Here is a 72089-nt window from a genome sequence, read left to right as displayed (position 1 = left end):
GTGTTGATCCTTAGAATTCGAGGTGTGCCATTTAGCAATTTTCATGGCCCTCGCAAAGTTGCAAACGCGTAGTTGCTTTAGGAGCGTTACTTTAATAACTTACCTTCCTAAATTGTCGGGTGTGCATTTCGTGTGACCCAAATCCAAATCCTAACAACGTTAAACAAAATATGTCACGGATCGTGGGTGCATTTCATGTGGTGTGATCCAAAAACGTGTTTTGTATAATATTGAAATCTTCCTAAAATTAAATAAAAGCAAGTAAAATGGCACATAGGTTTGAAAGTGTTCTAAAAATCAAATAAATAGGCCAATAATAACAGTTGAGCGACCATGCTAAAATAACGGAATTCAATAATTCCTAACACCTTCTCCCGGGTTAACAGAATTCCTTACCCGGATTTCTGGTTCGCGGATTGTAATACAGAGTCAAATTTTTCCTCGATTTGAGATTTGAACCGGTGACTTGGGACACCATAAATTATCCCACGTGGCGACTCTGATTCTTAGATAAATAATCCCATTTTGATTGTCACTTTAAGTTGGAAAAAAACTCCCTTATACCTTTTCCGGGGTAGGTAAAAAGGGAAGTGTGACAGCTCTGGCGACTCTGTTGGGGAACGAACCCAGAATCTCTAGTTCAGGATTCAGAATTTGAGCTTAGATGAATTGTAGTTGGCTTTATTTATTATCTGATTTTGTTACATGTTTGGGTCTAATGTGTTAAATGTTGCTTTTACCGCTTTGATATTCTATGAACTGTATATAAACTGCTACGAAACCAATATGCTCTCTAAGTCTTCTAAATCATGGAGCAGTGCGCACTTCGTATGATTTCTCTTCTGTTAGAGTCATATCCCAAATTTAGAACAAGGTTCGGACAAGTTGCAAAGCCGGTGAAGCTTTTGTATTCCCGGTACGCTGCCCCCCCCCCCCCGACTCGAGTTGTCCGCTCGGGTAAGCCAGGTCCAGAACAATAAACCCAGGTTTTAAACCTAGTATAACAAAGCCTCATGCCGGATCCCTAGTAGGAACGTTTGTTTACATCACGTGCATTTGACTTTGGAGACTCAACACAGGGGTTAGGTCTGTTTAGGACAGGTGTACCCGGAATGAAAAGGACCATCCTGATGCATCTTATTTGCTATTTGTGCATTTATTTGCTTCGTATTTGCATGTTGATCGACTTATAAATAATGGGAGAAGGTTGGGAAAAAAATAATAGCAATGTGAGGGTTAAGTGAGTTCGTCACCTTTTTGAAAAACCCAATGTCCAAATAGTGCTAAAACTCTGCCAAATTTTTTGAGAAAAATGAAATGAAAAAAAGGGGAAAAGGAGGTTTTGTTTTTAAAAATAGTTGGTTTTGTTTTATTTGCCCGAACTACACCAGTTTTATTCTCACAGGGTGTGAGATACATAGGCAACCCCCATCGGGTCCAACTTCCTTTTTGCAAAAATAGCCATAAAAGAACAAAAATTTTATTTTTATTGCAAATAAGTAAGGTGATGCCACTCTTGTCAAAAATAGTCGAATGTCCCTCAAAAGGGCGCCGGAAGGCTATTTTTGCAAGAATAGCCACCTTTAGTCATTTTTCAAGGTTTTGGCTGGTTAGCCGACACAGTCTTAAAATCTTCATTTTCGGAGTGCTGAAAGGTCGTATTGGCAAAGCCAGATATTTTTGTGAAAATTTTGAAAAATTGTCATTTTTCTTGAGTCAAAATAAGTCGTAGTTTTCTTTTAATTGAAATCACCTTAATAAATGTGCAGGATGAGCACAATTCAAAATGAACCTTTCTCAATCCGTGAAAAGATCCCTTTGGAGCTACATATGTGGTGGCATGATTTGGGGGACGACAGCAGGAAGGCTGTGATAAAAGCGTTGGGTGGTCTTATCGGGCTCTTGAAGGTTAAGTTGACAAAGGACATAATTGAGGCTTTGATACCATTTTGGGACCCAGCACATAATGTATTCCACTTTACTGATTTCGAGTTAACTCCTACACTAGAAGAGATAGAAGGCTACACCAGTTTCGATGGGAATCTTAGAAATCAATACCCGGTGGCACCTAGAGCAGTAACCTCTCATAAAATTTTGGACCTGTTAAGCATCACTCGGGATATTCGAGACGGAAATTTATCCAAAGGATTCTGTACCTTCTTTTTCCTGTACCGATGTTATGGGAATCCTCGTGGCTTCGAGACAGCAGATACTGGTCTTACTCACGCAGGAAACTAAGACAAGTGGGAAGCTCGGAGAGGATTAGCTTTTATAACGGCGTTCCTGGGTATTTGATTTGCCCCAGAAAAGATGGGAATATAGAGTTGGGGCTCGTGGGGATAGCTGACTTTATGATGAAAAAGGCAAATGGGACTATAATGCCGCTGATCTTGGCAGAAATTTACCGAGCTCTGACCCTTTACTGAGAAGGGGGAAAGTTCTTTGAAGGGTGTAATATGTTGTTACAATTATGGATGGAGGAACACCTTTGTCACCATCCCGGATACTTGAATTGTGGTACGACTGGCATCGAGTGCATTGAAAAACAGGAAAAGCGAGTAGAGGGTTATGAGTTCCCGAAGGGTACGAAGCATGGCACGCCCACTTGAGATCCTTGACTGCAAACAAGATCGAATGGACATTCGGGTGGCTCTCGGTCAGTGAAGTAATTTATATGTCGACTGAGGTGTGTTTCCTGCTGTTGATGGGTCTTCGGAGTATCCAACCTTATGCTTCGCATAGAGTCCTGCGTCAGTTAGGCTGATACCATACCATCCCACACGATTAAGATTTGAGTCGGCAGGTCATTGAGTTAGAACCAAAAGCTACCTTTCCAGAAGAAAAAGTGCGTCGGATTTGGCATCAGTGCAGATTCTTAGAGCCTAAAACTCAAATGCGAGATCTATCTAGAGGTGAGTTGGAGCCTGGTTACCCTGCTTGGTATGGTAAAAGATCTCGAGTTCATCAGGAGCCTGAAAGGCCCGCAAAAAGACCCCATGTCCAATAGTTCACTGATGGAGCACAAGTGCAATGGGACTGGTTGACCAAAGAAAACGAGTACAGGGCTACCATAAGCAAGTTGGAAAGGCAAGTCTTGGACCTTCAGTTTGAAAATGGTTTGCAAGCCGCCGCAGATGATGGAGAAAAGAAAAAACTAACTCAGGAAAATGAAACCCTCAAAGCTCAAATCCGGAAGATGAAAATAGCTGCTAGAAACCCAGAAAGAAGCCGAGCGGATGAAAGGCTTATAAGCAGTCTGAAAAAGAAAGCCCTTGAGTGTCAAGATAACCTGGAAAAGTTTGAGGCCAACCTAGCCAAAGTCCGGGCACAATGGGCAAAGAAGGCGGAAGAGCAAGCAAAGTTTGTGCAGCAAATGAAAAGAAAGTATGAAGGGACAATCACCATCCTGAAGAGAAAAATGACTACCCTCGAGAATGAAGCAGCCAAGCAAGCCAAGGACTTCAAAGCGGATAGGAAACACTGTTATGATTTGATGGCTCAGATGGAGGAAGGAATGCAACAGTTGCAAAATCAACATCTCCATGACACTCAGGTGTTAGAAACCCGGAATCAACAGGTCGGGCGTCTGCTTCAGAAAAAGGATAGAATCCGAGAGCGGGTCAGAGTCATCGCCGACTACATTGTTGTGAAATTCCAAGCATGTGAGGATATGATTCGCACCACTTTCTTCGCGGCAGTGATGACGTTTGTCCGACAGATAATGAGTGACTTGGAGAGGCTTCAAAGGGATCTTGCATATAGCCCCGTGGCGAGATCGAATGATGTCCCGCGGGCCCCAGGAGCATTTGAGGCATTAATGAATTCGTGATTTTTTTTTACTTGAGTCTGTATTTTCTTTCTGTTAGAGTCTGTTAGTTTCTTTTGAGTCTGTTAGTTTTTGAGTCGTTATAATCAAAGTATTTGTTTTTTGAAAATCCCAAAAATGTTTTATTACTTATTTTTACACTTATACCCCAGAATTACACTCGGTCTGATTCATGCAGGGTCATGATACGTAGGCAATCTCCATAGGATTCGACCATAACCAAAAGAAAAGAGAAAGAAAATAAGAAACCGTGAGAACGAAACAAAATAAGAAAGGGAAATGAGAGAATAAAAAAACAAAGAGAAGTCAAACAAAGAAAGGCAAGAATGAAAAAAAAAGAGAAAAAGGGAAGTTGCACATGGAAATAAGGAAAATCCGGGATGACACAAGCAATCGAGCAAATACATGATAGAAATGATTAATTACTTAGGTGCATTGCATTCCACAAATATATAGTCACTAATCTGTTAATCTCTAATCACTAACGAGTTTGTTGTTGATGCTCCAGAACTAAGGCAGGTGGTTAGTTTGTTGAGCATTCTAGCAACCCATCCATACAACACCAGGTCCAAAAGAGAATTGATCATGTCTAACCAAGAACTTGATGCGAGCAACATCGATCCTTCAAGAGAGGTGGAAGAATTGGATGTTAATTCGATGAAAGAAGAGATGTATAAGTTGAAGCAGCAGATGGCCGAAATGTACCAGGCCTAGGCAAAAGGGCAACCACCACCAACTTACCCCACCAACCCTGCTTTCATCCCACCTTTGACTCAAACCCAGGAACATCCTACTGTTGATTCATCTGCAGGATTTCCTATTTACCATCACTACCAAGGCACCACCTCCCAAACCCCGCAAGCTCCACCACCCAAACCAGTTCCATATCCTCCTCCCCCAATCACTCATGTCTTCATAGCATCCCCATATGCTACACTACACTAATCTTCCAGTGAGCATGTGTTCCAAGCCCAGCATAACCAATATTACCCCCCAGAGCCCACTTTCAAAGCTTTAGAAATTTATACTCCTCGTTTTGATCTCCCTGCGGAAGCTAAAAAACCATCCAAAAATCCCGAACAGGAGGAGATGTTCAAAAAAGTTAAAAGCTTAGAACAATCATTCAGAGACATGCGGGGGTTAGGAGGTCAAGTAAGTGTGGCTTACAAAGACCTGTGTCTTTTTCCAAATGTGCAATTACCGGCAGGGTTTAAGATGCCCAAGTTTGATTTGTACGATGGGCACGGTGATCCAGTAGCACACTTGAGAGGTTTTTGTAGCAAGATGAGGGGAGCTGGAGGAAAAGATGAATTGATGATGGTATATTTCAGTTAAAGTCTGAGTGGATCGGTATTGGAGTGGTACACCTGGCAGGATCACGGAAGGTGGTATACATGGGATGATCTAGCGCAAGCATTTGCTTGTCACTTCCAATACAATCTTGAGATTGTTCCAGATCGATTGTCCTTGACAAAACTGGAGAAAAAGTGCAGTGAAAGTTTTAGAGAGTATGATTTCCGATGGAGAGAGCATGCAACAAGAGTAGACCCTCCAATGAAAGAAAGTGAGATGGTGTATTATTTCCTATAGGCCTTAGAACCTACTTATTATGGCCATCTGGTCTCAGCTATAGGAAAATCCTTCAATGAAGTAGTGAAGATGGGAGGTATAGTATAAAAGGGGCTCAAGTCGAATAAAATCATGAGTTATTCGGCTATTAAGGCGACAACTCAGGCTATTCAGGGCGGCACATGAGGAATTGGGAAAAAGAAGAGAGAGGATGTAGCAATGGTTGATTCAGGAACTTGGTTCGGACCCATAGGCTCATCTCACCACTATAATCAGCCTCGACCCCACCACCAAAGTTACCCTCATAGCCCATATAATCCACCCCAACACTATTACCCCCACCAGAACCTCATTTGTCTGTCCACCATGCCAAAACATACAACTAACCTCCCACTCACGCGCAATGGCATGCGCCCATTCCCCAAAACACTTATCCACCCCCACGAGCCTAATCAAGCATTTAAGGATGAAAGGTTGCAGAAAAAGAAAACCTTTACTCCATTGGGAGAGTCATATACTGGTTTATTCCACAGGCTAAGACAACTGGACATGCTGAGGCTGATACAGTCCAAATTGCCAAATCCTTCCCCGAAAAATCTTGATTATTCCGTAAGTTGTGAGTATTGTTCTGGGACTCCAGGTCATGACATGGAGAAGTTCTGGCACTTAAAAAGTGCTATCAAGAAGCTTATTGATACCAATCGGATTGAAGTTCAAGCTCCTGAGGCACCCAATATCAACCTGAATCTGATGCCAGCCCATCAGGAGGCAAATATGATTGAAATAGTGCATGATGGAGGGGAGCCCAGGAAACCGTCATAGACCGTCATGGTGATTCAGTCCAGTGGTGTCAAGACAGTTGGACAATCAACAAGTGAGAAATCAGTGCTCAAGTCAAGCGAAAGGAGTAGTGAACCATCCGTAATAGTTAAGAAGGGGTCTTCGAGTGATGTTGCAGCAAAGCAAGAAAGAATGAAAGTGGTTGTACTAGGAGTGGCAAGCAAACCTGTCGTAATCGTGGAGGGCGCCCGCACAGATCATGTAATTATCAACACGGTAACCCAGTTACCAATAGTCAACAACAGGGCTATCCATGGAATTACGAACGGGTGACAGTGACTTACAAAGGGAAAGAAATCAAAGAAGAAGTTTGTGAAACCCAGGGTTTGACTCGCTGGGGAAGATGTTTTGCCCCCGAGGAGTTAAGAAAAGCTAAGATCTCCAAAGATAACCCAATGCTGGTAAAGAAAGTTATAACTTAAGAAGAGGCAGAGGAATTCTTGAGGAAGATGAAGGTGCAGGACTATTCTATCGTGGAACAATTAAGGAAGACGTCTTCTCAAATTTCACTATTGTCATTGTTAATCCACCCAGACGAGCACCGTCAAGCTTTAATGAAAATCTTGAATGAGGCTCACGTTACCGATAAAATCTCCGTGAACCATTTGGAAAAAATAGCCAACAAGATCTTTGAAGTGAACATAGTGACTTTTTCTGATGATGAATTACCCGTAGAGGGTACTGAGCATAACAGAGCCCTTTACCTTACGGTGAAATGTGAGAACTCCGTGGTTACCCGGGTATTGGCCGATAATGGTTCCAGTGCGAACATCTGCCCTTTCTCCACTCTGAGTAAGTTGAAAGTGGAAGATGAGAGGATTCATAAGAACAGTATCTCTGTCCGGGAATTTGATGGCAGAGGCAAAGATTCAATTGGGGATATAATGCTAGAGATGACGATAGGGCCAGTTGAGTTCGCAATGGAATTTCAGGTGCTGGATATAGCTGTTTCCTACAATCTGCTGTTAGGTCGACCATGGATTCACGCCACTAAAGCAGTCCTATCAACACTACACTAGGTGGTCAAATTTGAATAGGATAGACAGGAAATAGTTGTGCATGGCGAAGACAGTTTATGCGCTCACAGCGATGCCATTGTACCGTTCATTGAAGTGGAAGATGACAAGGGACCGTGGGTATACCAGGTTTTTGACACAATGTTGGTAGAGAAAGTTCCAGAGGGGAAATACATTCCAAATCCGAAGATAACCGCCGCATCAGTCATGATGGCCTATGAGATGTTGAAGAATGGTTTTGTACTTGGTAAAGGTTTGGGCTCATCTTTGCAAGGCATCATACAGCTGGTGTCTCTTCCTGAAAACTTGGGAACATTTGGTCTGGGATTCAAGCCCACTATCGCAGACATAAGAAGAGCCAGAAAGTTAAAACAGAGAGTATGGGTCCTTCTAAAGCCAGTCCCACGTCTCTCCAGATCATTTGTCAAGTCCGGTACCAGAAAACGACCGGTAACAACAATTCCCAATCATGTGATTGATCTTGATAAGGAGTTAATTAAAAGATTTGAGAAGTTGTTTGACGGTGTGAACATGGTAGAAAGTAGTGAAGGTTCTAGCAACGCAGAAATTCAATTCGTCGGGCCAAAAACAAAGCTTAATAATTGGAAAGCCACTCCTCTCCCCACTCGAAAGGAGTCTTGGTAGTTTATTTTGATTTTCCTTCAGTTTGTCTGGGTTATTCCAGGTTTGTAATCTAGATTTTTATCTTTCAGTCTATTTGAGTGTGCAAACCTTGTTATCTTTTATCATTCAATGAAATGCAATTTCCCTTTCTTCATCATTCCTGATAGTTTCCCTTTTGTTTTTCTTTTCTTTTCTGTACAATTCTTTTTACACTGGTTCTAATGACATGGCATGCGTGAGGAATCCTCAGCCCAGTCTTAAAAATCAATCTGATTCTGAAAAAATAATTCAAGAAGTAGAGTGTGATGACGAATCAAAATATGATGAGGAAGAGGCCTTTGAAGAAATTAGTAAGGAATTAAATTACTTTGAAGGAAAACCCAAACCCACCCTGAATGATACAGAAGCCATCAATTTAGGGGACGCAGATAATATCAGAGAGACTAAAATAAGCGTCCACCTTGAACCAAAGATCAGGGAAGAGATGATCAAAGCCCTGATTGAATACAAAGATATTTTTGCATGGTTATACGACGACATGCCAGGTTTAAGCACTAATTTAGTGGTCCACAAGTCACCCACTGACCCGACATTCCCTCCCGTCAAGCAAAAATTGAGAAAGTTCAAAACTGATACGAGTGTGAAGATTAAGGAAGAAATCACTAAGTAGTTAGACGCAAAGGTCATTCGGGTCACATGATATCCCGTTTGTTTAGCTAATGTTGTGCCAGTACCAAAGAAGGACGGCAAGATCAGAGTATACGTTGATTACCGCAATCTCAACAAGGCAAGTCTAAAGGATAATTTCCCACTACCCAACATCCATATTTTGATCGATAATTGCGCCAAATATGACATTGGATCTTTTGTGGATTGCTATGCAGGGTATCATCAAATTTTAATGGATGAAGAAGATGCGTAAAAGACGGCATTAATCATGCCATGGGGAACTTATTGTTACCAAGTAATGCCATTTGGTTTGAAAAACGCTGGGGCAACTTACATGAGGGCAATGACTACTATGTTCCATGATATGATACACAAGGAGATTGAGGTGTACGTAGATGATGTAATCATAAAGTCGAAGCAGCAGGCCGACCACGTCGAAGATTTGAGGAAATTTTTCCAGAGGCTTCGCAGGTACAACCTCAAGCTTAACCCTGCCAAGTGCGCATTTGGTGTTCCATCTGGAAAATTGTTGGGATTCATAGTCAGCCGTCGAGGCATTGAGTTGGACCCACCAAAGATCCAAGCTATCCAAGAATTTCCACCTCCGAGGAACAAGACTGAGGTGATGAGTCTGTTAGGGAGATTGAACTACATCAGCAGGTTTATTGCTCAACTCACGACAACTTGTGAGCCTATTTTCAAGTTGCTAAAGAAGGATGTCGCGGTCAAGTAGACTGATGAGTGTCAAGAAGCATTTGATAAGATAAAAGGATACTTGTCAAACCCACCTGTCTTGGTTCCACCAGAACCAGGGAGACATTTGATTCTTTACTTGACAGTCCTAGAAAATTCATTTGGTTGTGTATTGGGTCAGCATGATATCACTGTCAGGAAGGAACAGGCCATCTACTATCTTAGCAAGAAGTTCACAGCTTGTGAGGTTAAGTACACTCAGCTGGAAAGGACATGTTCGATAACCCGACCGTAGTGATGTTAATTGTGGTTACATTCATAAGTAGCTTGGTCCATCTTTATTCCATTTCATATATGTTTGAGGATCCGCATAGCCCTCGATTTATGTGTTATTTATCCATTCCTACTTTTTTTATGCCAATGTGCCCTCAATTTGGTTAGCACAAAAATTGAAACATTATTTGTCATCCTACACTACTTACCTCATTTCGCACTTGGATCCGTTGAAGTATATTTTTCAACAGCCTATGCCCATAGGGAGGCTTGCGAAATGGCAGATTTTGCTCACAGAGTTTGACATCGTCTATGTGAATCAGACCGCAATGAAAGCCCAAGCGTTGGCCGATCATTTGGCCGAGAACCCAGTCGATGAAGAATATGAGCCATTGAGGACTTATTTTCCCGATGAAGAGGTGATGCATATTGACGAGCTAGAGCAGACCGAAAAAATAGGTTGGAAACTTTTCTTTGATGGGGTTGCTAACATGAAAGGAGTTGGAATAGGAGCCGTGCTTATTTCTGAAATAGGGCATCACTATCCTGTTACGGCTCAGCTTCGTTTTTATTATACCAACAATATGGCTGAGTACGAAGCATGCATTTTGGGTTTAAGGCAAGCTGCAGACATGGATGTCCAGGAAGTTTTGGTCTTGGGAGACTCGGATCTTCTGGTACATCAAATTCAAAAAGAATGGGAAACATGAGATTTGAAGTTCACACCGTACCGACAATGTTTGCATGATCTTTGTCAATGGTTTCGATAAGTAGAGTTCAAGCATATTCCAAGGGTCCATAATGAGGTGGCCGATGCTTTGGCTACCTTGGCATCAATGTTGCACCATCCAGACAAAGCTTATGCCGATCCTCTACATATTTAAGTACGAGATCAGCATGCTTACTATAACATAGTGGAAGAAGAACTTGATGGTGAACCATGGTTCCATGATATCAGGGAGTACATCAGAATGAGGGTATATCTGATGCAAGCCACGGGGGATAAAAAGAGAACAATTTGACGGTTGGCAAGTGGATTTTTCTTTAGTGGAGAAGTTTTGTATAAAAGAACTCCAGATCTTAGATTGTTGAGATGCATAGATGCTAAACAAGCCACGACTGTCATGACCGAAGTACATTCTGGAGTCTGCGGACCGCATATGAGTGGATATGTGCTGGCGAAGAAAATTCTCCGAGCAGGTTATTATTGGCTCACCATGGAGCGAGATTGTATCAGTTTTGTGCGAAATGTCATCAATGCCAAGTACATGGAGATTTAATTCATTCTCCACCATCGGAATTGGACACAATGTCGGCACCATGGCCCTTCGTTGCTTGGGGCATGGATGTCACTGGACCAATCGAGCCAGCAGCGTCCAACGGGCACAGGTTCATTCTGGTGGCCATTGATTATTTCACCAAGTGGGTTGAGGCTAAAACTCACAAGTCTGTGACCAATAAAGTAGTGGTCGATTTCGTTCACTCAAATATCATCTGTCGATTTGGGATACCAAAAGTGATCGTCACAGATAATGGTGCTAATCTTAACAGTAACTTGACGAAAGAGGTATTTCAACAATTTAAGATTACGCATCGGAATTCCACCCCATACTGCCCCAATGTGAATGGAGCAGTCGATGCAGCCAACAAGAACATAAAGAAGATACTTTGGAAAATGGTGGAAGGTTCCAGGCAATGACATGAAAAGTTACCATTCGCATTATTGGGTTATCGCACTACTGTTCGCACTTCAGTGGGTGCAACTCCTTACTTGTTGGTATATGGCACTAAAGCAGTGATACCTACGGAAGTTGAAATCTCATCCCTTCGGATTGTTGCTGAGGCCGAGATTGAGGATGATGAGTGGGTCAAAACTCGTTTGGAGCAGTTAAGTTTGATCGATGAGAAGAGATTGGCAGCAGTGTGTCATGGGCAGTTATATCAAAAGAGAATGGCAAGAGCGTACAATAAAAAGGTGTGTCCCCGAAAGTTTAAAGTGGGTCAGCAAGTATTAAAGTGCATCCTTCCACACCACGCCGAAGCGAAGGGCAAGTTCGCCCCAAATTGGCAAGGGTCGTTCATTGTAACAAGAGTGTTATCCAATGGTGCTTTGTATCCAACAGATATCCAAGGCAAATGTGTAGACACGGCTATCAATTATGATGCAGTCAAGAGATATTATGTATGATTTCTTTGGTTCAATTGTTGATTGTTTGTACTTGGCATTGTTTCGAAGATTGGAATGACGAAGCAATTTGTCTGCTATCTAAACACTCTACCCTTTGTTTCCCCTTTTGAGCCTTATTTATTTTATTTCATACCCCTCTTTTGGAATCAATAACGAAAAAGAGAGAAAAGAAAAAAAAAGCGAAAAGAGAAAGTACAAGAAAACAAAGAAATTAAGGTGTAAACTACGTTTGACGCGATTCCTATTAAGGATACGTAGGCAGCCTCACGGCTCGGTCATATCATATCAAAATAAAAATCAAAAATCCCCAAGCAAGAAACTGGGGTAGAAGTTGTGATTGTGGTAAGAGATCATATTCCAAAAGTTGTAATTTTGACCCATTTAAGTTGCTTTGAGCCTTTTTGATACCCTATTCTTTCCAAACATATCCAAAGAACCCACATTACCATCCAAAGAAAGACCTCCCGATCAGTCTTCGAGAGATGCCAAGTCAAGCAAGTAAAGAGGATTCATATCAGGGGCAACACTCAGGTTTAAGCAAGAGAAATCAAAAAATGAGAGAGTCTTATTGGTGAAAACCCTAGTGGGCACCAAGAGGCGACGAAAGCTGAGAGAAAGTAAAAATGAGAGAGTCTTATTGGTGAAAACCTTCACGGGCACCATGAGGCGGCAAGGAATTGAGGAATGAACAAATGAGAGAGGTTTGTCGGTGAAAACCCTTTAGGGCACTGCAAGCCGAACAAGGTCTGTAAGATGGCGGAAAGTAAACATCGGGTTGCAGATATTTTGGAGCACAAAGTAAAACAACTGGAAAAGTGATTGGTTAAATAGACTGGGTTGATTAATCCAAAATGCATACCATGATTATTGGTGTCAGTTACTGATGATAGGCAATAATTACGTATTTTAGTCAATTATTACACTCTAATTTATTGCACTTTAGTTGAGTTTGCGCTTTAATCACTAGTATTTTGCACTAATTGTGTATTTTATGCCTTGTAGGTGTGATTCCGAGCTATATAGATGTTATGGAATAAATTTAAGTGGTTTTGAGCTTTGAAGTCTGAGTAAGAGCTCAAGGAATTAAGCTGGTATCGCGTTCGGGGATCAACGGATGATAAAACAACAAAACGAAAACTCGAAGAGGCATATTGTGCACTGTCTAGTAAAATAGACATAACTTTTTACTCAGAACCCCATTTGGGCTACATAATATATGGTTGGAAATATAACTCAAAGGGATACAACTTTCATGTTTTACGTTTTTCCATATTCCAAACGAAACAGGATAAAATACCGCGGTTTTACCGCGACCGCGGCAAAACCGTGGTGAGGGCTGCTCGCAGACAATTGAAGCAGCAGAGGCCATGTTTGACCGCGGTTTGACCGCGACCGCGGTATAACCGCGGCAGGAGGCGGAAATTTCAGGGACTAAAGTGCAAAACACGGGATTTTAAGCCCTAAACCCTATATTAAACCAAGGAAGTCGGCCAAGAAAGGTATTAGACATATTTTTGACATAGATTTGACCTAAGGAGGCAAAGACACAATAGGAGCAAGGCTTGGGAATTCTTCTACAAGTTTTTCCTTCCTCTTCCTATTTTTCATTGTTGGTTATGACTTTTAGTATCGTAGTTTTACATACTATTATGAATAGCTAATTTGTTATCTAGAGTTTTGATAGAACCTTTTGTAGGATAAATTCTTGTTATGTTTTTATATAATTGAGCCATAGTTTTTCTCTGTTTGTTCAACTACGTTCTTATTGTAGTTAATTGAAGAGCTCTCAATTAGCTGTGCCTATTTAGTATGCATAACTCGGGAGAGAGTGCATATTTAGGTAATTGTTGAACAACACCACTCCCAGAGTATATGAGGGATCAATAACCGAGGGTTTAAAGGCGGGATTAGGGATAACGAAGCCTTGGGTGCGATCTGAAGTGAGCTGTATCAAAAGCCAGCTAGCGTAGCTCGGGAGAGTGCGTCTAGTAAATTGTCGTGATTACTCGGGAGAGATTTACGGTAATAAGAGTGCTCATGATCGGTAGAGAATACTTAGGCGAAATTATAGAAGACATAGCGGGAAGGATTCCGACAATTGGGGAAATCATAACTCTAGACCTCCTTAATCTTGTCTCTAACTCTTAGTATCTTTAGTTGTTAATTTATTATTTTAATTTGTTAATCAATTAGTTAAACACAAGAATCTAAATATCTATAAGTTAGGAACTGTTCAAGCTTGTCTTCTTGGTGATAGTGAACAGCTGTAGCTAAGCCTTAGTTCTCTGTGGGATTCGACTCCGGACTTGTAAACCGAATTATATTTGCAACGACCGCATTGTCCTTTTTGTAAGGCATAGTTGGACGTGATCAAATTTTGGCGCCGTTGCCGGGGAACTAATGGTGTAGCTGTAGGTGTACATATTGCTAGGTTTCAAGTTTGAACTTTTATTTTTATTTTTTGTATTTAATTTTTTTTTTTTGTTTTACTTGTTGATTTAAAAAAAACATGGCATCATGGAATAATGAAAGTTTTGATGTTGGTAATTCTACTTTTAATCCTCCTTATGCATATTGTGATGAAAACCACCCTTGGCAAAATTATCAAAATATTTCCGAGAGCCAGTTTTGTGCACCAACTCTATATTATGTGTGGAATGTGTGTGATATGTGTGGTGGTCAAGATGGTCACTTTCATGGTTGTGCTTATATTTCTTGTCTTCCCCCAACCCCTTATTATGATGATTTTACGTTTTCTTGTGAGGATAACAGGAACAAAGAACCTAGGGAAGCTGACCTAAAGAAGATCGAAGATATGTTAAAGTGCATTATAGAACAACAAAGTAAAATAGAGCTGAAGATAGAAAGGCAAGATGAAACTATTCACAACTTAGAGGCTCAAGTGAGTCAATTAGTTGAAGCTTTTAATGCTCAATATGTTAATATTATGGATAGTAGCCAAGAGCAGTTTGCATTAGAGACGGAAATTGAGGTGCCAATGGAGGGGTCCAAAGTAGAACCCCAACACTCTAACCATCTAGAATTTGAGGATGCCGATGTTGAAGAAGTAATACTAGAGTCAACCAGGGACGTTGAAGATACAAATTTAGTGGACTCTAGTGTTTTGGGTGTTGAGGAGGTCGAAAATCTTGAAGTTCATGTATTGGAGCGTGTTGGACCTCATTCCAAACACTTCTCTACATTATGTTCAGATGGTGAAATGGGAATGGATCTTTACAAGAATAAAAAGGAGTCCAAGGAAGAGGTAGATGGGCCTTATATTGTGAAATTCTCAAGGCCGTCTAGGCAAGGTGACACTCCTCGATTGAGAGCCAAAAAGTGTATAAGACTCTATCTAATTTTTGGCTCGCAAGAATTTGTACCGCCCCAAGAGCATAATCATAAGCTTGAAGCAAAACTTGCGGTGCGATTCATAAGTTCGAAGTGGAGGCAGAAAGTGATTCACGTCATGCCGCGACGTTAAACCAAGTGCTTGTTGGGAGGCAACCCAGCTTTACTGCTTTCTTTTATTTTTTGTATTAATTTTTTTTAATTGTATTATTTTTGCAGTGTCAATTTTTTATTTTCTAGGAGCATGAAAAGCAAAGGTATTGGAAGGATGCAACAGCAAACCAAATGGTTGGAACTAAGTGTGAGGTACACATACAAAGGACCAAGCTTGGGAGAAGTCTGAGTACCCCATGAGCTGTTAATGCTTCGGCCTTTGGCCTACCAGGGAGTTTCTTTTACCCTCTTATTAGTATGGTGTGCATTGGGGACAATGCACAATTTTAAGTGTGGGGTGAGGAGATTGTCTGGTGACTTTCTATACTATTTTAGTTATGTTAGTTTAATTGATTTTTTTTAAATAGAAAAGATTGGACTTTTCCCGATGATGGATCTATTAGACAATTTTCTTGAGGGATTTAAGTCTAAAGAAAAAGTACAAAAATATTTTCTTTTGTTAGGTAGTGTAATAATTACCCCTTGGTTTTTCTTTAAACCACGGTTCTTTTCCAAGGGTTTTATTTGAACCGAGTGTAGTTAGTTTTTTTTTTGGGAGTAGGAGCCATTATGTTGTGTTTTGAAGTGAAGCAATATCTCTTGACTTTGTTATGCCTTGAGAATAGTGAGTACTTTGGTTGTGACGCTTAGGCTCAGTTTTTGACTCTTGTAGAAGTACCTTAAATTGTATGATCTTAACTTTGCTTAACTGCTTTGACTAGAGTGTCTTGATGATCCAATCTTGAGTGAGTCATGTGACATGTGTGCGTGAGGGTTGTTGTATTCTGTGCATTGCATTTGATGCCTAGAACTTGCCCCGTATGTTTGCAAAGCGAAATAGTAGTTTTGTTCAGTCTTGGAAGTGATATCGGCATTTCTTTGTTGAGCCAGATATCTATATTTTACCCACCTAATTGTTATGTATCGTAGTTAACCCCTTTGAGCCTGTAATCCTGTTTCTTTGGCAACCACATTACAAGCCTTACCCATTTGTTTGAATTAACCATCTTTTGAACCTTTTAACCTCTCATGAGCACTTGAATTGTTATGAACTTTATAAAATTTAAAGTGTGGGGTGGTTGGTTTGGCTTTTGAGTGGAACTAATGAAATAAGGAGAAAGGTGCACTATTTCTAAAAAAATGTAAGAGCCACTTGAATTGAAAAAGAAAGAAAAGAAAAAAAAGAGTTGTATTGTTGTGAAGAATATTTCTTGTGGCGGTGACTTTTGATGTAATTGTGCTTAAAGAAGTATGGAGTTAATATACATTGATATGAAGGTGGAGTTTTGGTTTGACATAAGTGGGGTTTTAAATATTAAAGTGTATGTATTAAAGTGCTTGGGGAGGTGTAGTCACTCTTATATCTAAATGTATCTTACCCGTCCCTCAGCCTACATTACAACCAAATAAAGTCCTAATTGATCCAAGATTGAATGAGCTCGATTAGTGGAGTAGTACACTACGGGCAAGCTTATGGTGCATCTTTTGTGGCATATGAATGTTATTTCTGAGAGTGAGTGAATTCTTTCTATCTTGAGTTCCTAAGTGTTCTTAAATTTTATTGTGTGGAACTACTCACTTTTGTTGTGTGAGGGCACTTGATTCATGAAGGAAAGGTAATGTTAGTGACCTCTATGTTAGAGTAAGTGGGTGAGTTGTGAATAATGCGTGGTACTTGGGAGTCAAATCTTGAGGTGAAGATGTTACACTTTTGTGCTTAGTCTATTTTAAATACTCTTGGTGCGATGAGTTAGGAGAATTGTTTAAAAAGGTTGTGTCTATAAAAAAAAGTGTAGGTTGATTGCTCGAGGACAAGCAATGGTTTAAGTTTGGGGTGTTGATGATAGGCAATAATTACGTATTTTAGTCAATTATTACACTCTAATTTATTGCACTTTAGTTGAGTTTGCGCTTTAATCGCTAGTATTTTGCAATAATTGTGTGTTTTATGCCTTGTAGGTGTGATTTCGAGCTATATAGATGTTATGGAATAAATTTAAGTGGTTTTAAGCTTTGAAGTCTGAGTAAGAGCTCAAGTAATTATGCCGGGATCGCGTTCGGGGATCAACGAATGATAAAACAACAAAACAAAAACTCGAAGAGGCATATTGTGCACTGTCTAGTAAAATAGACATAACGTTTTACTCAGAACCCTATTTGGGCTCAATAATATATCGTTGGAAAGAAAACTCAAAGGGCTACAACTTTCATGTTTTACGTTTTTCCATATTCCAGAAAGAACAGTATGAAATACCGCGGTTTTACCGCGACCGCGGCAGAACCGCGGTGAGGGCTGCTCGCAGACAATTGAAGCAGCAGAGGCCATGTTTGACCGCGGTTTGACCGCGACCGCGGTAGAACCGCGGCAGGAGGCGGAAATTTCAGGGACTAAAGTGCAAAACACGGGATTTTAAGCCCTAAACCCTATATTAAACCAAGGAAGTCGGCCAAGAAAGGTATTAGACATATTTTTGACATAGATTTGACCTAAGGAGGCAAAGACACAATAGGAGCAAGGCTTGGGAATTCTTCTACAAGTTTTTCCTTCCTCTTCCTATTTTTCATTGTTGGTTATGACTTTTAGTATCGTAGTTTTACATACTATTATGAATAGCTAATTTGTTATCTAGAGTTTTGATAGAACCTTTTGTAGGATAAATTCTTGTTATGTTTTTATATAATTGAGCCATAGTTTTTCTCTGTTTGTTCAACTACGTTCTTATTGTAGTTAATTGAAGAGCTCTCAATTAGCTGTGCCTATTTAGTATGCATAACTCGGGAGAGAGTGCATATTTAGGTAATTGTTGAACAACACCACTCCCAGAGTATATGAGGGATCAATAACTGAGGGTTTAAAGGCGGGATTAAGGATAACGAAGCCTTGGGTGCGATCTGAAGTGAGCTGTATCAAAAGCCAGCTAGCGTAACTCGGGAGAGTGCGTCTAGTAAATTGTCGTGATTACTCGGGAGAGATTTACGGTAATAAGAGTGCTCATGATCGGTAGAGAATACTTAGGCGAAATTATAGAAGACATAGCGGGAAGGATTCCGACAATTGGGGAAATCATAACTCTAGACCTCCTTAATCTTGTCTCTAACTCTTAGTATCTTTAGTTGTTAATTTATTATTTTAATTTGTTAATCAATTAGTTAAACACAAGAATCTAAATATCTATAAGTTAGGAACTGTTCAAGCTTGTCTTCTTGGTGATAGTAAACAGTTGTAGCTAAGCCTTAGTTCTCTGTGGGATTCGACTCCGGACTTGTAAACCGGATTATATTTGCAACGACCGCATTGTCCTTTTTATAAGGCATAGTTGGACGTGATCAGTTACTCCACTCAGATAAGTTTCTTTTTCTCTCTCCAATAGTCATCCAAATTTGGATTTTCTTCTTTATTCTTAATTCTCAAAATCATCGCATTTCATTGCTGTTAATTTTACTCCTCTAAAGCTCTTCCAAGGTTAGCCTTGTTTCAACAAATAAGAAGGAATTTCAAAGTTTACTACCAGTTTCAAAATTGCACAAAGCAAAGTGCGGCTAGGACATGCCAGAGATAGTGTAATGAAAAGTGGGACATAGAGTGTAAGCAAAAGTTAAATCGGTGAAATGGTTCAGTAATGTCGCGGGAGATGCAGAGGTCAGAAATAAAAAACAACGGTTGGGGTGTAGAGCACTCAGATCATCTAGGGTCCTGGGGTTTAGGATCAATCAAAAGGTCAAACAATTCTCGACCGGCTCAAGGCAGCCAGTCAAAGCAAAGCATGGCAAAGGAAGAACCACCTTCAGCAGGAATGCCACAACTAACCACCACGTTTTAAACTGACAAGATTTTTCTTTGATTTGAAACAGGGGCAAAAATTTCATTTGTTTCGGAGAAATCCTACATGAAGAAAGAGCAAGCACCAAGCAGGTTTGACCGCAAAGTTCTCAGGACCCTCCTGGAAAATTGGACTTAGTTTAAAATTCAAAATAATCATGAGTAGCAGAATCTAGCATAAATGTACCCCAAAGGAGTATAAGCGGAACTTCAAAGTTTGCATGCTTGAGATAGGATTCACTAGAAATTTTCAGGACCCTCCTGAATAATGGGATGTAGCACTAAGAATTCCATTAGATAACAAGTTTTAGCGTAAGTTCGGCTATAAGGAAGTATAGTTTAGCTTTAAAAGTGTCACTTGTAAGATAAGATTTAATTTAAAACTTTTCAGGACCCTCCCGGATAATGGGATGAAGTTTTAGGACCAAGTTAGATAACAAGGTTCAATAGAAAAAAATATAATGCATCTTTGAAACGGGCATTTTACTAGAAATTTTCAGGACCCTCCTGGATAATGGGATCTAGTTTACAGATTATTAGAGTTATTAAGTAACGTGATTTAGTTAACACTCACAAAGGTTCCCGGCTACCAAATTAGGTAGAAACTTTTCTTTATTTTGTCTATTTTATTGAAGTCAGGTGCCCATCTGAAGAACAGGGAAGAACAACACGGATGTTAAGGATAAAAAGCAGTTCAGGATCAAGTAATCAGGAGCCCACCTGGAGAACAAGGGAAAACAAATCAAGTTTAAAGGAAGATTGACATAAGTATTGGTAATCAGGCACCCACCTGGAGGAACAAGGGAGAACAAGTCAAGGAAAAAACAGTTAAAGTTTCATAAATCAGGCACCCACCTGGAGAGCAAGGGAATACAATTCAAGTTTCAGCAGTCAGGCGCCCACCTGAAGAGTAAGGGAATACAGTTCAAGTTTCAGTAATCAGGAGCCCGCCTGAAGAACGAAGGGAAAAAGTACAATTCAAATGTTGGAAATCAGGAGCCCGCCTGAAGAACGAAGGGAAAAAGTACAAATTCAAATTTTGTTAAAATCAGGAGCCCGCCTGGAGAACGAAGGGAAGAAGTACTAATCAAACTTCAATAATCAGGAGCGCGCCTGAAGAACGAAGGCAAGGAGTACAATTCAAGTTTCAGTAATCAGAAGCCTGGCTAGAGAACAGAGGGAAGGCAATAATGGTCAAAAGAAGACAGTTCAAGTTGAAAGGGGAAAGCAATTCGAGTTTCATAGGAAGGGAACACAATTCAAGTATTGGCAATCAAGAAACCACCTAAAAATGAAAGGAAGAAGAACAGAAGGAACCAATTCAAGGAAAGGCAATAACATTCAAAGGAAGACGATTAAAGTTTGGCAATCAGGTATCCACCTAAAAACAAGGGAAAGTAATTGAAAGAAAGGGAAAGCATCACAAAATTACGATTCAAGTCAGAAACAAAGGAACTTCTGTAGGAAAATACAAGTCAACAAGGCAACAACAATCACAAGATCAAGTTTGAAAATAAATCATTGTAATGCATAGTTCATAGCTTAGTCTAGCTTCTTTTATTTTGTCACGGTGTAATAAGGAGGTCAGTAAGCAGTAGCAGCAGCAACAACAGTGAAATCACAACTTCATGGTAGTCCCAGATACCGAAACTTCCCGAACTACACTGACCTGATTCCTTTATAGCAAAGGATATGTAGGAAACCTTTGAAGCAGAGGTTCGGTCAGATTCTTTCAAAGATGCTTCCCACGGAGTATTCAAATGGGCAAAAATCGCTCATATCCACTCACTTGATCTTTGCACGAAAATTCTTCGTGTTTCCGAGTAAAGAGGGGCAGCTGTGAGCACGTGATTTTTGCCTTATATGAATTATTCCCATAAATTCAAAAACAAAACAATTTTTTCCATTGTTCGCAATTTTGCGGATTTTTTGTGGCATTTTCTGTTATTGTTTGCATTTGTCTATGCATGTTTATTTTATTTAAATTATTTTAAAATTAAAAAAAATATGTTGCATTTTTTTTACATTTAGGATTTAACTTTGCATTTTTAAGAATTAATTAAGTAGCTTTACAAAAATGGAAAATCACAAAAAATAGTTTATTGTTGCTTTTTAATTTTTTGATTTTTTGGTAATTCTCCCTTTAATTTGGTACTTAACTTAGTTGTGGTAGTCATAATTTAGAGTTAATTAAATTAATTAGATAATTTGGATTAGGAATTAATTTAGGTTTTTATTTTAGTTTAATTTAAAAGAAATTGGGAAAGGAAAAGAAATGAAAATAAAAGGAAATAGAAAAGGCTGTATTTGGGCCAAACTTGACTATTGTCCCCAAAACCCAACCAAAACCGGTCCAGACCTGCCCCAATAACCGGTCCGTCTCCAGCTTAATCCAAACGATGTCGTTTCATGCGTTTTAATCTGGACCGTTGAATTAGTTTGATCAAACGGTCCAGATTCTCGCCCATTTCCCAAACCCCGACCCGATCCAGAACCAAATCGGTTCCCCCCAGTGAAACAAAATGATCCCATTTTCCATTAATGATTTAATCAGAGCCGTTGGGTTCCAATCATCCAACAGCCCTAATTAAATCATCAATTTAATATACTCAAAACCTCAAACCCCTTACCCCCTCAGAACCCCCCCCCCCTCATCGTCTCTGATCTCTCTGACCATCCAAAATCGCCGCCTCAAACCACCGTTGACCGTCTGCCGGAAATCGCCTACGGCGGCGGGCAACCACCAAACAACCCCAAATTCACACGATCGACTCTCCTTCATCTCCCCATTCCGAATCCTCAACCCATTACCTTCGAATCACAGTCGAACTCTTCGAATATGGGATCGAAGGTCAGACCCTTAAACCCTAACTTACCCAATTGACCCCAAATCAACACCACCTAACCCCCATATCTCCCTCGTACCAAATCCATTATTGTTTTCCCTCGAATATTGCCATAATCTCTCGAATCTTAAATCCAAGGTCGAGCCCTAAAAATCTAAGATTGTCCTCAATAAAACCTAGTGGCATGCAAGGTCATATGATGTTGTTTCTATCAAAGTTTTGAAGATTAGATTCGACGAAGACTGATGTTTCTCAGTTGTTCTTACAAAGAACAAATATGTAACATCAGTCTCGTTAAATCAAGGTCTACAACAGGTTGTTGATTCTGAAATGGTAAGTGTTTTCATTCTTTTAATCCATTTAAGTAGTCGATTTTGTTTTCTGCCTTCCATATGATCGCAGAAATTGGTTTGGATCACAGACAGTAGCTCAAGGACTTTGGGTCAATTTGACCCGTTTGTTAAGTTTGAGTAATTAATAGGGGTTGTAAGGGTAGCCTAGGGATTATTTAGGTTGTGTGAACCTTACCTAACTAATTAAGAAGCTTCTACTAGTGGTAGGGTTTATGAGTGCATTATTGAATAAAATAAAGAGCAAAGAATTGAGTGGAATCAATTAAGAAATTGGGGAAGGGGCATTTGTGAATAGGGAATTGATTTTAGGCTGCCTTAAGAGATCCTATATAAAGATTGCTTAGGAAAAGACTGAAGGAGAAGGGACAGAATATAGAGTCCAAAAAAAAGAAACAGAGATATAGAAGTTTAAGAGGGAGGACAGAATAAGAAAGAGACCTAGGAGATAAAAATCCAAAAATACAAACGGCTGTTTTTCACTGTTTGATTGAATTCTTTCTGTGATCTCTTTAGTTTCTAATTCCTGAAATAGTTTCTAACTTATCTGGGCTCAAATGATTTGAATCTGGTGGTGTAAAAATTTGGTTTGAAGTTTTGGTTGTGGATTTTTGATTTTTGAGCATGAGTCTTTGGTTTAAAGCTGTTTTTTCTGTGGTTTCTTTCTGCTGTTGGATAATGTTGTTGCTACTGCTGATCTTATCCCCTTTACTTTCATTTCCAGGTATTTTCTTAGTCCAGAAATACTGATTGAATGTTGGTTATGAGAATCAAGTGGAATCTGATGGAATATAGGCTGTATTTGCCATAGTTTCTCTTTGTTTTTTTCCATTACTGTTTAAATACCATGTAGTAGATTGGTAATGATAGATGTTAAACGAGCTGGTACTGGTATTATAAAATGGGGTTTGTGTTTTAGCCAATTGTTTAGTTTCAACATTAAATAACATGTTTAGAAGGTGTATGAGCAGGTTTGTGGATTGTTTGTATGGCAAATGAACTGTAGGCCTCAATTATTCAGTTTATTTTGATTTGTGCTCTGGATCACAGATTTTTTGCTTAAGTTTCTGTCAAAAATCAGTAAGGTTTTGGTTCTAATGTTTATCTGAATCCATTAAAATGTTAGGTGTTTGGCTTGTACGTGTATTGATGTTGTTTGATAAGCATGTTTGCCCATGAGCCTAAGGTTTGAGATCATGTTTGTTCATTAGGCCCCTTTACAATTCTCCATTTATCATGTACATGGATTAAGCCAAGGTTTGAATGAATTTGAAATTTGTATGACTGTTCTTGTGAAGTTATTTAAAGGACTGATGTCCATAGTTCCAACATTTTTACTCATGAGCCATAACGGATTAGTGATGGTTTGATTTGGGAACATTTGGTCAATTATTCTATGTTAAGACAATTGTAAATATTGAAATTAATTAGGCAATTTTTGTCCTTTAGCTAAGTGTCAGGAATAATTGTAGGTTTAATCCCACTTAGCTTTTAATCTAAATTAATTGTTAGTTTATAAAATCTGTGCTTAAAGTCAGCCCAAGTGGCGAAAGCATTCTCAAGTACGAATGCACAGCTTTGAGTTGTTTTGGTTTTGTCGACCTTCATCATGACGGGCCTACTTCGAGCCCCAAAGCTTGCAATGGCTTTTCGTTTAATGTTAATTTGGCATGTTAAAAATCTGACTGCTTTCAGTTGTTGTGGAGGTTCGACATGTGTATCTCAGAATATTTTATTTGCACATGACCCATACGGACTGGGCTCGTTAATTGGGCTTGAGTTTTTCTTTAAAATGAAGTAGTACTTTCTTTTGGCCTTCAACAAATCCATTAGGCAATATTTGAGTAATTAAGAATCCTGCAGTTTTCTTTAAATAATTAATGTTTTTTTTAGAATGAGGTTAGCCATACTAAATAATGCAAAATAGCTTATGGCCCTCCAAAGCTTAGTTTGAATGCCTCTTTAATTTAGAACTGAGGTGCGCCATGCCCAACAAAAATAACCATTGCATGGCCCTCATTTAATTAATCTTATGTTGATCCTTAGAATTCGAGGCGCGCCATTTAGCAATTTTCATGGCCCTCGCAAAGTTGCAAATGTGTAGTTATTTTAGGCGCGTTACTTTAATAACTTACCTTCCTAAACTGTCAGGTGTGCATTTCATGTGACCCAAATCCAAATCCAAACAACATTAAACAAAGTATGTCATGGATCGTGGTGCATTTCATGTGGCGTGATCCAAAGACGTGTTTTGTATAACGTTGAAATCTTCCTAAAATTAAATAAAAGCTGGTAAAAATGCACATAGGTTTGAAAGTATTCTAAAAATCAGATAAATAGGCCAATAATAACAGTTGAGCGACCGTGCTAAAACTACGGAATTCGGGAATGACTAACACCTTCTCCCGGGTTAACAGAATTCTTTACCCGAATTTCTGGTTTGCGGACTGTAATACAGAGTTAAATTTTTCCTCGATTTGGGATTTGAACCGGTGACTTGGGACACCATAAATTATCCCAAGTGGCGACTCTGATTCTTAGATAAATAATCTTGTTTCAATTGTCACTTTAAGTTGGAAAAAACTCCCTTATACCCTTTCCGGGGTAGGTAAAAAGGGAGGTGTGACAGTCATCGGGGCTGCGATAGATGAAAACCCCTCCACAAACCGACGATAGTAGCCTGCCAATCCCAAGAAACTTCGAATCTCTGTAGCTGATGTCGGTCTAGGCCAGTTCTTTACTGCCTCAATCTTCTTCGGATCAATCTGAATACCCTCTGATGATACAACATGACCTAGGAATGCAACTAAACTCAACCAGAACTCACACTTCGAGAACTTAGCATACAACTGACTATCCCTCAAGGTCTGAAGAACCACTCTAAGATGCTGCTCGTGCTCCTCCCAGCGGCGGGAATATATCAAAGTATCATCAATGAAGACTATCACGAACAAATCCAAATAAGGCATGAACACTCGGTTCATCAAATCCATAAAAGTTGCTGGGGCATTTGTCAACCCGAATGATATTACCAAGAACTCATAATGCCCGTACTGAGTGCGGAAAGCTGTTTTAGGGACATCGGATGCCCTAATCCTTAACTGATGGTAGCCAAATCTCAAGTCAATCTTCGAAAATACCTTGGCACCCTAAAGCTGATCAAACAAATCATCAATCCTCGGCAATTGATACTTATTCTTGATTATAACCTTGTTCAACTACCGGTAATCAATACACATTCTCATCGACCCGTCTTTCTTCTTAACAAATAACATCGGCGCACCTCAAGGCAAAACACTCGGCCTAATGAAACCCTTCTCAAACAAGTCTTGCAAGTGCTCCTTCAACTCTTTCAACTCAGGCGGGGCCATACGATATGGCGGGATAGAAATGGGCTGAGTGCCCGGAGCCAAATCAATGCAGAAATCAATATCCCTGCCGGGTGGCATACCCGGCAGGTCTGAAGGGAAAACCTTAGGAAACTCACGAACAACGGGCATAGAATCAATAGAAGGAACCTCAGTAGTAGAATCACGTACATATGCCAAATAGGCCAAACACTCCTTCTCGACCATGAGCCGAGCCTTCACATAAGAAATAACACTACGGGTAGAATGACAAAGAGTCCCTCTCCACTCTAAACGAGGTAAACCCGGTAAGTCTAAGGTCACAGTCTTGGCATGACAGTCCAAGATAGCGTGGTAAGGTGATAACTAGTCCATCCCCTATATGACATCAAATCAACCATGTCCAGAAGAAGCAAATCTACAAGAGTCTCAAGACCTCCAATCACCACTATACATGAATAATGGACACGATCCACCACAATAGAATCACCCACTAGTGTAGACACATAAACAGGGGCACTCAAGAATCACTAGGCATGATCAGATACGGTGCAAAATAAAACCGAAGCTTTTCTACCACAAACCAAAATAGTACCTGCACCTCCACCTCTAATACCCCTACCTCCACCTCTAGCATCTCTACCTCCACCTCTAATACCTCTACCTCCACTTCCAGCTAACTGAGCGGGCTGGACGAGTCCCTCAATGAACCTCTTCACTCTCTCTCACAGTGGGATGTATGATAAGAGTATGACGAGCCAAGTCTAAATCTGATCTCGTACTGAGTAACAGTCATAGAACCTTGTTGGAGACGCTCAAACTGCCTCCGATAGACCTCTCTCTAAGTGATGGGGAGAAACTTCTTCAGAAATAGCTGCGTGAACTGTTCTCAAGTCAAAGCTGATGACCTAACTGGTATAACCTATCAATAATCCCTCCAACAGGTCTTGGCGGATCCAGACAAGCGAAAAGTAGCAAAATCGACCCCACTGGTCTCAACTATCCCCATGTTCCTGAGAACCTCATAATAACTGTCTAGATAATCCTGGGGATCCTCAGTAGATGCACTGCTGAAAGTAGTGAAGAGCTTGGTGAAACCTATCCAACTTGCACAAAGTTTCCGAAGACGTATCTGATTTATCACCGGTCTGTGCTGCTGTTCTGCGGAAGAAGCGGTACGTGACCTCGCCATTCACGAAAGGACAAGAGTAGGGGTTTCAATTTAGCACTGAGAAAACAAAATCGCACGACAGGAAAGAATGAATGTGAAGTTTTTCCTAACTCTGTAGCCTCTGGGGGATAAATACAGACGTCTCCGTACCGATCCCTCAGACTCTACTAAGCTTGTCTGTGAACTATTGAGACCCATGTAACCTAGAGCTCTGATACCAACTTGCCACGACCCAGATTCTCCACCCTCAGGAGTCGTGATGGCGGCTACTAATACGAGCTAGGCAAGCCAATTAATTGCATAATTTACCTTTTCACCCATATTATGTTCACTAACAATTGCGAAGTAATAACATTTAAGTAGCGGAATTTAACATAAGCGGAAGAAAAATAATAAGTTATCTGAACATGAATATCTAATACAACTGTTTGAGTCTCAACCACCTAGAACTGGTGTCACAGTTTCACAGACGGTCTAAGAATACTACAAATAAAAGCCTGAAAGAATTAAATATAACACTATCTCTGGAAATACATATAAGAAACAGGAAAGTAGATAGAAGGAGACGCCAAGGCCTACGGATGCCTGCAGTGCTACCTCAAAGTTCATAACTCTTCAACCAAAAGTCCAACTCACGTCAAATAAATTCCGTTTTTCACCAAATTTCAAAGTTATCTTTCAAATACTATAACAAGTTTATACCGGGCTCTGGAACCAAAATACGGGCCCGATAACAATGATTTCAAACATTAATTCTTTTCTTTATTTCTTAGATAATTCAGTAAAATAATTTCTTTCAAAAATTGATTTCTAAGGTTTGGGACCTCGGAATTCATTTCCGGGCATTACGCCCAAGTCCCATATTTTACTGCGGACCTCCCGGGATCGTCGGAACACGGATCCGGGTCCGTTTGCTAAAAATATTGACCAAAGTCAACCATAATCAAAATTTTAACTCTAAAATTTCTATTTATCATATTTTTACATAGAAGACTTTTCGGATATAGGTACGGACCACGCACGTAAATTAAGGTGGGGTAAAAGGGAGGTTTTTAGGCCTCGAAACACTGAATACACTTGCAACACAAGTGATGGCCTTTTGGGTTATCACAATTAAAGTACGTGATTAATTAAAGCTTTTCATCTTGCTTCTGTTGTTTTTAATTTGAAACCTTTTATTATAAAGAAGTTGCTTGTTCACATATGAAGAGACGTGGAGAAGAGTGTTTTTTTCAGCTGGATGCTAGAGTATAGTTGGCTCTAAAGTGTAATAAGGTAGAGTGTAACTTTAATTTTATTGTTCAGCTTCATTCCAATAGCATTTTTTATTTTTTATTTTTGAACTTACTTATGCCGAATTCTTTTTGAACCATCTATAAAATACAATGTGATGGACCCCACACTCCACAGTCATTTATCTAGGAAAAATAGAGCTGAAATTAAACAATAGAATCTATATGACTTCTTGTATGACAATGAGATAGTTTTACGATTTCTTCCCTTTCACTTTCTTCATAGCTACAAAGAACATAGATTTGGTATATTATTTATTTTAGAGTTAATCCACGAGAATACTGCATCAGCTTTTGGCTGGAAATATGATAGAGCGGGAGATGCTCTTCTCATACTTTGTCATCAATTAACTTCCATATGTAAAAATAATGTGGTTCTTTTACTTTGAGAGGGATCTCATGAAAGAATATTTATTTACTGTTTAATCACATGAGCTCCACTCTATAAACACTCTATTGTCATGTGAATTCCTCATATGTTATTGAAGCATTTTACATACAATATCCCCACATTCGCTATCTTTTCGGATTTTAAATAAATTTATATGGATTGTTGGACTTTAAGTCATTGGGCTTTAAAGTAGAAGAAGTGTGAATTGGAAATGGAGGGAAAATGAAAATTTGAAGAAGTGAACTTTTGTCTTGCACTTTGTCCCTCATTGGTGAGGGACAATCACATTTGTGTGCTTATATATAGATTCACTTCTTAAAGCTCTTAAAAGGAGTTGAAGAGAATGAACCCTTGCACCGTCGTCGTCGCTCGCTCGGCTCCGGCTCCGGCTTCGGCTTCGGCTTCGGCTTCGGATTCGAATTTGTCAAATGATCGATAAGATTATTTTTTGGACAAAATTTATTTAATTATTTAATAATTAATTAAATGATCGATAAGATTCGGATTTGTCAAATGATCGACCGATAAGATTATTTTTGGACAAAAGTTATTTAATTATTTAATAATTAATTAAATGCCAAATCACTGCTGAAACTACGCCAGAACCCTGCTGAAAGTTCAGAGGGCCTCGCTGGCCGCGGTTCTGCCGCGACCGCGGTAGAATCGCGGCAGTCAGATTCAGAGAGCCTCTCTAGCCGCGGTTCTGCCGTGATCGCGGTAGAACCACAGCAGGACGTGTATTTTCTGAAAAGGCACCTTTCCAAACACCTCTTCTGATATTTGCCTATAAATTCTGAGGCAAGACTGCTTCTTCTTGACACGAAAAACACTCCAGAACTTCTTTCTTTCTGAATATATTGCATCCTAATTCGCAGTCTCTCTCTCTCAAATTCGTAAGTGTGATTTTGCTCCGTTTTTTGAGTTCGTTGGTATCCTGCAGTTTGTATTGCCACTGTTGCAGGAAGGTTTATTCCGTTTTATCCTGGGAGGATTTAATCCATTACCTTGGCAACGTGTGAGAGGGTTAAAATTCCTTAAGGAAGCACAAGAAAAATTGTGGACTCGAAATATTTCTGATTCTTTACTATTTTATACATTTCTTTATTCTTCTAACAGTTTTCTGATTTTTGTTTTAACACAGTTACGCTCACAAGCTTAAGGAATTTTATTTTACTAATGTTTCTGTGTTGATTATTAAACTGTTTTCTATATACTTTGTTGGAGACTAAAGCCTTGTTGCTTTCTACTCCTATAATTGTTTCTGTCCGATTTAAAGTACATAAAAACTTTTCCGGAATAATAAACGTACGGATTTGAAGTATATAAAACTTCACCATTGTTACGTGTTCTATGTTTGGTTTGGTATTCAGTTTGAAGATATCAAAACTTCACTGATTTAACAAGTTCTGTATTGTTTTCAACTTTACAGAAATATGACGAATGAAAACCAAACTAATGGAAGTGTTGTGGGAACGGGTGCCACTGTTACGAGTGTTGCTGCCTCGTCAAGCCGTTCTACTCCTGCTCATGCTATGGCACTGGCAGAAAAACCCGGAAAGTTTTCCGGTATTGACTTCAAACGCTGGCAAATGAAGATGCTCTTCTATCTTACTACGTTGAGTTTGCAATGTTTCATCAAGGAGGATCCTCCGGTCATGGCTGAGAATACTCCGGATGATGAATGACTTGTTGTAACTGAAGCATGGAAACATTCTGATTTCTTGTGCAAAAACGTTATGGAATGCACTTGAGAAGAAGTACAAGACTGAGGATGCCGAACTTAAGAAGTTCGTGGCTGCAAGGTTTTTGAATTTCAAGATGATTGATACTAGGTCAGTCATAACCTAAGTCCAAGAATTACAAGTCATTGTGCATGACCTCCTTGCTGAAGGTATGACCCGAGTCAATAATTTTATTAATAAGATTTATCTTATTACTAATTATGAGATTGTTATTGAAGGTATGGTCATAAATGAGGTCTTTCAAGTTGTTGCTTTCATTGAAAAGTTACTTCCGTTGTGGAAGGATTTTAAGAACTATCTTAAACACAAGCGGAAGGAGATGACACTAGAAGACTTGATTGTTCATTTGAGGATAGAAGAAGACAACAAAAATGCTGAAAAGAATTCACGTGGAAACTCGACAATAATGGGGGCAAACGTTGTTGAGGAGGTGCCACAAAATAAGAAGAGGAAGAAGGCTTCCGGACCAAAGAATTACCCAAGCAAGAAAAAGTTCAAGGGTAATTGCCACAACTGTGGAAGATCTGGGCATAAGGCCGTGGATTGTCGTGCGCCCAAGAATGATAAGAAGAAAAAGAATCAAGCTAACATGGTTGAAGATGAAATGGAGGACTTATGTGCCATGTTGTCTGAATGCAATTTGGTAGGAAATCCAAAAGAATGGTGGATAGATTCTGGAGCCACCCGCCATGTTTGTGCTAACAAGGAGTTATTTTCTTCTTATGCCCCCGCAGGACCCAACGAGACAATCTTCATGGGAAATTCATCTACGGCCAAAATTGAAGGAGTTGGCAAGATTGCGTTGAAGATGACGTCGGGAAAAATAGTGACTCTAAATCAAGTCCTCCATGTTCCAGAAATTCGCAAGAATCTTGTGTCTACCTCACTTCTTGTCAAGAATGGATTCAAATGTATTTTTGTTTCTAATAGTGTTGTACTTAGTAAGAACGATGTATATGTAGGAAAAGGTTACCTAAATGAGGGCCTTTTTAAGCTAAATGTAATAGCAGTTCCTATCAATAAAGTGAATGTTTCTTCTTACTTACTTGAGTCAAACACTTTATGGCATTCGCGTTTAGGTCACGTAAACTTCAAAACATTGCGGAAGATGATAAATCTAGAAGTATTGCCAAAATTTGATTGCATTAATTCCAAATGTCAAATATGTGTGGAATCAAAGTATGCTAAGCATCCTTATAAGTCCGTTGAAAGGAATTCAAGTCCTTTAGACTTAATTCACACAGATATTTGCGACATGAAGTCAACACCATCTCGCGGTGGGAAAAAGTATTTTATTACTTTTATTGACGATAGCACGAGATACTGCTATGTTTATTTACTTAATAGTAAAGATGAGGCAATTGATGCTTTCAAGCAATACAAGAGTGAAGTTGAAACGCAACTAAACAAAAAGATCAAAATGATAAGAAGTGATAGGGGTGGCGAATATGAATCTCCTTTTGAAGAAATTTGTTTGGAAAATGGCATTATTCACCAAACAACTGCCCCTTACTCTCCACAATCTAATGGAATTGCGGAGAGGAAGAATCGAACATTGAAGGAGATGATGAATGCATTGCTAATAAGTTCTGGCTTACCACAGAATTTGTGGGGGAAAGCTATACTTACAGCTAACCGGATAATCAACTGTGTACCTCATAGTAAAACACAGTCCATTCCTTATGCAAAGTGGAAAGGAAGGAAGCCTAGCTTGAAATACTTCAAAGTGTGGGGGTGTTTAGCTAAGGTACAAGTTCCTAAACCTAAAAGGGTTAAGATAGGTCCAAAAATGGTTGATTGTGTGTTTATTGGATATGTAACCAATAGCAAGGCATATCGTTTTCTGGTTCATAAATCAGAAAATCCTGAGATTCACATTAATACGATAATAGAATCAGATAATGCTGAATTCTTTGAAACTATTTATCCGTATAAAAAGGAAAGTGAAGTGACCTGCCAAAAGTCAAAACGACCTCGGGAGGAAATAACAGATGGTATGCCTAATGAAGAAAATCCAAGAAGAAGTAAACGTCAAAGGATATCTACTTCATTCGGTCCAGATTTTCTGACTTTTCTGTTAGAAAATGAGCCTCGTACCTTCAAGGAAGCAATGTCTTCCTCAGAAGCACAATATTGGAAAGAAGTTGTCAATAGTGAAATAGAATCCATATTGAGCAACCATACTTAGGAATTGGTTGATCTTCCTCCGGGTAACAAAACGTTGGGTTCTAAATGGATTTTCAAGAAGAAAATTAAAGACGATGGTACTATTGACAAATACAAGGCAAGACTTGTTGTCAAAGGATTTAGACAACGAGAAGGTCTTGACTATTTTGACACATACTCGCCGGTAACAAGAATTACATCTATTCGGATGCTAATAGCGTTAGCCGCCTTGTATGGTCTTCAAATCCATCAAATGGATGTAAAAACAGCCTTCTTAAATGGTGATCTTGAGGAAGAAATTTACATGAACCAACCTGAAGGGTTTGTGGTTCCGGGAAAAGAAAAGAAGGTGTGTAGACTTGTTAAGTCTCTTTATGGACTAAAACAAGCACCCAAACAATGGCATGCGAAATTTGACCAAACAATGTTGTCAAATGGTTTTAAGATTAATGAATGTGATAAGTGTGTTTACATTAAGAACGTTCAAAATCATGTAGTCATTGTTTGCTTATATGTTGATGATATGCTAATAATGAGCAAAGACATTGCCGACATTCAAGCTACTAAGCGTATGCTTGCTAGTAAGTTTGATATGAAAGACTTAGGAGTTGCCGATGTAATTCTAGGAATTAAAATCCAGAGGACTCCTCAAGGTCTAGCTTTGTCTCAATCACATTACGTGAAAATGGTACTTGAAAAATTCAAACACTTGGAATTTAGAAGTGCAAGGACTCCAATTGACTTAAACCATCATCTTATGAAGAATAAAGGCGAAAGTACGTCTCAATTGGAGTATGCTCGTGTGTTGGGAAGTCTAATGTACATCATGAACTGTACACGACCCGATATAGCTTGTGCAATAAGTAAACTTAGTCGATTCACAAGTAATCCCAACAAGCATCACTGGGTGGCTATGAAACGAGTTCTGGGATATTTGGAGTATACCCAAGACTACGCTTTGCACTACAATAAATATCATGCGGTTATTGAAGGATATAGTGATGCTACTTGGATAACCGGCTCATCAGAAACAAAGTCCACAAGTGGATATGTGTTTACTGTTGGTGGAGGAGCAGTATCTTGGAAGTCTTCCAAACAGACATGTATCGCTCGCTCTACAATGGAATCAGAGTTTATAGCATTGGATAAAGCCGGTGAAGAAGCTGAATGGCTTCGGAATTTTTTAGAAGACATTCCGTTCTGGCCAAAACCTTTGGCTCCTATTTGCATACATTGCGATAGTGAGGCTGCAATAGGACGGGCAGGGAGCGTTATGTATAACGGAAAGTCTCGTCATATACGACGAAGACATAATACCGTTAGACAACTACTTTCTAGTGGAATTATCACTATTGATTATGTAAGATCAAAGGATAATGTTGCGGATCCACTTACAAAAGGCTTAACTAGAGAGGAAGTTGAGAAATCATCTAAGGGAATGGGACTATGGCCAAGGACAAGTCAACATGGCGGTAACTCTACCTAGAATTTTGGATGTTCCGAGATCTAGGTTCAAGGAGCTCAAACAAAGTTGTGATTGACCGGTTCAACATTGTCAAAACAAAATCTTTGGTTCATTCTCGTGATGAAGACAATGTTCAGTAACAAGGATAGAACTTTACATGTTCTTTAATGATTACCAAAGTTTGATGAGGTATCTATCAAATAGTGTCAATCTAAAGGATTACACGTTTAGGAATTCACCTACGTAAGTGTGAAGTGTAAGCCGCTTCAAGGAGAATTCTGTAAGGCCAATTCTCTACGCACTTATGAGACCAGGCGGTGTTCATGGCTAAAACGAACACAACAATGAGAACCAAAAGACGGTTAAGGGTGGTTTGTGCGGCATATGGCTGTCTAGGTATACACTAAAGTTTGATGGTTCAAAGATATCAAATCTACCGATTGACCGAGTATATCCGACATATGTTCACTACGGAAAGTTCAAAGGGAAACCTACTTATCCAGATGCAATTAATCCTTACTTGCAAAATCACATAGCTTTCATCTATGATCTTTCTTGATACAGCCATTCCCATTCATGTGGGGGATTGTTGGACTTTAAGCCATTGGGCTTTAAAGTAGAAGAAGTGTGAATTGGAAATGGAGGGAAATAAAATGGAGGGAAAATGAAAATTTGAAGAAGTGAACTTTTGTCTTGCACTTTGTCCCTCATTGGTGAGGGACAATCACATTTGTGTGCTTATATATAGATTCACTTCTTAAATCTCTTAAAAGGAGTTGAAGAGAATGAACCCTCGCGTCGTCGTTGTCGCTCGCTCGGCTTCGGATTCAGATTCGGATTTGGATTTGTCAAATGATCGACTGATAAGATTATTTTTGGACAAAAGTTATTTAATTATTTAATAATTAATTAAATGCCAAATCACTGCTGAAACTACGCCAGAACCCTGCTGAAAGTTCAGAGGGCCTCGCTGGCCGCGGTTCTACGCGACCGCGGTAGAATCGCGGCAGTCATATTCAGAGAGCCTCTCTAGCCGCGGTTCTGCCGCGATCGCGGTAGAACCGCGGCAGGCCGCGTATTTTCTGAAAAGGCACCTTTCCAAACACCTCTTCTGATATTTGTCTATAAATTCTGAGGCAAGGCTGCATCTTCTTGACACGAAAAACACTCCAGAACTTCTTTCTTTCTGAATATACTGCATCCTAATTCGCAGTCTCTCTCTCTCAAATTCTTAAGTGTGATTTTGCTCCGTTCTTTGAGTTCGTTGGTATCCTGCAGTTTGTATTGTCACTGTTGCAGGAAGGTTTATTCCGTTTTATCCTGGGAGAATTTAATCCATTACCTTGGCAACGTGTGAGGGGGTTAAAATTCCTTAAGGAAGCACAAGAAAAATTGTAGACTCGGAATATTTCTGATTCTTTACTATTTTATACATTTCTTTATTCTTCTAACAGTTTTCTGATTTTTGTTTTAACACAATTACGCTCACAAATTGTAATAATGATAAACCGATCAATTGTTGTTTTTATATGATATTTCTGATTGATAAGAAGAAATGCGACAAAGTGAGGAAAAAAGGATTGGTACTCAGTGAAGGCCTAATTGGATAATAATAGTCATAAGCGAAAGGTCACTTTATATGAGGGTTACATTACAAAAGTTGTATGGTGAACTATGTGCTTAATGAATATTTTTCTTAATATATTGCCTTTATTAGTTCTATTTTCAACTGCCCAGCTTTACATGATTCTAGGTAAAATCTGTATACATATTTTAAAATGCATGAAAAGAAAAATTATTCCTTTTCTTCTCTGTTTTATATCGCAGGGGTGCAGAGAGAAGACAATTTGCTGGAATAGCAGAAGGGTGAAGTTCTAAAATGTTGCTTCAGCTCTATCTAATTTAAGCTCCAATGGTGGATGACTTAGCTAATGGTTCTGTTTATTGTGCAGTTGTGCTCACTACGTCTTAAACCATTTCATCAGTATTTAATGTCTTGGTCTGCCTTTTTTTTTTGGATGAAGTTGGTGATACAAAATTTGCAAAGGTTTCATTCCCTGCTTCTAGCTATTTTGCAGACCAGTTATAATATGATTGTCAACAGATCTCTATGTCTATATAATCACTGAGCATGAGGTTGGTGGGGAAATTACTGTTATTGAACCTATCATTGATTGCTTTGGATGATTTCTTTTGCAGATTACGACTGACAAGGAGGCTAAGAGATTCTATCATTTTTTTGGATTTGATGCAGATGTTGCTCTTATTTTCTGTGGTCGCATGGTGAAGTACTTCTCGAGCTTCTTTGTCCCATTTGAAATCTTTCATGGTTTGATCAATATTTCTTGGATTAGATGAAGTGGATTTGTTGTTAAATTAAGTTGCAATGGATTCTCATTTATTTAAGTTAACTTTAAATTGCATCTACATGTCTTTTTTCTCATATACGCTACTATACCTACTTCCTTTCTCCTAGCTTTCCACATAATCCATACCCCCCCCCCCCTCCTCCCACACATTTATTTTGAGAAAATATTGAAGAAAATTTTGAACTTTCACTGAAGACATTCTACTAAAATATGTATCCTTCATTATGTTGACATATGAAGTTCGCACCAGTTCATAGTGGTCTATGTCGAAAGAATGATAAAATATTATCCAAGGTCATTCTTTTATGTCTTTCTTTTACTAGATACAATGTGAGACATGTACAATTGTAATTGATTTCATCTCCATTGTTGGGTTGGCTCTTGCATATTGATCTGTGCGTTACATTTTCACCCATATTTATTGATTTCTTTCTTTCTGAATTACATGTCCCTAATTGTTGGATTGAGTAACCTTTTCTTTAAATTCTAATTTTGCCTTTGCAATTAGCACTTGCATGGTTATATTTTCTGAACTATCAGCTAAGCTTATGACATCTAGATGCAGGTAGTAGTAGAAACAAGCGTATGAAGTATTTTGTATTCTATTTATACCTTTCAACTACTTTGGACTCAAATTATACAATCAGCATGATAAAATGGAAGAGGTTGTTCCTTGAAATCTGTTATTCAATAATTATTTTCTCTTGAATAGTTCAAATACATGACTTAGCAACACTACTACTTGTATACTTCTCTCATCAGATGGCATTTTTCTGTTGTCTTTTCTTCGTACTTTCTTATATGTCATGAAACAGGTCCCAATGTGTTTGTCAAAGACGAAAAGACTGCAAAGATTGTCAGAAATACCATTGATATTTTTTTCTCATAATGGGACATAACAAAGAACTAAAGATAGGAAAATACAGTTGTTTCAATGAAGTGTTTCAGTCATATTTGTTGTCTTTGTACTAATTATGTCATATTAATCATGATGGTATCATTGTACAGGCAACATATCTCCACTACATGCTATCAAATGAAGGTTGATATACTGTTCTTATTTCAGATCTTTGTAATCATATTTGAATGTACTTTTCGACTTAAAGGTAATTTCTTCTGTGTTACTCTAATTTTCATACTACTATGACTAAAAATAAGGTTTACTTTGTGAATTGGGGTTCTTGTTAGTGGGATTATGGCTGTATTGATTGTTGATCAGTGGGTTCCCACTGAATTTGGTGTTTGGATTACTGATTAAAGTAGCTGTATTGCTGGTGTTTGTACTGCTGACCACAGTTTAACAATTTTTAGTGTGTGAGTTTGGGTTCTTCTTAATGTGGCTGAGAAATGAGAATCATGGTATACTATAGGTCATTGCTACTGGGTTCTGTGTTGTGGTAGCAGTATTTGTATTGCTAATATCATATTGGTACCATTATGTTATACGGTAATTGACATTTGATCATTAACTCCACGCTTCTACAGGTGTTGTTATGTCAAAAACTGCAAAGAAGACTAATCACAACCTTGTGAATGCGTCGTGTATATATATATATGTGTGTGTGAATAGTACTTTTCTAGATGTAAAGAATGCATCATATTCAAGCCACACAATATCCAAGAATGGATACTGTGTCGATATGTATGTAAATAATATCCGCAGTTGGTATATAATGTCATTTTTATCCTATTTGATAGTCATTTACATGCATTAATATTTATCATCTGTTATTTCTCATATATCAAACCTAAGTTAATAAGGAATAAAAGTTTCAACTCTTAAATGGTTGGGCCCTGGCACGGGCCACCACAACCTAGTAACCTCATAATTGATTAATATACCTTGTATAAATCAATAATAACTCTACTGCATATTTAATTAGTAATATTTTAATATATAAGTGGTATGATAATGTTATAATATAAATATCATTCTGTTTATATAAGCATTTTATATGGAAAAAATTGCTGGCATATAACATGAAAGATATAATTTGAGACATTGCATGCATATTCTAGAGAAAAAATGTATGGTATGTATGTAGGTATATACAATATAAACAATTTATATGTATTGTATAAGATATGTTTACAAGATATGGGCATTGGCGGAGCCAGGATTTTCATGAAAGGAAATCAAAATGTAAGGAAATAAACTCACCAAGAAGTCAAGGAGTGTCAATACATAGTATATAAATATATGTTAAAAAAAATTACCTAACTACACAGTGTAATTTTCTGACTAAGGGGTGTCGGTTGACACCCCTTGAATGCATGTGGCTCCGCCATTGGATATGGGTAGAACTTTTTTCCCGTGAAAGTTAGAAAATAAGAGGAGAGAGAGTGTGAAAATAAAAACCAATCCTATGATTTATGCATCATGTTTATTCAGTAATTGTGCTCACAATGTTTACAATATGCTAATACTCCCTCCATCTCAAATTATTTGTCATATTTCTTTTTTACACGATCCTTAAGAAATATTAATTCGAATGATTTTTTGACTATTTTACCCTTATTTATGTCTTAAGATATAATCCATCTTCATTGAATATTTATTCTATTTATATATCATCTCCATTTTCAAAAATATGTTTTCTACTAAGGCTAAAATGAGAAACAACAACAATAACAACAACAACAACATGCCTAGTAAATTCTCACAAGTGAGCTATGGGGAGGGTAAGATGTATGCAGTCGTATCCATACTCTGGAAGGGCAGAGAGACTGTTTCCGATAGACCCTCAGTTAATAAGGGTAAAAGGAGAAAATAATAATTAATTTTGTCTTGAATTTCTAAAATAATAAATAATTTAAGAAGACTATTTTTAGAAGTTACGATAGATAATTTTAGTCGGGTAAGTATTATAAATAGTTATGCTATTTATGGAATATAAAGAAGTGATATCATCTTCTTAAAATAATATTTAGAAAGTGCTCAATTGTGTAGTTTAGCCTAAAAAGAACAATATTTAGGGCTTGTTGGAAGGCCCTCCGCTGAAAATGGAAAAATGGCAGTGTATAGTCGCAGTAAAAGTAATAGTCAATATTATTATTTTGACTATATATATATATATATATAATTTCGGCCATGGGCTAAAAATGATATCTGCCCGTTAAAATAGTACGAGCTAGTCAGTTTTCGGACTGGTCATTCAAAAATAGCCAACGTTTGCAAAGTCATTAAAAAATAGCCACTATTTTGCTGCAACAGGGCATCAGTCCAGCATAATATACTGGAGATCGGTGCACCTGTGTATGAACTTCCATCATGAATTCCAACACGCGGAAAGTTCCAGCATAATATACTAGAGATTGGAGCACCTGTGTATAAATTTCCAGCATATTATACTGGACCGGTATATTATATTGGAACTCCAGTATACTTATGCTGGAACTCTATTATAATATGCTGGAGTTCCAGTATAGTTATGCTGGAACTCCATTATAATATATTGGAGTTCCAGTATACTTATGTTGGAACTCCAGTATATTATGCTGGAGTATTTCCGGATTTTGAACCATATTTTCGTTCAGATTTATCTTTACATAAAAAGTGGCTTCCAACACGCAAAAAGTTCCAGCATAATATACTGGAGATTGGAGCACCTGTGTATAAATTTCCAGCATATTATACTGGACTGGTATATATATTGGAACTCCAGTATACGTATGCTGGAACTGTAAACACGTGATTTTTGCTCTATGAAAGAATTACTTCCAAAAATTCAAAATAAAACGATTTTCCTTGCTGTGCAATTTTGAGAATTTTTGTGACATTTTTGGATAATTATTTGTATTTGTCTGTGCATGTTTATTTGTTAAATTAATAAAAATATACAAAAAATACGTTGCATTTGCATGTAGGATTTAATTCTACAATTAGGAATAATTAAGCTTATTTTACAAGAATGAAAATTACAAAAAATGTGCATTGCTTGCATTTTTAGCATTTAATGTCCAATTGTACAATTTTATGCTTAATTATTACTTAATTATGTGTTAATTGTTATTGGGAGTTAATTTGCGCTTTTATATCGACGTCCATGGCAGCAGCACCAACAACCCTCCACCACCTTCTCCTTCACGTCCAAACGGACCCATGGCTGCTGCGTTGCTCCATCTTCTGCCTCATCCAAGCTCCTACAATGGCGAACCCTTCACCATTTTCTTCGAGTTCGAGTGCGAGCTCTCATGGCCGTTGTTTCATCTCCTCCATACGAATAGTAGCTCCGCCAACAACCATCCCAGCTCGTTGCTGCTACCTCCAGCTGCCTCGACTGCTTCTGCTTCACTTCGTTGTCATCGTCTTCGACCAAACGCCCTACTGTGTCGTCGCTGCTACTCCCAAAACCAAGCCCTTTCCGCTAAGTTGCTGCTGCTCTAGCCTGTTCAGCAGCTGCTTGGGCTGCGACGCTGCTGCTTTGTCAAGTAGCTGGACTTAAAACCAAATCGCACTGCTTCACTTTTTCCGGCGCCTCCAGTCCAAAAACGAGACTCACCATTTCGCTTATTCAAGCTTTGGTCGGGGTTTGTCGAAACAGTCCATACACAGTTCGAGTTCGTCGTTGGTCAGTTGTTGTTCGTGTTTCCGATCCGGTTAGTGGGTTTGAGTTTCACTTTTGTCCGTATTTTGTTTTTTATATTCTCGAATCTAAAATCGGTAAATGTTTGATTTTGTTTTGTTCGTGTTCATTGTTTTGTTAATTTTTCAGTTTGTTCATGCGAAATTGTTAGTTTAATGTCGTTAGATTCAAATTAAAGTTTAATTAATTATTTCTTCAGTTTGTTTCATGTGTTGTTATGTATTTTTTTTCCCAGAAATTGTTAATGTTGGTTAAATCATTTGAATCCGTCATGTTTGTTGTTTAAAATAGATTTAATTCATGTTCATCTTTGTTTGAAGTTCGTTTTTAATCCAGTGATTTAATGTGAGTTTATGTTTTGGTTTTTGACTTGTTGATTTAGTTTGAAACATGTATTTTGTTGTTGATATTGTTATCTCTTTGCTCATTCATTTTTTGTCTAAGTTAACCAGGATTTGTTCCCAATATGGTTAACTTATTCCCATTAATTTGAAGCTGTATGATTCAATCTGTGTTCATGAGATTTGTTGTTGAATTTGTTTAGAAATTGGTCATATTTGCTGTATTTTGGTTGAGATTGATTAGGGGAATTGGTTATAGCTGATGGGGTAATTTGGTAAATTGCAGTACGTTCAGGGGTAAATTGGTAATTGCAGTAAGGTCGGAGGGGCATTTTTGGAATTGAACATTTGAACAATTATTTAAGTTAAGCATGGGGGACAAGATGTAATGGGGTGGGGTTGATATAATTGTTTAATATAATGGGGGACAAGACATAATGTAGTGGGAGAGAATAATGTAATTATTTATGTTAAGCATGAGGGACAAGATGTAATGGGTTGGGGTTGATATAATTGTTTAATATAGTGGGGGACAAGACATAATGTAGTGGGATAAGAATAATGTAATTATTTATGCTAAGCATGGGGGACAAGAGTTTAAAATAAAGAAAACATTAAGTAGTGGGGACAAAACATACAATTGGGGGAATATTTGGGGTTGGGGATTCAAGACAAGAGTCTTGTTATAAATAGAATTATTGGACACATTTTAAGGGGACAAGATTTGATTATTAGACTTGAACTTGAAAGACTTACTTAGAGAGAGAGGAATACATTCTAAAAATCTGAAGAGAGTGTGATAGAGTTTAAAAAGAGAAAACAAAAACAAAGTGAGAAATGAGTTTAGTTTCGGGTTTTAATACACGTGGGTTTGGAGTATGTTTGTGGTGATGTGGTTTGTTGCTGTTTAGTTGGTTTACAAACTTTTGGGTTTGTTCTGTTGAGTTGTTCGGTTTTTCTTCAAAGTTTTCTGGGCATTGAATCTGGTTCGAATTGTTGTTGTTGCTGAACATGCTGTTGCTGTTGCTGAACCTGCTGTTGCTTTGTATTTACACTACTGCTGCTTCTACTGATCTTCATCTTCTTTCCTTGCTTTTCCAAATACCAGGTACACAAACTGATACACTGGTTCATCTTGTAAGCCACTCGAGGCATGAATGCAAACAAATGAGAAAGATTTGAAGTTGTAATTTAATGTAGTCTTTTCTTTCTTTTACTGTCTGTATGTAGAATGTTCTATGCGTTGCCATGCAAACTCCTTAAACAACTCACTTTTGAAACTTAACCATAATAACTCGAAAGTATGTAAATAAAGTAGGACCTTATCTTCATTTATTTTAGAAAACAAAAAATAGAAAATGTAGTCATGCTAAGATTATCCTTTTAAAAATAATGAGACGAGCCTCGCCAAATAAAAATGCAAATTGCGGGGCCCTCAATAATTGATCATAATAAATACTTAGAATTTGGGATGGACTCTTTAGTGAATTTCACTGCCTTCCCCAAAGATAATAACGCGTTAGACTATTTAGGCGCGACTTAATTAAATTACATTTTTAAATTCGGGTGCGCATTTATGTGACCCAAATTCAAATCTCAACGGAGTCGAAATGTATTAACAACCACGGGTGCATTGATTGTGACGTGGTTCGAGATGCATTTTCACAACGTTGCAATTCTATTGAAAAATAATAATAAAAGCGGTTTAAACTTAATAAAAGCACACCAGTTATAACATGTATTAAAATCAGATATTTAGCCATTATAACAATTTAAGCGACCGTGCTAGAATCACGGGATTCGGGGGTGCCTAACACCTTCCCTCGGGTCAACAGAATTCCTTACTTAGAATTTCTGGTTCGCAGACTTCATTTGGAAAGTCGAAAAATTTCCTCAATTTGGGATTCAAGATAAACCGGTGACTTGGGACACCAAAAACCAAACATTTCCCAAGTGGCGACTCTGAATTAAATAAATAATCCCATTTCGAATATTGTCACTTAAATTGAAAAAACTCCCTCGCGCATTTTACCCTTCGGGGCGGGCGCGAAAAAAAGAGGTGTGACAGGAACTCCATTATAATATATTGGAGTTCCAGTATACTTATGCTGGAACTCCAGTATATTATGCTGGATTATTTCCGGATTTTGAACCATATTTTTGTTTAGATTTATCTTTACATAAAAAGTGGCTAAATTTCAATTACTTTTGAAATTGTGACTATTTTTGAACGAGGACTTGTAAATCTGGCTATTTTTTAATTTCTCCCTATTTGCCCGCTGAAAATCCGAGACATTTCAACAGCCCAAACCCGACAGAGCTAACAGAACAAAGTGGCGAACAGAAAGAGAAGCGAATCGGAGGGAATTCAATCGGGAGAAAATGGAGGTGCCAGGATCATCGAAGAAGATGATAGCGACGCAAGCAGAGATGGTGGAAGCGAAAGTACCATTATCATACAGGGACCAGTGCGCCCATCTGTTGATCCCTCTTAACAAGTGCCGGCAGTCGGAGTTTTACTTGCCCTGGAAGTGCGAGGACGAACGTCACTCGTACGAGAAGTGCGAGTATGAGCTTGTCATGGAACGGATGCTTCAAATGCAGAAGATCCGTCAGCAGCAAAAAGGACAGCAGTCAATTCCCCTTTTCCCTAAGACTGCCAATGCCTAGTCAATCCATCATCTATCTAATCGGTTAGTGCTTGCTTATTTGACCTACTGCTAATTTTATTTGAAGCAAAAATATACTGCCCTTTTCATTTACTTTTAAAATAAGATATGTTATGGCTTGTTCACTTTAGACTCCAAAATATTGGGGGTTTTATTTTCTATTTTTGCCAAAAAATATTTGTCGGATTTCTTGATTGTTTTCTGTTATAACTTAAAGTGTCAAATTGATGGGTAGCTCCTTGTTATTTGACTTTAGGTGGTAAGACATTGACTGACTTGGCTGTCCTATATCACTTACTTGAAATTACTTTAAGTATAATTTGTAAAAGATTTAAAGACAACCTAATGAAGATTAACGAAGGAGTTGTTGACGAACTTGGCAGGCAGAGCTACCCTGTATATGTGTTGGTGGGAGGTAGGAGGAACACGTAGATTAGTCGAGGGACAAGTTAGCCCGGACAACATGTCATAGGAAAAAATAATCATAAAGAAAAAATAAAGGAGTTGTTGATGATTGATATAGGTAGTAATATTAGTGTACAAAATGTTATTGGTTTATTACCAAAAAAAATGTTATTGGTTCCATGTCTATATCTTATTTCTGTAAATTTTTCAGGCACCATTGTTGTCCCCAAGTACATATTGTATAATTTCATTAGGCGACATTGTCTCCAAGTACATGGTATGTTGCCAATCTATATAAGAAATGAGAATCAGTTGCAACTTTAACCGATTTTGGGAGATGTGGCATCAATAATAGTCATGCTTGTGTGTCATTGGACTAGTACGCACGCAATTATACAGTTCGCGAGATAGTAATAAAGATAAAATACAAGTATGGAATTGCAATTAATTACTTGTTAATTACCAGAATTAACACAAGTATGGTTTTTGCAGACATGTGTTTGATTGACTACTGCCTAATTGGATTAACTGGAAACAACAACAGCTTATGGAATTCACTTGATTTTAAAGCCTAATAATATGGCTTCCCCCAATACTTCATTCAACTGATTGCATTCTCTTAACCTTACTATAATGAATTGAGTTACTAACCTAGGGTGCTAGTTATACTTATAAGTATCCTTTTTGAGTTGTTATGAGCCTATCTTCCTTAATTAATTCTTCACTCTTTGGATATCTATGAGAATAATAATAACAAAGGTGCATTAGTTTCCAGCCCTAACAATGGTTGCATAAGGCAGTGGTTGTCCATCTTAAAACTAATTCAACTGTTGAGCTAAGTGATTTTAACATTGCGCTACTCAACTCTAGTCAAACCTAGATTCTCTTTGTCAAGTTCGTTTTGGCTTACCAAATAAATATAATTGGTTGCCAATTAATTAATGCATTGGCACAAGATTGAATAAAGCAAAATAAAATGAGGATCTTTAAGTTCTAATATGTGATAGTGATTTTTGGTAACTTGGTTTATTAAGGGTAGTCGTACAACAGGAAATCTCTCGCCTAGTTCCTTTTCAACCCACGAATTTTCTCTTTTGGGTAAACACAAACCTCAACATCACAATGTTATTTAAAATAGGCATGCAAATGGAATTTATCTGAACGTTGTCCAGGTAGAGCTTTTGCCATCTTAGTTTGTTTTTTTAATCATTTGTGGTAAAGGATCTTGCCGTCTGAATAATGTATTATCGTTTCTTCGAATTTTATCCATATACATAATTTAGATGTCTAACATTTTCAATTATTTAATCTACCTTGCAACTTTTATTTATTTATTTATTTATTTTTATTTATTTTATTTAATTTTATGAAAAATAAAATCGAAGCTACCAAGATCTTGTTTATGATGGTTAGACATTACCTCTAGTCTAACCTCAAAGGTTCAACTAATGGTAAGCTTGCTTCCCGTTAGGTTGTGTTCCCTTACAAGATCATTAAATATATTTGGCTCTTATAAAAGAAGATTTAAAAGATATTTTGACTGATATAGTTAGGTAGCAGTCTTCTGCAGCCCCACGAGCAACACAGAAGACCACCATAGCTGCTGGTATCTGAAGCAATGAGGGTCTTGCTGAACATGTGCGGTGTTGTTGACTTTCTGACATCTTTTTTAGAAGGACAAGGAACTTTCTGACACCTTCTAGGTCCTCTTTTTTCTATTTGTTTAAGTCATCTTTAGTCATTGTTTGGTGCTTTTTGGATTAAGATTTGCTAGAGAAGGAAAATGCCATCCTCTTTTCTGAGGGGTTATAGCAGGCTCGAATGTGGAAAATGATCTGGAAAAAAAATAATAGCTATTCAAGGCATAGAAGGACCTGAAGGTTGTTTCGCGCAGTACTAGCAGCTGTTGGAGACAGCTTCGGTATTTTTCCGTCAGTACACCATCTAGGTGTAAAAGGTAAGAGAGTGAAGAATGACATTGTTTACGCATCTACCCGCTGCTCAAGCATATCTATGGATCGCTGAAGGTCTCATTGATCTTGAAAAAGTAAAGAGTTAGCCAGAGAAAATAGTGCTTCTCAAGTTCATTTCAGAGTTCTGGTCTTGAGTATATGCTAACAGTCAGCTTCGCGTCTCTTTTCTTCATGTTGCTGGAGTTGCTAGAGTGTGAACCAGTCTGCTGATTCTGGAAAATGAGAATCTTTTCAGAGAAAAAGAAAGAAAAGAGAAGAAAAAAAAAGAAAGGGAAGATGTTTAATGTTGGGAAAGAGAAATATTAGAGTAGAGAGGAGGTGGATATTTATACTGAGAGAGGAGTGCAGTAAGTTCATTAAAAAAGGAAAAGAAAAGGATTAGAGAACATTAGTAGTATAACTTTTTGTCTAGGAATAGTAGTCTGCTGGCTGATGGTTAAAAAAATGATTTGCGATTTTGAATATCTAGCAATGAGTTTGGATGTTAATCTCTTGTAGCTTCTTTTTTGATATATTGTTCGAATGTATAATTTTGTAAGGAGGTAAAAAAGAAAAGGAAGGAAATCATGGATATGTTGATAGCTAAATTGGTAGGGGAAAAGAGAAAACCTTTAATTTATATTTGGAGATTGTGATGTTGAGAAAATGCACCTACTTATCGGTACAAAAGTTGAGTGTGAAAATAGGTCTGAAAAATTTACAAAACTTGAACAGCATAGATGTGATATGGTAGTGTAAGAGATGCACCGGTTGAGTCATTTATTGAGCTGGCATGTTTAGTGCCAACAGCTCCCCATCCGGATTTTCTGGGAGTCTTAGATGAACTCACATAGGAGGATCCCCGATCATTGTTGCTTCTTTTGTTATTATGTAAACCCTCCGCAGGTCACTTAATAGGCCATTTGCGGGGAGTGGATTTATAATCTATTAAGCCAAAGGTGGGAAGATCTCTATATCACACCTGCTATTTGCTAGTGAAAGCTTTAATTCTGAACCCCTTTACAATGTTATGAGTCTAGAAAGTGTTTAGACTTTGTATCAGCGTGAAAATGTCGGAGCAGCTAACTGCTAAGAATGTCCCTATTATATATGAACTTGCTTTGATTGGAGGATGTAAAGTAGCTAAAGTACCTATATATATCTTGGCCTTCCAATAAGTGGTAAGTATAAAGAGACTTAGCTATGGCAACGAGCTAGACAAAAGTTTAACAGACGATTGAAAATGTGGAAAATTATGTCTACAGTCTACCGGAGGAAAGTTAGTATGACAAACGCAACCCTCTCCAACATTCTCAGATACTTCCTGTCTTTGTCCCTATTCAGTTCCATTGTTGCTAAACTAATTGAGAAATTAATGAGAGATTTCATGTGTGATGGAATAAGTGAACAAACAAAATATTTTGGTTAGTTTAGAGAGGGCTATTACTGAATAATAAAAATCATATTATTCCAACTTGATGTTTGGCATGCTGATACTATTGTGAGAGACATATTTCCTCAGCCCCCATTCTAAACTATTGGAGGAGTTAGCAATGCTAGAGCAAACAACAGAGAGCAGGACCCAAGCACAAGTTGAAAAGGAGAAACTAATGCAGATAAGAGTGGAATTACATCAAATAGCAAGGCTTGAGGACATCTCATGGAGACAAAAATCAAAATGTTTATGGCTTAAAGAAGGTGACAGGAACACTAAGTTCTTTCAGAAAATGGCTAACTCCCACAGAAGGAACAATTACATTGACAGACTGAAGATAGGGGAGGAAATCATTGAGGACCAAGAATCCATCAAAGCTGAAATCCTAAGCTTTTATCAGGGGCTCTATTCAGAAAGTGAGCAATGGAGGCATAGTGTCAACTTTGAAAACTTAGCTAGGATCTCGATGGAGGAAGAAGTGTGGCTGGAAAGAGCCTTTGAAGAAGAAGAAGTGATGGCATCCATCAATTCTTGTGCACCAGATAAAGCCCCAGGACCTGATGGCTACACAATGGCTTTTTACCAAAAAACTTGGTACTTTATCAAGCCGGACATTATGGCAGCAATCAACCATTTCCACCATAGCTGTCATATGGTAAAGTCCAGCAATGCCTCCTTCATTGCACTTGTCCCGAAGAAAAAAGGTGCAGTAGAGCTCAAGGACTTTAGACCAATAAGCCTTATTGGAAGTGTGTATAAGATAGTAGCTAAACTGTTGGCAGAAAGAATGAAGACAGTGATGGGGAAGCTAATCTCAGGGAACAGAATGCATTCCTAAAAGATAGACAGATACTGATGCAGCTCTTATTGCAAATGAGCTGCTGGATGAGAGACTTAAAAGTGGAGTCCCTGGAATCCTATGTAAACTAGACATAGAGAAGGCATTTGATCAAGTCAACTGGTCCTATCTTCTGTCAACACTAAGGGGAATGGGATTTGGTGAAAGATGGATAAGGTGGATCAAGTTCAGTCTAACCACTGTCAAATACTCAATCCTCATCAACAGATCTCCAGTTGGTTTTTTCTCCCCTCAAAAAGGGATTAGGCAGGGAGACCCTCTCTCGCCTTTTCTCTTCATCATAGCAATGGAAGGTTTGAGCAAAATACTTGATAAAGCAAGGCAATTAGAATGGATTCAAGGGTTCAAGATAAGCAGCAACTCAGGGAATTCAATCTCAATCTCCCATCTGTTATACGCAGATGACACACTAATCTTCTGTGGGGCTGAAAAACTGCAGATGCAGTACCTCAATCTAACCCTCCTCATTTTTGAATCTATTTCAGGTCTACACATAAACATGGTGAAAAGCATGATATATCCTGTCAATGTGGTGTCTAACTTAGACGAGCTGGCTGGTATAATGAGTTGTGACATTGGCTCATTTCCTACTACCTACCTCGGACTGCCCTTGGGAGCAAAACATAAGTCAGTGGAGGTATGGAATGGTGTGATTGAGAAAGTGGAGAAAAGGTTAGCAACTTGGCAGATGCAGTATCTCTCAATGGGTGGAAGGGTGACTCTGATCAACAGTGTTTTGGACAGCATACCAACCTACATCATGTCCCTATTCCCTATGCCAAGTAAAGTTTAAAAGCAGCTGGACAAATTGAGAAGATCCTTTTTATGGGAAGGTAATAGTGAAGGTCACAAATTCCATTTGGTGAAGTGGGCAACTGTAACTCAACCAAGGTCACTAGGTGGTCTGGGCATTAGAGATCTTTCAAAACACAACAAGAGTTTGCTAATGAAGTGGCATTGGAGATATGGGCAAGAAGGCACAAGCTTATGGAAGGAAATAGTAAAAGCCAAATATGGTCACCTGGATAATTGGAGTACCAGAACCACAAGAGCTCCTCATGGGGTTGGGCCCTAGAAGCACATCAACAGCCTAAAGGAAGTCTTCCAACAAGAAGTGTCCTTCAAAGTTGGTAATGGAGCACATGTGAAATTTTGGAAGGATAAGTGGCTAGGGAACTTCATACTTCAAGAAACTTTCCCCATTCTATTCCACCTAGCTACTGATCCTAACTCAACAGTCGCACAAAATAGATCCAACAACACTTGGGAGGTCCTTTTCAGGAGAAACATACAAGACTGGGAGATTAAAGAAGTGCTTGACCTACTTGGAAGGTTAGCAAATTGTACAGTGAGTATCCAACACACGGATAATCTACGATGGGGCACTTCTAAGGAAGGGGCATATACAGTGAAGGCAGGCTACAATAAACTTTGTGCTTTGAATGAAGTTATTGACATGTGGCCTTGGAAGCTAATCTGGGAAACCAAAATGCCTACAAAGGTCAGCTGTTTTGCATGGACGACTCTTAAAGGTGCTATTTTGACACAAGACAATCTTTGTAGGAGGAGCTTCCAGATTGTTAATAGATGCCACATGTGTAAGCTAAACTCAGAATCAATCAATCACCTATTTCTGCATTGCACAGTGGCTATTGATCTCTGGCACATGTTCTTCTCAATTTTTGGTATCAGCTGGACACTACCTCAGAACATTAAGGAAGCAGTTGAAAGCTGGAGCTTTTGGAAAGTCAGCAAGGCCATTAAAAGTATCTGGAAAATGGTCCCAGGTTGCATATTTTGGTGTCTTTGGACAGAAAGGAATCGAAGATGTTTTGATGGCATTTCAACTCATACACTTTTTGAAAGCTAGATGTCTGGTGTATCTTTTTAGTTGGAGTAATATCTCCTCTGTAAATAATGTTATCCCCTTTCTAGACTTTATTGGCTCAATGAGCCTAGCCTGATGGCCCTTTTTTTTTGGTTAGCTCCCTACGATTAGAATAGCACATGATGTACTGGAGCTAACATCTCTTCTTTTGTACTAACTGCATCTTCTTGATGCCAGCAATACAACACCTTACTTCATCAAAAAAAGATGGAGAGGCCAGGGTCGCTAAATATTCAAAAAGGATGGAGAATAAATGTTTCATTTCTGATGGAACTCCCTAGAGCGGGGTAGATACATTAGCCTTGAAAATCAACAAATTGTATGCTAGAAGGAATATATGAAAGACCATCCCGTTATATAATTTTTGGCTAATACAGACAGAGGAATATGAGAACTTTCTAAGGACATTAGACTTGGATACTAAGAGCCCGTTTGGTTGCATGTATACACTCTTATAATACCTGCACAAAACGCTACATTAGTAATACAGTGTCTGATTGCCTTTTAAAACTTGCATATAATCCAGAATTGTACAATACATTGTTTGGTGAGTGTTTTTGTTTCCCACACAAGTAATACTTGCATAAGTTATGTAGGATTCGATGTATTACTTTATGCTGGATAGAAAGTGGAATTAGAAAACGTACATGGATTAATAACTGATATGACCAAAATAGCCCTCATGTACTAACAACTTTTTTTAAAAATGGTAACTAAGGTACATATTTTAATCCATACCTTATAATTCATGCATTATTAATCCCTACATTATAATCCATACATTATTAATTCCTACATAATTTGGTGTTTAAACCAAATGACCCCTAAGTGAAAAACTTCTTACCATTTTTTGGTGTAAGCAAGAAATTCCTTGTATAGATAACTGGCTATATTTTTTTGGTAGCATAAAGCATTCTTCTAATAAACTTCTTTATTATCTCACATATTGGTGTATACTATTATAATATTATTTCACTTGTCCGTAAAAGATGAGTGGGGTCAGAAGGAAGGATAAGTTCGCTTGTGGGCATGAGGATTATTTTGGTGCTTGGATAGAGATTAAGTCGGTGGGGTTGTGATTATTTGACCTTGGGTGTAAGTTTTACGACTGAGCTTTTTTAATTGGTTAATTGTATGGGAAAACTGTTTGAATTTTGAGGATCGCTCGTCGTTTAGGGTGATGAAGTGATGAAAAATAAGGGGTGAAGCAACTTCGAAGAAGCACGAGTGCTAATGTGGGTAAGTGATCGTGGTTAAAAAAAGACAACCGACTCTAGCAAGAGGGTGCTTATGCTCCTTAAGCGACAGAGCAATATGTAGCAAGGGGTCCTAGTTTCCCTTTCTCATGCATGAAGCGAAGCAACTTTGGAGAAGCGTGGGCTTCAAATTGTTAGGTACAAAAAGGCGCGAGCCAGAAGCGGCCACATCTTTGAATTTGACTTTAAAAGATTCGAAAAAAGAGGAAAAGGGGATAGAATAGAGCCGTTTGCCATTTAAGTACTTGAATTCCTCTCCAGATATGCTCGGTGTTCTTTTTATCTTTTTCTTCTTACGGTTCGCGAAAAACTGTTCTACTATTCTTTGCTTTTCTTGATTTGCTTCTTTGTTAGTGTTTTTCTTCTTCAAGATGACTCATTCTTCTTGTTGGTCTTGTCTTCTGCTTTACATTTCTTCTCTCTTGCTCTCAATGATTCGTTTCTCCTTCTCTGCTTGTTTGTTTTCTATTTCTTTTTCTATTCTCTAATGCTTCATATATAGTATGAATGTCAGGACAATAATAAAATGGTCTTTGCAACCAAAGCTAATTATTATTAACGTTCACTAAAGCAGCTAAATATGAATGACATTGCAAATGGATATCTGTAGCAAATAATTCAAAATTGGAAAACAAATCTGTAATTGAGGCTATCTTTTTCATCAGTTTGTTGAGATTACATTTTAACAATGTTTAATTTGAGCTTGTTTGGAATTCATATTGTCATAATGTTGGATACTGACAGGGAAATCCTAATTGCAATTTTGATATTATAAGTACTAAATTTCTATATGTTAGGTAATTTTTCTGCTTTCGGTAATTTGTGCACTATATTTCGAAGAATCATTTGCTTCAAATCTTTCTTCAAACTTACAGTTTCAAAAGTCTTATAGCTCTTTTTCGCTTGTCACTTTTGAAACACTGCTCTTGATAGCTTTAGATGTTATGGTGACCAGTGTTTTAAAATGCGTTTTTGGGGGCGAGCCTCGGGGTGAATCCTGGGACAAGGCGTAGTAAAAATGCACTGGGGCAATATGAGGTTAAGGGGCGGGGGGGGGGGGGAAAGTATCATGAGGCGTAAGCCCCATTGTTCGGGCGTACGCTTGGGCGTTGGGTGAGTTTTTGTCTTTGGGGCGTAAACTTAAAAAATCTTTTCAAATTAGACTTAAAATTGCTAAATTGGTAAAGTTATTGCCATGTGACCAGGAGGTCACGAGTTCGAGCCGTGGAAACAGCCTCTTGTAGAAATGCAGGATAAGACTGTGTACAATAGATCTTTGTGGTTCGGCCCTTCCTCGGACCCCGCGCATAGCGGGAACTTAGCGCACTGGGCTGCCCTTTTAAGTCCTTAATTTAATACAAAAAAAAAAACAAAAATCAACTTATTATTAATTTTAAAAAGTTAAAAAACTTAAAAGTCAAGTTTTTTATTGTTAGCCCTTATATTTGTTCTTTCTCTTTGTCTTCTGCCCGTTAATGGGGAAAATAATCCGTTTGCAAACTACAAAGTAAAAATTCATCATCCTCCCTCACTTGCTCTAGTTCAACACTTCTAATTGTAGGTTCCTACTTCGTTTTTTGCAACCTTTTTTTTTGGCTGTTTCAAGTTTGCTTATAATTTTCTACTCAATTTTTTTCGAAGTCTGATTAGTTTTTTTTTTTTAATGAAGTAGTTCTGAGTTTTTAGTCAACTGTTGATGTGATTAGCGCTTTAAGATGAAACAATTCAATATACATTTTCACTTATCTTATATTCTTGAAATTTCTACGTAAGTATACCTTTTTAATATATTAGTTTATAGAATATAAAAAGTTAAAGATCCATGGGGATTATGCCCGGTCCTCGAGGTTTATGCCTCGCCTCACCTCGTATCATGTAAAATACCTCGCCTCGCACCCGCGCTTTTTAAGATACAGATGGTGACTGACTACTTTGGAAAGCAGGTTTCCCCTTCCTCTGTTTCACCTACTTTTTCTTCTCATGTCGATCTTCTGTTCGGCCAATTGGACAGCGTCATCTTCATTTAGTTTACTCTTCACTAGGGAATTTAACTTGTTCAATGTTTTAGCTAAGGTGGGTTTCTCTGCTAAGGATTGAGTGTTGATCCTTGAGCACTCTTCTGTTCCATTCTTCATTTTCGGCCATCCAACATCTCTTTCTCCAATCTTCTTTTGGCACTATATGATATTATTAACTTTATGTCCGACCTAGCCAACCTTTGCTGACACTTGGAACCTCCTAAGTACTCAGCTTTCTTAAGACTAGAAGTTGATGCTGCTGACTTCAATATAATATAGACAACCAACTGATTATGTAATGGAAAGAGCAAAATGCGCGGGTGCATCAAATGTCCGAGAACAAAGGCTGAAATTGTGTTTATATAGTTCAAGGAAGTGTTTGGCTGAGATCAAATGCTGAAATGGTGTTGATATGATTCAAGGAAGCGTTTAGTTGGGTGCGTACGGGCTCCCAGGCTTGATTACTTTTTTATCTTTTCTTCAACCATCAGTCCTTATGATTCTAGGGGTTTAGAATAGGAAGAGGGCTAAGCTCAGCTCAAAGATTGTAAATAAGGGCACATTTGACGTTGGCATCTCCTTTGCATGCTCTTGCATTTAACTACTTAGTTGATTTCAGTGTTTTCTAAGTACTTGCAGCATGGAGATAGCAACTTAAAAAAAAATTCTGCACATTCTTTTGGTAATGTCTGTGGTGGTTATCATGGTTATTGAGTTGCTTTTGTTTCATTTCTGCTTCTACATGTAAGTTTGTTATGCAACGAGTTGTTCAAGTCACTCTCTTTGGTTTCGACTTCATGTTTCATCAGCTGAATTCCGATATGGTGACTGTTTTGACAGGAAGCAGAAAATACCAAGGCTTCCAGAACACCAGAGCATTGTCACTGCAACTTGGTGGGCATTTTCCATTTAGAACTGACATCTGTTGAGTGAAAATTTTATAGCGCACTCTTTGCACATCTTACTGGTCCAATAATGTTCTTCCAATTTGATGCTGTTTCTATGCTAATCCAAGACCTGTTTCCCGTCTCCTTTAAACGTTGTCTTTCAGTTTCTCATAAAACATGTGAAAAAGAGATTTAAATGAAACTGATAATACAGCTATGTTGTCTGTGAAAGTTGTCTGATTATTTGTGCTTTCGATATCAACTATGCCCGTTTGAATTCTCTAAGCACCTGCAGTAACCTTTCTTCCTGCTTATCTATTAGAAAGAGGGCTAAGGTATATATCCAGGTCGAAGAATTACCCAGATACACATACCTCAAATGAGATGAAAATTTGTTCACCTGAGAATTATATGGCTTTAAACGCATTAAACTTGATCATGTTCATATTTAACTCCCTTAGCCACCAATCTGCTCATCAATAATAATGGAGAAGCATAAAATCAGTCAGAACTATGACTTGTTCTATTGGCTCTATAGAGTGATAGTAATAATATCACATTGATTCGAGCTTTGGGGGTTCAATCTTGCTATATCTCTACCAAAGTCTGATATGCTAGTAACATTGTAATTCCATATTTACTCGAGCTTACTCAACAATCCCAAGAAAGCCTTGCTAGGGACTAGGGAGGATGAGGAATGCATGTCATAACATAACTATTCCTTTAAATCTTATATTAATAAATGGCCTAGTAGCAATGCAAAATTACACAAAACTGATACTCATATTAATATGGAAAGATCAAATCCCTAAATCTTAAAGTGAAAAAAATCGAATTGAGACAAAAATTATTCACACCCCTATAGAAGTATCACGTGAGTTAGCCAAGAACAGTGTTTGATTATCCATTGTTGCGTGGGGGAGGTAGGATACTCGTACTATTTCCCCCAATTACCTGGGCCTACCTATAGCAGCAGCAGTAATAACTAAGACAAGGAGTAATAAATAGTGGACATGGCTTTTGGATTTATTGAAAGCCTTTTTCTGACTGCTCTCTCTTATTGACTCACCCTAACAGGTTTTTGCATCATACCTTTATGCAGGAATTTTCATCATTCCCTTCCCTTCTTAAACACTCTTTTGCCTTTCCCAATCCCAAAGTAACTCTTCTCTTAGCCCCTGTCCTTACTGTGCGTTTCAAACATATAGTACTATTTTGTTTGCTTTATCTGAAATCAAGATTTTAATCCAGCCATTTTGGTAATATGATATTCTTTCCAATTTCATTTTACGTGTTTGATTGGACATAACTTTTTTTCATTTAAACATCTCCTCTAAATCGTACCATGATACTTTTGTGGCTGTACAATTAATGTCAGTAGTGTAAAATGTGAACTTAAAGTTATCATTTTTAACTTTGTAAGCCCCTGTGTGATATCAAATTAAAAATAATGTACGTGCAAATTACTAAAAATTTATGTGTAATTATCTTATAAGTAAATCGAGTATATATATACTGCATATTTTGTACAAGTCAAGTATAAAAACCCGCTTGGCATAGTCTCTTATTGGGGACGAAACCTTACTTATGCGGCCTAGAACGTCAACTTTAACCTTGAATATGGTCAATAAGATAGAGTTGAGAGGAACTTTATTACCCTCTCTTGCTCTTCCTTCTCATAGTTGATCTCAATGGTCCATATTTTATGCACATGAGCTCTCTGCTTTTTGACCTATTTCCTTTGTTCACTTCTCTTTTTATCTTTCACTTGCAAAATTGACTTTTCTTTTTTACTTTTGGCAGTTGACAGGACAAAAGTCAACTTGACATGAAAGATTGGTTGAATTTTCTTTCCCAATAATAGCCGATTTTTTTTATTTTGTGTCTCATACAACTTACACTACTTGTATAAGAAATCTTTTTTGTCTCACAGTTTTGTGGACCCGGATTTTTGTGGATCCAGAAGTGTAAGATTGGAGTCCACAAATTTGTGAGACAAAAAGGAGCCTCTCACAATTAATGTCAATTGTGTGAGACACACAATAAAACTTCTCACGCTATAGTGGCAGTTATTCATTTCAAATCTTTCAAGTTTAACTAGAGTTCATTGTTTAAAGCCGAAAAAAAAAACACATCGAAAAAGCTTCAATATATAAAAGTATAAAAAACTAAACATAAAACAAGAAACACAGATATGCTTCGATTATTTTTCGTGTTGAGCTGTCCCACATCGGTGGGATTTGAAGTCTTTGGTCTTCTTATATGGTCTTGGGTAATCTTCACCTTGCAGGATAGCTTTTGAGGTTGAGTTAGGTTCAATGTCTATTTATTATTTCAAGAAAACATTACTTTTAAACTAGGGAAGACATTCAAACTCAATACATCTTAATTAACTTGTGATCATGAAAAAACAAGGAGATTAATATATTGTAAATAATAATGGATAAGATTAAGGTGACTATAGCCATGAAACGAAAATAGGATCCTCTGAAATTTTTACGCACATTAAGCATTACCAAGTATTATCATTTTATTAAAATGAGTCTAACTGAAGAATATATTGATTTTTTTAAGTCTAGCCAAATAAAGTTTGGTACGTTTCAACAGCGCGACTTGTGAAATTTCTTCCTAGTTTTGGTTTGAATAAATATTTTCATCTCTTCTGTCCAATAGTGGGTGAAACTTCACAGACTGGACATAATTAAAACCAAAATAGAGACTTTTTGATTTCTCTTGTACTTTTGGAGGATGCATTTTGACTAACTTTTCCATAGATACACTGTAGCCAACGTTTTTGGATACTCTGACCGAAGTGGGAAAGAACAAAAAGAACTTTCCTTTTCTGAATACATACACATCGAAGAAGAAAGAATAAAAGGTACTCTTTCGTCTCAACTTATTACATCTAGTATTTGTTCTATGCTACTACTATGTGTTTTCAAATTAATTGTTCACTTCTTTAATTAAGATTCAGTTTGACTAAATAAATAAAGAGATTACAAACGCTCCCGTTCTTAAAAGATTATACATTTTATATGAATTTATTGTTTTTATATACCAATAATATAAAAATATTTACACTATCAGGTTATTAGAATGTTGGTGGATATTAGTGGGCGTTTCGACATAAGAATTGTAAAATTCCAAAAAAAAGTAAAAGAAAATTCAAGTGAAAATGATATTTGAAAATTAGAGTTGTGTTTGGACATGAATATAATTTTAGGTTGTTTTTGAATTTTTGTGAGTAATCCGAGTGAAAATTTTGAAAAACAGCCTTTTGAAGTTTTTCAAATTTTTGAAAAATTTCAAAATTCTTCTTCAAGTGAAAAATTGAAAATTTTATGGCCAAACACTAATTATGAAAAAAAGTGAAAAAATTCTTATGTCCAAATGGGCTCTTAGGGTGTTTTTGGTATGAAGGAAAATATTTTCCGGAAAATATTTTCCAATTTTTCCATGTTTGGTTGACTTAAATGTTTTGGAAAACATTTTCCTTATGAATTCATTTTCTTCCAATTGGAGGCAAATATTTTCTTTATCAAGAGAAGAGAAAACGTTTTCCAAAACTCCTTCTCAACCTTCCTACTGTATTCCTCACCCTCACCAACCCACCCTACACCCCACATTCACCCCACCCAACCCCACCCCACCCCTCTCCAAAAAGGCTTTTTTTTAAATTTTAGTTTCTTTTCCCGTCACCACCCACCCTGCTACCCCTGCAAAAAAAATATTTTTTTAGTATTTTTTTTTGTAATTTCAAATTTCTATTTTTTCGTTTTTCTGCACCACCCATCCCCACTGCCCCCATCCCACCCTACCAATAAAACCTTTTTTGTTACTTTTTTTTTTTGTAATTTTTAAATTTCTGTTTTTTCGTTTTTCTGCACCATCCACCCTCCACCACCCCCATCCCATCCCGCACAATTTTTTTTTTTGTAATTTCAAATTTCTATTTTTTAGTTTTTCTGCACAGCAACCCCCCCCCCCCCCCCCCCCGATTTTTTTATATATATATTTTCAATTTTAATTTTTTGATCTTTCGGTTTACAGGTTCGAAAATTTTACAAGTTCCAAATTTATGAGTTCGAAGGTTGTTGGTTCGAAAGTTTATGGCTTCATGTTTATTGTATCTAAATTATTTATGAATACTCTTGAGAAGTTATTTGCCTTAATTGCGTACCAAACACTGAAAAATGAATAAGATTACTACTTGTTTTCCTAGAAAATATTTTCCACGGTAAACATTTTCCGTTATACCAAACACACCCTTAGTTAACTCAAACGGAAAATACACATACATTATGAGTAATTTTACACTCTCTTCCCCTACCTCCCCGACACTTCAAAAATCAATACTTTTTCTTTTTACTTTTCTACAATTAATTGTTTATTTTGCAGTGCTTCTTCTATATTTTGATTATCTTATGTTTTGCTATGCTCATTCAAGTTTTTTGTTGTTTTGACTTGTAACGTATACATTTATTGATTAATTCAAATAGCTTTTATAACCACACTTCCAAAAGATATTATTTCCTCCATTTCATTTTATAAACTTCATTTGTCCTAATTTATGTCACATATTTTCCATTTTAGTTTCACTTCTTCTTTAAAAATAATTTTATTTTAAATTTCGCATTTACCATCAATGGGATGATATATAGTATTTGTAACTTGTTTTAGACCATAAATTTCAATTTTTTTTCTTTTTTTCCTTAAATTATATTTCCAATCAAATACCGTCATATAAAATTAAGATGATGGAATAATGATGTTTGACAAATACAAAATTTAAATAAAAAGAAAGACTTTTAACACGCACAAAATTTAAAAATACTCTTAATATTTGTGGTCTTGATCGTGTTAGGTCATCATAATATTGCCATATAAATCGGTGTTCGTGGGGTTAGTGATGATGAGTAAAATTGGCATATTAAGATTTTAGAGAGAGAAACAGTAAGATTTTAGGGAAGGAAAGTCGAAGCAGCGCTTGGCCCAGCAGTTGGTAGTATTTGTATGGTGTAATCATTTCAAGATAGAGAGAGAGAGAGAGAGATGGACCATACAAAGATATATCACTTAAAAACGTAGTCGCGATTGCAGAATCAGAGAGGAGAGACTGAATTTACAGAGGAATTTACCCTTTTTCTCTTCTCGTGATATCTCTGCCTCTACGATCATCATTATACCTACGTTCGTTTCTTTAGACCTAGACACTGCCAACTAAAAAACAGCTCTTTCTCTTTGCTTAAAGTTTTACAATTGAACAGTACTGTACTGTACTGTACGGATAGAGGAGCTAGTCTTATACATACAGAGGTGTTGGAAGTATAAGAAAGAATTAGTTATAGGAAAATATGTAATGGGAAACTGCGAAAGGAATAATGGTGGAGTGAGGCAATATACAAGATCAAAAGTTCCTCGTTTGAGATGGACACCTCATCTTCATCAATGTTTTCTTCTTGCTATTCAAAAACTTGGAGGCCATGACAGTAAGATCCTTCTTCTTCTTCTTCTTCTTCATCACTACTAGTATTTCTCACGAAAATTTCGACCAATATCCACGTAAAATTCGCAGATTTCTAGCAGTAATGTTTTTTTGATCTGTCTAATGTGTAGAAGCTACACCAAAGCTTGTTCTTCAGATGATGGATGTGAGAGGACTTACAATATCACATGTCAAAAGTCATCTCCAGGTATAAATATATACTCCATGTGTTTAGTATTTATTCCATTCCTTTTTCCCCTTCTGTTTTCTAACTTGTTATTCATATATTTGTTGTCGAACAGATGTACAGAAGCATGAAGAATGATGTTAACTGGCAAGGTATTCTTTTTTCAGGACTTGTCTAATTATTATCCTATACTATGTGTTTGTGGAGGAAAACAATTATTCCAGACTTGATGGTTCCACATGCATACATATCTTTGGAAATCATCTTATTCCACCTCATTGTTACAATATTTTATTTGTTTCCTTCTTTTTACGATTAAAATCCATAAGCACTAAAATGAAGATACAATATAGATGCCTTAAAATCTTCTAAATTTGCCATTTTTGTTGGTCGACTCTCAAGCAGGAGAAAGAAGCAAAAGTCAACCAGGAAAATTACAGTCCCTAGAAGATGGTCATTCTCATCTTCAACAAAAAGAAGTATGTGTTGAAGAAGAAAAAGTTTTGAGATACCATTCATGTTGTAGCCCCACCATTGAAACATTAGAATCTCCATTCATGTTACTGCCCCCTAAAAGGTGAGTTTAATTTGTACGCTTTATGCCTTCACTTTCCGAGTCTAAAAAATGAATCCTATCTAGCAAGTAACCAAAAAAAGGATTTGCATTTTATTATACATAGAAAGGGCGTTTTCTTTTCCTCTTTAAGAGCCGTTAAATTTTGAGATTAAATTTGTTCAATATTTTGATCAGGATAAAATTTATGGCAAAATCATGGAATTATTTATCCCATATTGAAGGCAGATTCTATCATATGATTATAATCCTGAGATAACCTGGTTTTTAACCAAATGACCCCTTAAAGTTTAAGTTCTATTTACCTAATTAATTAGATTACTTAATAAGGTAACTACAATAAAATTTTCATAATTAAAAACTCAATAATAGATCACGGATTCGAGCCGTTAAAATAGTCACTAATACTTGCATTAGGGTAAACTGTCTATATCACATTCCTTAGGGTCCGACCGATCCCATATCTTGCGTGAATACCGGATCCTGATCCTTATGCACTAAACTACATTTTTTAAAGAAAATACTCAACAACAACAACAACAATAATAATAATAATAATAATAATAATAATAATAATAATAATAATAATAATAATAATAATAATAATAATAATAATAATAATAATAATAATACTAGTAACCACCTATTATAATAAGTTAAACTACATAAAAATATTTGTACAATCGGTGTACATATCTATAATTCTCTCGGAAACAGCCTCTTTATTCCCTCAGGGGTAGGGGTAAGGTCTGCGTACATTCTACCTCCCCAGACCCCACTGATGAGATTTTACTGTGTTGTTGTTGTTGTGGTGGTGTACATATATATATATATATATCTATAATATGGATCTTCTTTATATATGGATCGAGTCAATTTGTTTGATGGAGCTACGATATTCGTCTCAGAGCTCGAATGGAGACCACAAGTTGTAAGCCAGAGAGTCTGCAAAACTGCAGGGAGAGAATACGTGAAGCAGTAGCCAATTATTCGTATAGTGGTGATGATTACATGCAGACTATTAATTATACTGAGAAAAGTGGGGTAAATAAGGAAGGAATTACTGCTTTCAGATGGCAACAGATTTGTGATACACAAAGAGAAGCAGCAGTACTTCCCCTGTGCCATACTGCCTCTCCCTCACTCGATTTTTTTCAGACTTCTAATCTTCTTACCAATGCTGTTCAAGAATCTAAACATTTAAAGGTACATCACCCTCCGCTCTCTCCCCCATTTTAACTCCCCTTCAGCCTATGTTTCTTGCCTTATGTTTTAGCTTATTAATCTTATTTATTCTACTATATGAAGTTTTATAGTGTTGAAATTAGTGCGACCATCTCATCTGAAAATTTTAGTTATTAGAGGGAGTACACTTTTATATGTTTTATTATAGGTAAATAGTTAAGTTACCCTGGACTATGAACCAAATTCTTGTTATACACTTTTTTACTACAAAAATCATTTTACACACTCAACCTTTCTAGAGCGTGTCTAATATACATATTTTTTGCTACGTGGCTTGCGCTGTCTTTCTACTAAAGTCATCAATGAATAACAGAAAGTATTTACTTTTACCAAAGAAAGGTAGATTGATTGGTCCACACACATCAGTGTTCACACAATTGATTGGGATGACTGATTGATGGTATCCCATGCACCATGTTCTTTTCTCCCATTATTTTGAGCGCTTCAAAATTCAAGTGCCCAAATCGCATGTGCCAACACCATGATTCATCTTGCACATTAGCATTCAAACACTTTGCATCAATTGTTTTAAGATTCAAAGAAAATAATCTATTTTTGCCATATACACTTTAGCAATTAGAATTCCACTTGAATCTCTAAGCCAAATATGCCTATTTTTCATGTGGATATCATATTCCTTTTCAAGAAGTTGGCCCAGATTCAAAATATTACTTTTTTATTTTGGCACATAATAAACATCTTGAATTAGTTTGTGGCAACCATCTTTACAGGAGATCAGAATCGTACTAATCCCTACGATTTGAATCTTTGAGGTATCTCCAAAGGACACATTACCTCTTACTATTTTATTGATCTCCACAAACTTTTCTTTGCATCCACACATATGATTGCTTGCTCCATTGTCCAAATACCACGAGCTGAAATTATCCATGTCTTCTTCCTTGAGTGTCATCAACAATGTTGACTCAACTTCTTTTTTCTTGTTGTCAACAAGGTTAGCTTTTTCTTCAACATTTCTATGACATTCCCAAGAGTAATGGCCAAATTTATGACAAGTATAGCACTCAATTTTTAATTTGTTATACCTTTGTCCATTATTTTCTTGATAGTAGCCACGTCTTCTTCCGCCTCTATGTCCACGACCACGACCTCTGAATGTTTGGTGGATTTTAACTTTATTGTTAAAGTTGTTACCATTACTTTTTCCTCGTCCATGACCGCCACGGCCTCTTCCCCGTCCATTCCCTCGATAGCTCTTTTCACCTCCATAATCCTTGAAGGATGCCTGAGTTTTAAGAAGTTGCTCCAATGGCACTTCTTGTCTCCTCTTGATCTTTTCGTCATGGGCTTGTAAAGAACCCTCCAATTGCTCCACCATCATTGAGTCTAAATCTTTAGACTCTTCAATAGCACACACCACAAAATCGAATTTAGGTGTTAAAGTGCAAAGGATCTTTTCTACCACACGGACATCTTCTCTATCCTCTCTGTATCTTCTCAACTGATTTATAACAACCTTCACTTTTGAACAATAATCCGAAATGCATTCGGATTCTATCATTTTTAAAACTTCAAAATCAGCCCTTAGAGTTTGAAGTTTTACATTCCTCACCTTGTCAATTTTTTGAAGAGAATTTTGTAAAATCTCCCAAGCTTCCTTTGAGGTGGTAACATCTGCCACCTTCTCAAACATGGCATCATCCAAACATTGGTGGATGAGCGTGAGGGCTTATTGATCCTTCTTCCTTGTCTTTGCCAAGATATCTTTTTCATTTTGACGCAGAGCTTCCTCATTATCGGGTTTTGCGTACCCTCTATCTATGATTTCCCACACATCCTGGGAGCCAAGAATGACTTTCATACATAGACACTATTTCTCATAATTATCTTTTGTGAGACGGGGGTACTGAAAAACAGCGGACCATTATTCGCCATGGCTCTGATACCACGTTGTTGGGAAAAATAATAGTCCCGTCCAGGAACAATATCCACGATAAATCACAATAACACAAGAGAGTAACAAAAACACCAAATTTTTTAACGGGGTAAAATATAATACCCGAGCGAAGCAATATTACTACTATAATGTTACAACTTAGTAGTGCCAAAAGACTACTACAACTTCGAAAGAAATAACACTCTTTATTTTAAACACCTCAGTATAATATTACTCACACTCACTATTTATCTCGTTACAATTCATGGATTAATCTCTCTAACTTCAGTTGCTTTTCTCTTGTTTTAGTGTGCATAAACTGAATGAGCGAGGCTCCTATTTATAGTGAAACTTGCCAAGCTCTAAACCAATCAGATTGCTTTAGTTTGTTGCAATTTGATATGCAAGTTGTCATTGCTGCAAACAAGAATCGTCAACTTGCAACATCCATTCAGAAATTACATTGTTGCCGCCGCCCACAATTGCTACTTCTTTCATCCAATTACATTATTTATCTTTTTCTATTTCTTTTTGTTTATTTTATTTAGGGACCCACATTAACAAAAAGATAAATATTTTGTCTAAATTCATATTTTAATAACACGTGTCAAAATAGAATTTTCTTTATTTTCCATTTTTATCAAATGAAAAAAGCTACCAAACTTGAGTGTAAGTCGGTGATTATGCGAGTATACCGGGACAAATAAGATTAGGAATGAAGTTATTATGGAAAAAGTGAGAATGACCTTCGTGTAGGACAAGATAGAAATAAAGTTTGTGTACACACTATCCTCCTCATATCCCATTTTTGTGGGATTACATCGGGCTCGTTGTTGCTGTGGTTGCTGTAAGTTGGTGATTATAAGGTCTACTTTCAAGTTTCAAGTGTCAACTGTAGTCATGCAACGTATACTTCCTTTTATTCTCTTTCTATTTATTTGCCTGTGAATACTTGGGTGAGCATTGACTGATACTACTACATAGAGAGGTCTTGATTCTTGGTCTTGGGGTACAACTGGCGAGCCGTAACAGTCTTATTTCTCAGGTATTATGTACAATAAAAAGAAAGCATATACCCTTATAATTCTATGAGTATTCTGACAGAAGTTATATTTGCCTTATCTTCTCGTGGTCAATACACCTACTGCTTTCTTTTCTACAGCGATTCTTGCCTTTGGTCTTTGCTTTTTCTGTTGAAGTGTGTGTCGATATCATATTTATAATGTGTTTGGCCAGTTTTCGACAAAGATGTTGAACAGGAATTCAATACTGCAGTATAGTCTTTTTACCTAAACTTGTATATTTTATATATAGCAAAAACTATGCTGTAAATTTGATCATGTTTTGGGTAAAGAAAATTCGTGATGGTTGGACTTGAAATTCTCTTGACTGAAATCCCAAATGGATACTAATGCATTCTGGAGCAGTGAAGTGGAAATGAATATGGAAATAGCAACAGCAGACTTTATAACAGTGGGCCACCTTATTTAAGAAGTAATGAGTGAAACCTATATGGTACTACTGTCTTTAGCAAAAAAAAAAAATATGGTACTACTGTACTTTTCTGCAAGGTTACATATCAAAATGCAGATATTTTTGCCATTTAATGATACATAACCTAATTTTAGTAGAAACCTTTTGACTGTTAATTAATTACGATATGCTATCATATAATCATAAGCCACACGCATACAAAATTTCTTTGGTGCCCCTTCTAACTCCATGAGCTAATAATACTGTATACGGGCATGAGAAAAATCTTTCAGCTTATTTTACATTTCATTCTCATTTCATCATGAGATCTACTCATTTTAAGGGATTAATATTTTGAATTCAAAAGGTTACATATTTAATGAATTGCATTTTGAATATGTTGAACTCTTGATAAGCTAAAATATTTCCTACAGAAAGTGTGGAAGAAAAAAATAAGAAAAGAAAAGCCTAATCTTTAAATGTAGAAAACTAAAACCTCATAGTATAATTTTCTGTATGCTCCGTGTAATTTTCCGACGAAGGGTGTTCAACTGAACATCATTCACTCTATGTGGCTACGCCATTCTAACGTCTGCATTTTTCATAAATTGATGGATAATTTTGTTACTCAGTTGTCCATGCAAGAGGATGAGAACTGGAAATCATCAAAGAAGCGTAAATTTGATCAAAGCTTGAGGAAGATAAAGAATGGAGAAGAAGAAGAAGAAGAAGATAGTTGTAGATTGTCATTATCTCTCTCACTGCACCATCCTTGTGGTCAAAGAAGCAGTACTTCAGCTTCTACAAATGAGGCAATCTCTTCATACTCAGACTGTAACTACTGGAATTCTTTCTCAGAAAAGCATAGTCTCAATCTTGACCTATCTATTGCCTTGTCGTGAGTGAGAGACTTACATGCAGAATCCCCTTTGTTGAATATTAAAGTATTAACGCTTAGTTACATTTTTCTTATTGTCGTTTAAAGTGTTATCATTAATCTCTTAACTTGCATACAAAATTAGATCTCTTAACTTGCAAATTCGACCCTTTTTCATATTTTAGGTTCTTAATTATGCTTACTTTACTAGATTTATCTCTTCTTTGTTTGCTCTCCGCAAAATTTTCAGACTTGTAGGCTTCTATGAATAAGTTACAACGTACTCCCTCTCTTTCACAAAGATTGTCCTTGGCACAAGCTTTACTAAAGAAGAGAAAACTTTTGAATATGTGGTGCCGTAACATTTGTGTGGCTGTAAAACTTTTGAAACTTATGGTCTAAAACCAGTTACCATAATATTTGTATAGCTATAAATGCTTCATATTAAGAAAATATTGAAAATGTGTCAATCTTTTTGGAACAGACTAATAAGGAAATAATGCACATCTTTTAAAAAGAGAGGGAGTACATATTTTCAATGCGTAAAATGATACTTCCAATTATTTATTACTCGAGAGTAAACTTCTCCGACTGTTAGTTATAAAATTTTATACGAAACAAAACTTCTGATTTTTTAAATCAGAATGAAATCACTTCATGATATTATATAGATGTATTGATATTAGTAGAAACATTTACACAAGTATTCGAATGAAAGTGTATATATTTGGCAGTCAAATAGAAGAATGAAGCGAATACTTATTTAATACTCCCTCCGGTCTACAATAAGTGATTTTTTGGTTTTTTTTGTGGTCCAAAATAAATGACTTTTTCAGATTTCAAGAATGAATTAATTATTTTTTTCTTACATTGCCCATGAAGTAAAATAATGTTGGAGTATGTGTTAGGAGTGTTTATGTGAGATAGTAAAGGTTAATATGGTCAATTTCATTGCTAATTAATGTTAAAAGGTGAATTTCTTAATCTGCATGAAAACAACCAAAAAATCACTTATTTTGGACCGGAGGAAGTAATACTATGTAGGAGTAATTAGTATAGCATTTATAGATTGATATTGCTTTATACTTACTCCCGCTGTCCCAAAATGCTCGACACTTTTAGCTTAGGAGTTAGGATTCAAATTTAGGTGAACTTCTTCTAACACGTCATCTTTAATACGAGAAAATCACAACCTATATAATAAATTTCTTGTAGTTCGTGAATATTTCAGCTTTATTAATAATTTTTTGTTTGTTAAATTAGCCTTCACTAAGGGCAACAAGAAGATTGATTTGAGGCAAAGGGAGTATTAGTAGTTTATCAGTATTGGTGTGACATTCTTTGATCTTAGTTCATATTTTAGTAAAGAATCAAGTTATTTTTTATCACTTCAAATTTCCGTAATAATTGAGCAGGATGATTTAATTTGAAGCTCGAGTAGTATTTTGACAAAGGGGACTTATTTTGAAATACTTGGACATGGCCAAAAGGAGCAAGTACCATAGGAAAGGAAGAAAACAGATGCACAAACAAGTTTGGATATTAATCAAAGGAAAAGAAAACGTTACCTCGAGAATATAAAAGCTCTAATTAAAGTCTTTTAGGTAGATTTGCCCTCAGATAGTTGCAGTTAGTCAAAACCAAAGATATATTAAATTTCACATGAAACATCATTTCCAAATTATTGCAGAATTCAGGCCCTACATCAATTATTAGAATCTGGTTATTTGGGATCCAATGGACTTCTTTTCAAATTTCAACAATTTGGTGAACCATATTTGGTCCATAGAATTCCCACAAGGTAGCAGTACTATCCTACCACACTCGAAAGGATTAACTTTATTGAATAATCAATAAAGTACTCAAAGGGATGTGAAGTTACCTACACTTTGACCGAGTTAGACTTTTATCCTCGTAGAAAACACCTTTCTTTATGGAATAATTACCCTTTATAAACTTCTTTTTTCCAACCCTTTATACACTTCACATAAGCAAAAAATGTAAACTAGTTTGGTATGTCTTACACAAAAAGGGTAGCTCCGATGCAAATCAGTAATTTCTACGTGTGCTAGCTTTCATCTACACTTGTACTCTTAAACAGAATGCGTTCTTTAGTTTAACCAATTAATTGCTAATATTGAATAGAATTCCAATTTTATTGCTTTTAAGTCAATACCAAAATTTGGATTAAACCCTAAATTCTACAAGTGTTGTCTCACATCAAGGTTGCGAGTCAGCAAATTTCAATTAATTGTTTTAGTCCAATTACACATATTTAACTTAATTCAGCCGGCCGTCAGGCCATGTTTTTGCTCCACTGGCCGTCAGACCATTTAATATTGCCAAAATACGAGTCTAATTCATTGGTTTTAAGTCTAAGTTCTATTTGGATATATGGAACACAACTTACTTTCCAAGGAACTGCAGTTAACTATCTGCTCAGATATTGTTTTACCTCCGTATCTTGTATGAAAATTAAACTTCTCTCCTTGAGGACTCAACGAAGAACAGAGGAAAACAGAACATAGATAGCCCATTAAATTTGGCAGTAAATTTCACGTAGACACATCAACTAAGATTTGTACCTATTGAACACTTTAACTTTAATAAAAGTGTGCCTGATGTTTAAAGGTCAATACCACACAAGAGGAGGATGATTTGTGTGGTACCCAATTTTCGCTTGACTGAACTATAGAAGAACCATGTTCTTCTAGGTGTTCTAACTACTACTGTTTGCAGAATAATAAATACAGAAAATAAAGAACACAACGATTTTTATGTGGAAAACACCTGACTCAAAAGGTGAAAAAACCACGACCTACTACTCAATAGGATTTTCCCAAACTTCTACTAAAATCACTGAGCCCAAACAACAATTACAAAAACTCTTTGTAAACCTAAGGATTAACTCTAATCCCGTTGTGGCACACAACCTCAACTGTTGCGACAAATTCAAGTTAACTATAACTTGAACACTCTAGGTACCTAATACAATTGCTTCTAATACAACTTCAGCATATTATGAAGAATTCCATCATTCTTCTCCTTTTCTTTGGTAAGCTCAGTTCTGAGAGCATCCCTCTCAGATTCCACCTTTGCCACATGAGCCTTGAGCCTAGCTATCTCAGCATCCTTGGCTTCACATTCCTGGACCAGAGCCCTGACTTTGCTGTTGATAGGAGTCTTCTTAGATGAACCAGGTTCATTTGGGATGACACTGACTAAATAGTCACAAGCAATCAGAGTGTTGATGCTAAAATGTTCCTTACTTGAGGCTATTTCCCATTTCTTCAGAGTCACATTGAACCTATCCAGAACTGTGGTCAGAATAAAGCCATAGGGAGTAGCATGAGCCTTGGAGCCATTAATGATGCTGTTTAGCAGCTTGATAATAAAGGCAGGCCAATTGATTTGCCTTCCACTTTCCAGGCACTCCATAAGAACCAGGTCCATGTAATTGGTAATGTGCCTTCTCTCCTGCCTTGACAATAAGCATTTGTTGACAAATTCAAACAAGACATTGTGCTGAGGCCTCATTTCACTTTTCTGAACAGCCCTGGCTTCATTCACATTCTCTACATCACAAAACCTCCTGGTAATCTCAAGGGCAGTAGGGAGGGAGTCCAGACAAGGCCACTTTTGCCTTGTATAATCATCAAACCCTTCAGAGAGTATATCAAGGATTTTTCCAAGTTTTTCTGCATCAAAGCACACTTGGACCCCTTTCACCAAACTGCTAACCTTGCCATCCTGAACCTCTACATTTTCCATGAACTCAAATATCTCATTCCTGGCTAGCCTACTATCCATCTGAAGGACCAAGTCCTTCCACCCCTGAGCAACTAAGACATCTACCAGTCTCATCTTTCCTGGCTCTACCAAGTGTTTCAGCAGTCTACCCTTCAAAATTTTTCTTTTGCCAAACATGGTAAGCTTGTCCTTTTCACCATCAGAATCTTCTACTTCTTCTCCACTCTATTCCTCATCTTAAAATTTTTTCACTTGTTTTCCTTTCACAACAGACCTTGTCCTCTTGGCTAGTGAAGGTACATCAGCCTCAGACACAAAGGAAGGCTTCTTGGAAGAAGTCTTGGGCTTTTTGGGCTTGGGGGTCTGAACCTCCATTGGTTGAACTTCCTTCTGATGGACCTGTTCCATCTCCTCAACCTCCACTTCCTCTGAGGACTCTGTAACCTTCCCCTTTCCTTTAGCTAGCCTTTTTTTCTTACTCTCATCTAGTGATTTCTGGAGATCACTCTCACTCTGCCTCACCCTGCTTCTTGTAGCTCCACCCTTTGGTAATGGAAATTTTGTGGTTGATGGGGGTGAAACCTTTCTTTTCTTGGCAGGCTTAGGAATACTGGTGGGCTTTTGTGGTGTGACTTCTGTGTTTCTTTGGGTCATAGCTTGCCCCAACCTTTTTCAGCAGGTCTGCTAGGGTCTCTTAAGCAGATGAACCAGGTTCATCTCTTTGTGTGCTCAGATTAACCAACCCCTCAGCAGCTTCCCCAAAACCACTTCCCCCTGACTTCTTGCCACTCTCTTCTACCCTTTCTTGTGCAACCCAACATATAGCAGGCACTACTCCTTTCCCATTTCCCCCTCTCTCTTTTTCTTTTTCAGAATTCTTTTTACCTCCACTCCTTCGTGACCCTGGCAATTCTAAATTCTTAACAGATCCAACAAGAACAAACCTAGTTTCTAGATTTTCAGACAGAAGAAATTACCTTAGAAGGAGATTCTTGAGTCTTTTCAGAATTAGAAGACCTAGGTCCTTCCCCCTTAGTAGCGGATTGATATGATTCAGAATCAGAGTTGGAGTCGGAGTTTTGAGCCTGGCTTGCCTTCAACTTCTCATTTAATTTCTTCCTTAGAGCCCCAGACGCTACTGTGTTTCGAGTAAGCATTTTTAACCTTCTCAGTCTGGGTTTTGGAGATGAACTGGGTGGAGGAGGTGTGGATGAATTTGAGGGAGTGGGTGGTGGAGGAGTTCCAGGATTGTCTTGTGGGTTGGTCATGATCGTTGGTTTCTTGAGAGAATTTGTGAATTAGAATTTTGGAGAAGAGGGCAAGTGAAAGTGAAGAAGAATTTTTGACGGTTTAGAATTATGGAGAAGGCAGAAGAAATGATGTGTATTTAAAGAGAAGTACACATTTAATAGGTAACGACAGCTTTTAGCAGTGGTCAATTAGAGGTCTAATCAACCTAAAATTCCAGATTTTGAATGATCGGTTTATCTTCCCTAGATTTTAGGCAATTCTTCGGTTTAGAGTTCTAGGAGGACGGAACTAGTTCAAAGCTAACAAATAGAATTTTCTAGGAATTGAACAATTATAGGACTTCTGCTCATGAATTAAATATTTATCTTTCTAATTGTGCAGAGTATAGAAAACATACTTTAGCTTTCAGATGAACCCATACTGATGAACCAGGTTCATCATTTAGAATTCTCTTGAACATGCCTGAAATTACCATAATAGAATTTTTTTGTAAGAGATCAGTGAGTCATATTAAAACATGTCACAGGAGTATACTAATTAAATTATGAAGCTGAGTAAGAATTAATCTAGATATTTACACAAGTTCAGAGTTCCTAGCCAAATTTTCTTTTCTCATTTTTCCAATGTTTTTTCATTTGTGCATTCTAAGCTGGAACTATTAGGTGATCTTAATCATCCCTAATTCCAACTTGTTCCTCTCAAAGTTTTCTCTACTTAGTTCTTTAGTGAAGATGTAAGAAATTTGTTTATCAGTAGCACAGAATTATATGGAGATCAAACCTTTCTCATAGTTATCTCTTAAGAAGTGGTGTCTAACATCTATGTGCTTAGCCCTCTTATGATGAACAAGGTTCTTTGTCATACTTATAGCACTAGTGTTATCACAGAATATA

The 72089-nt window shown here is 37.4% G+C and overlaps 2 protein-coding genes across 3 annotated transcripts; both read left to right on the top strand.

Moving 5' to 3' along the window:
* Nucleotides 1-43375: 43375 nt before the first annotated feature.
* LOC104232502 (NADH dehydrogenase [ubiquinone] 1 beta subcomplex subunit 7-like) lies at nt 43376-54688 on the top strand. Its single transcript, XM_009785727.1, has 2 exons — nt 43376-43781; nt 54411-54688. Exon 1 carries the CDS (start codon nt 43471-43473, stop codon nt 43756-43758), a length of 288 nt encoding a protein of 95 aa, XP_009784029.1. The 5' UTR covers nt 43376-43470; the 3' UTR covers nt 43759-43781; nt 54411-54688.
* A 4746-nt stretch (nt 54689-59434) lies between these two features.
* LOC104232501 (putative Myb family transcription factor At1g14600) lies at nt 59435-66321 on the top strand. 2 transcript variants are annotated; one of them, XM_009785726.2, is made up of 6 exons: nt 59435-59946; nt 60074-60150; nt 60245-60281; nt 60535-60706; nt 61612-61909; nt 65951-66321. In XM_009785726.2, the coding sequence occupies exons 1-6, from the start codon at nt 59817-59819 to the stop codon at nt 66218-66220; spliced, it is 984 nt and encodes a 327-aa protein (XP_009784028.1). In that variant the 5' UTR covers nt 59435-59816; the 3' UTR covers nt 66221-66321. The 2 variants fall into 2 exon arrangements, with proteins under 2 accessions (XP_009784028.1, XP_070018957.1); XM_070162856.1 differs by having other exon boundaries at nt 60532-60706.
* Nucleotides 66322-72089: the final 5768 nt, after the last annotated feature.

The sequence above is a fragment of the Nicotiana sylvestris genome, chromosome 11 (assembly GCF_000393655.2).
Source record: "Nicotiana sylvestris chromosome 11, ASM39365v2, whole genome shotgun sequence".
In the NCBI taxonomy this organism is placed as follows: Eukaryota; Viridiplantae; Streptophyta; class Magnoliopsida; order Solanales; family Solanaceae; genus Nicotiana; species Nicotiana sylvestris.
Note: the sequence above shows the minus strand (reverse complement) of the source record. Positions and strands in the feature narration are given on the sequence as shown.

Coding starts and splice junctions, on each gene's coding strand:
- LOC104232502 (XM_009785727.1), top strand. CDS start 43,471: ATGGAGGTGCCAGGATCATCGAAGAAGATGATAGCGACGCAAGCAGAG.
- LOC104232501 (XM_070162856.1), top strand. CDS start 59,817: ATGGGAAACTGCGAAAGGAATAATGGTGGAGTGAGGCAATATACAAGA. Junction 59,947..60,073: donor AAAACTTGGAGGCCATGACA/GTAAGATCCTTC, acceptor TCTAATGTGTAG/AAGCTACACCAAAGCTTGTT. Junction 60,707..61,611: donor ATGTTACTGCCCCCTAAAAG/GTGAGTTTAATT, acceptor TATTCGTCTCAG/AGCTCGAATGGAGACCACAA.